At 50.5% G+C, this 66897-nt stretch overlaps 1 protein-coding gene and 1 pseudogene across 3 annotated transcripts; one reads left to right on the forward strand and one right to left on the reverse strand.

The window, feature by feature from the left end:
* Positions 1-12835: 12835 nt before the first annotated feature.
* LOC118710065 lies at positions 12836-12959 on the reverse strand (annotated as a pseudogene).
* A 40824-nt stretch (positions 12960-53783) lies between these two features.
* Positions 53784-58439, forward strand: PTMA (prothymosin alpha). Of its 3 annotated transcripts, none has more exons than XM_036420654.1 (5): positions 53791-54025; positions 56585-56656; positions 56862-56958; positions 57461-57534; positions 57706-58439. In XM_036420654.1, the coding sequence occupies exons 1-5, from the start codon at positions 53981-53983 to the stop codon at positions 57751-57753; spliced, it is 336 nt and encodes a 111-aa protein (XP_036276547.1). In that variant the 5' UTR covers positions 53791-53980; the 3' UTR covers positions 57754-58439. The 3 variants fall into 3 exon arrangements, with proteins under 3 accessions (XP_036276549.1, XP_036276547.1, XP_036276548.1); XM_036420655.1 differs by having other exon boundaries at positions 53793-54025; positions 56865-56958; XM_036420656.2 differs by lacking the exon at positions 56862-56958 and having other exon boundaries at positions 53784-54025.
* The last annotated feature ends 8458 nt before the right edge of the window (positions 58440-66897 follow it).

Genomic DNA, 66897 nt, shown 5'->3' on the forward strand with positions numbered 1-66897 from the left:
TGTGCACAATTAGCTAGGGATGAGAGCCAGCTCCAGCTCGCCATGGTAAAATTATGTGTATGTCATCAAACACAGAGCCGGACACACGAACAGAATCATAAGACACCTACACCTTGCTTCTGACATTAACCAACTTGTTGGTAAGATGAAGCCAAGTATAGCAACCACAGCAGAATGGATGTATCAACCCATCTGCTCCTCATGTAAGATTACCGATTGGAAGGATCTGTGCTACAGTCACTGAGAAGTGTGTGGCAGAAAACTTGGAAGGGTCATCAAACAACAGGATAAAGTGATTTTTAAGATGCTAATTCGTGAGATGACATTTTTGAGAAATAAAAACCTTGTTTTGAGTAAGTCTTGAAGAAACAATATCAATTTCAAATGCAGTAATTAGGAGTTAAGAGAACCCTTAATTCAAGACAAGATTTAAACTGTTCTGCCAGAGATGGAGGGGAGTGGATCTTCACCTAATTCTTTTCAAACTTCAGTGATTGATCAAGTTGCCCAGCTAGAGAGAATTCAGGAATCTACAAAACCTGGAGAAAGGGGTGAGAGACTTCACTGTACTGGCAGGTGGCCCTGAGCTTCCTCGGTCTCTTCAGGTGAGCAATCTCTTTGTCTGAGCATAGACACATGAGGACAATGTCATTTCAGTTTGTTTAGGGCCAGCAGGAGGAGAAATGGATCACTATGAAGGTCACATAACTCCCTGTGTTGATAGTCAACCCATCTAGTTTAAAGGGACTGGAAAGGAGGGCGGGGCATAAAAACCTAGAATAAGGCCCTAACTGGTTTAGCTCAGGGGATAGAGCGTTGGCCTGTGGACTGAAGAGTCCAGGGTTTGATTCCAGTCAAGGGCACATGCCCGGATTGTGGGCTGGATCCCCAGTAAAAGACGTGCAGGAGGCAGCTGATCAATGATCCTCTCTCATCATTGATGTTTTTATCTCTCTCTTCCTCTCTGAAATCAATAAAAATATATTTAAAAAAATAAAATAAATGCCACCAGCTGATAAAGACACGAGGCTTGCTCTGGGAAGATGGCTCCCAGTCTTTGGCCATATTCCTCCATCCTGCCATCGGGATATCGTTTTTGGTTCATTGGCTGGTGTATGTTGCAGAACACCCTTGGGACAGGAGAAATGCAACTATTTATTTATTTATTTATTTATTTATTTATTTATTTATATTTGGAGCTCAGAACTGAATAATTCCTGAATGGATATACTCACATCATCAGGGCTAAATAGGCCTAATTCATTTAGGCAAAGGGGCAGTAATGAAGAAGACTCAGCTTCTCCCAGTGACTCCCGCTTTCCCGGGGGGATGGACCAAGAGGAGAACTGTTCAGCCAGCTCACCAGTCCCCAGTCCCAGGGAGGAGGGGCCGAGAGGTGGTCAATCAATGCATCTCATGGCCACTGGTTAAGCAGTTGTTGTGGTCATTACGCTTATTGTCCCTGGCCTTTTATTATATAGGATAGCAAAGAACAGAAACATACATGAGGGTTATTTTCACCAATCTCAGCTGAGTGATTACCTCTGAGGAGAGAAGGAGGGAAAAGAGATATAGGGCTTTAGCTATATATTCAAGTTTTTTTGTTTTGTTTTGTTTTGTTTTTTTTAAATATATTTTATTGATTTTGTACAGAGAGGAAGGGAGAGAGATAGTTAGAAACATCAATGAGAGTCATCGATCAGCTGCCTCTTGTACATCCCCTCCTGGGGATATGCCTGCAACCAAGGTACATGCCCTTGACCGGAATCGAACTCGGGACCTTTCAGTCCTCAAGCCGACGCTCTATCCATTGAGCCAAACGGGTTTCGGCTGTTGTTTTTTTTTATATCTGAAGAAAATAAGGCAAAGTATTAGCACCTATTAAATGTTGGGAGCAGATACAGATGTCTATTCATATCAATAATGGCTCCCAAAGATGTCCATCTACATCTTAATCCCCAGGACCTATGAATATGCTACCTTATGTGGTGTAAGGACTTTGCAGATACAATTAAAGGATCTTGAAAGAGGGAGGTTATCCTGAATTATCTGAGGGACCCGATGTAATCATAAGACGGAGGCAAGAGAGTTAATCAAAGAGAAGACACTGACAATGGAGGTGACAGGGATGTGCTTTGAAGATGGAAGGAGACACAAGCCAGGGAGTGCAGATGGTCCCTAGAAGCTGGAAAAGGCAAGAAAAGAGTCTTCCCGAAGGCACCGGAAGGAACACAGCTCTGCTGGCAACTCGATTTTACACTTCAGACCTAAAGGAACAAATCTGTATTGTTCTAAGTCACTACATTTGAGGTAACTTGGCAGAGCAGCAATAGGCAGCTAATGTAGTACTTTTGGGGGGAATGTTTCATAATTTAAAATTGTTTGCTTTTATTTTATGCTATTAAAGTTAGGAGAATGGTGGTAAGGTCTATGGCCCATCTTCCTGTCCCTCCCTCAGAGGAGGAAAACCTGTCAGAACACTTCTCTCAGTTGGCCATTGGATTGAAAAGCTGAGCTGTGTGCCCATCTTCTGGGCCGGCCCTAGGATTCTGGGAGCCTTGGTTGTCAGAACATGCCCTGGCTGTTAGGGTGAGTCACACCCAGGAGAACTTCTGGAGCTGGTCCCTCCTTCCCCGGTAGGTAAAACTGCCAGAAGCCCACAGAAGTCTGAGAGTGACTGCAGAGATTAACTGAGGCCGGATTCCATGAGCTCCCTCCCCTAAGGACACTTCTCGCCCTTCATCCTTCTCTTGAAGAGACAGAAAACTGCTTGGGGGCATGGCCTGGAGCAGAGAGTCCAGAGGCCAGGCCCTCTTCCCAGGCCAGACCCTTCTGCAATGGCAGAGCCTGGACTTGGGCCATGGCCTCCCAGGGAGGATCCGCAGGAGGGATCTGCCTGAGAGCTGAGCAGTTGCAGGTGTGCGGTGTTCAGGAAGGGAGCCCATTTGTTGAAGAAGTTGGGCTTGAAAGGAAGGAGACTAACAGGAGAGGCTGGTAAAAGGCATCTAAGGATCCTAAGAGAGGTATTTTCAAGAAAAGAAATACCTGTGTATGTTGCGTGTGTGTGTGTGTGTGTGTGTGTGTGTGTGTGTGTGTATGTGTGTGTGTGTGTGTATACAGACATATAGGCCCCCGGTGAGGGGAGAAAAGCAGAAGAGAGGGGGTGGCCCTGGCCACAGGCTGTAGGGGAGGCTGCAGGGCCCAGAACTTAGCACAGGCAGAGGATCAGTGCTGGGCAGAAGGAAAGATGGTTCTTCTTCTTCTTTTTTTTTTTTTTAATATAATATATTGTATTGATTTATTACAGAGAGTAAGGGAGAGAGATAGAGAGCTAGAAACGTCGATGAGAGAGAAACATCGACCAGCTGCCTCTTGCACATCCCCTACCGGAGATGTGCCACAACCAACGTACATGCCCCTGACCGGAATCGAACCTGGTACCTTTCAGTCCGCAGACCTACACTCCACCACTGTGCCAAACTGGTTTCGGCAAGATGGTTCTTTTTTTTCCAGATCTGGAAACTAGGCAGGAAATACAGGAGTCTGGAAGGACACTCCATCTGCTCAGAGATACCCAGGTGTGGGAGTGGGGACAAGGGAGAATCAGGGGGCTTCACTCCATCTGGATCACCCGAATTGTTTTACAATAAAGATGTACTCCTACACTACTTGTGAAATGAAAAATAAACTTCCTGTATTAGACCCTATGAGTAGCACAGACAGTGAGTGCTAGGGCTGTTCAGAGAAGAGTCACACAGGTGTCAGGTTTGCTGAAGGCTGGGCTGGAGGGGGACCTGATCGGTCAGGAGAAGAGCTGAGGGAATGAAGGGAAAGGGTGGCAGGGCTTGGAGGAGATAAGACCCCGTGGCCAGAGTGAGGCCTCCAAGGAGAGGAACTGGCTGCTGAGGGGATGCAGACCAGCTGCTTCTGAGTCTCTGGAGACCCATGGACAACACAGGCCCCACCCCAATCTATACACATTCTCAGTCAGGAGGCCTGCTTGGGGTTCTCGAATTCCCATTCGTTTAAAGTTCCCCAGATGCTTCTGATGAGTAACCAGGTCACACGGGTGCACCTCGGAAAGGATTGTGTTAGGGTGGGTGGGGTGGGGAGGCTGCCATGTGAGAAGGGGTAGGGGGGGACTCTAGGCCTCATTCCCTTCCAACCCAGGCAGCTCAGCATTGATGTTCTGCCTGAGAGCAGCCAAAAGCCTGGATCAAAGGTTAAAAAATCAAGTGTGTACACCCCTACGTTAGGACAACAGAATGGAAGTGGTGTGTTACTTCAGAGTAAACTGGGTGGTACCAACCAGGCAGGCAACTCTTGAGGTTCCCAGATGAGAGGGAAAGAAATGGCAGGGCCAGGGGACAGGTTAGAAGAAAAGAGGAAATAACAGACTCTGAGGGGATGCACAAAGGGTGGTGAGAAGAAGGAGAATGCCTAGGCTTGCACCCTCAGAGCTGGGCTCTGTCACGGGCACCTGCGGAGGCAGCCATATTGCCGGTAGTGTTCTGAGTTAGAGGGTAAAATGCTTTCAAGGCTGTCTTGAGGATGCAGGTGTCCTGCTGGGGGCAGAGTTGTTGGAGAACCCCTGCACCTTAGGGAGCTCTAGGAAGACAGTATGGGCCAGAGAGAATCCAGTGAACTGACAGAGGAAAGTTCCGGCGAGGTGGCAGCTCTCCCACCAAAGTGTATTCTCCGGATCACCTTTCCTTGTGGCAATGGTGTGGGACAGCGCTGCGCCAGAGAGACAGCAGGGTGGGTGATGGGGGAGGCAGAAGTCTGTTGGCCCCTCCTGTAAAGGACTTCTCACCCCAGACATATGGCTCAGCATCCAGGCTCCGGTTACCTGTAATCCAACCTCCCAGCTACTTCCCAGGAGCCTGCCACTTGTACCTCTGCCAACTTCTCTCCACCGTGTCCTTGCCCATCTCCTGGGTCTCAGTCAGCCCAGGTCCCACGTCCCACAAACCTCAGAGTGGGAAACTGAAGGGGAAAGAAGTCCCCTTCTATGGTCACAGAGCCAGCAAGGGGCTGAGTTAATTCTCAGACTCGCCCCAACTTAAAATATTTCTAATCAACTGCATTCTTTATTAAGATACTAAAATACAATATAATATTCTGGCACAGTGTGCTGAGAATTTAAATAAATATAACATAAAACAGGTTGAGAGGAATTGAGTATATTCTCAAGAAATACAGAGAAAAATTATAAATACTTTTTTTTTCTTTTAGCAATAATAATGCAATGAGCATTTTTGTAGCTATATCTTTTGGATACTTTAACGATTCTAGAGGTGAGATTTACAGGTCAAACAGTACTGGTGCCCTAACTGGTTTGGCTCAGTGGATAGAGCATCGGACTGTGGACCAAAGGGTGCTGGGTACAGTGAACTGACAGAGGAAAGTTCCCCCACATCGATATTTCTCTCTGTCTTTCCCTCTCTCTAAAAAAATCAATGGAAAAGTATCCTCTGGTGATGATTTAAAAAATAATAAATAAAATAAAAACCTGGGAGACCAGGTTATCTCACCCAGAAATTTTATTTCATTCTTTGTTTTAAAAAAAGGTACTGGTAATTTTAAGGGTTAATTTTCTTCCAAAAGGCTCTCCCAGTTATCATGCATTTTTTAAAAATGTTTTTATTGATTTTTAGAGAAAGAGGAAGGGAGAGGATAGAAAGATAGAAACATCTATGAGAGAGAAACTTCATCAATTGGCTGCCTTCTGCATGAACCCCCACTGAGGATTCAATACCTGGTAGGGGCACATATGAGAGGCAACCAATCATTGATGTGTCTCTCTCTCATCGATGTTTCTCTCTCCCTTCCTCTCTTTAAACATATCCTCGGTGAGGATTAAAAAAGGGATTTAAATCTATTAGGTCTAGTAATAATTAATGTCGTTTTCTAATATTATAGTAGGCTTTTTTTGTTTATTTCTGTCTTGGGTGAGGCACCAATTAATCTTTTCAGGCATAAAAAGTAAGAATAGAATGGAGCTCAGCCAGAGTGGCTCAGTGGTTGAGTGTCAACCTATAAACCAGGAGGTCATGTTTCACGGTTTGATTCCTGGTCAGGGTACATTCGCTAGATTGCAGGCTCAGTCCCCAGTAAGGGGGGTGGGGAGACGTGCAGGAGGCAGCTGATCAATGATTCTCTCTCATCATTGATGTTTCCCTCTCTTTCTCATTCTCCCTTCCTCTCTGAAGTTAATAAAAGTATATTTTTTAAAAAAGAATAGAAAGGAATTTGGATGGGGAAAGGGGGAATATTTAATCTCTGGGAGAACAGGTTGAACATGTGAGACTCCAGTTCACTAAAGGTGACTGTTCCAGATTTACACAGGAATCCCTGTGGGGGAGGCGAGGAGAGGGAAAAAGGACAAACAGCAGAAGGATCTGCAGTGCAGGGAAGGGCCTGGCCACACCCAGTGTGTAGATGGAAGATGGGTGGGTCCTGTTTGGTGATGGACTGGAGAGAAGCCTGGGAGATCAGTTTATCTCATCCAAAACACACAAATGTCTGAAATATCTAGAGAAGGGGGCAGAATCTACACAAAGGGGTTGTCCTTGAACCCAAATGTGGTCACCGTTGTCCACTAGACAGGCAGCCTAGAACCCCATGCCGGAAGCTCTGCCAACTCCCAAATAAAGACAGAGTGACACCAGATGGAGGTCCAGTCTTCAGTTTATACCCATTCCCCAGACCTGAGGGGCGCTGCCCAGAGGAGTATTTTCCTGTTGTTCATGCTACACTTTCAGACTCAAAGTTGCTGTTGTATCTTATTCACCATGTGGGGATTCTAAGAATCACTGAAAAGCTGGTAAACTTGCCCCTCTCCTGCCTCCCGAAATGGAAAAATCCTCCAGCTTGGCTTGTCTGTGAAACTGAAAAACTGTCCTCGAAGTTTTCATTGTGTGTTTAGTGTTTGCATATTGAATTTGAAAACAAAGGTCAGAGGCATTCTTTGTGACTTACTATGGACATTTCAAAAGAGCGACCTTTGTCTAATAATAATAAGTTACAGAAATAGACTATTTGGTCACTGGCTGATTACGATGGAAAAGCCAAAGGTTTTCCAAGAGGAAACAAAGGGACATAGGGAGTTTAGACTGGCCGCTAAGTAGAGTGTGTCACTGAGATGCCCCATCACCACATAGGAAGTTTGGGGGGCTTGCCGAGGTCCCCAAACTAAATCTGGGTGAGCATTTTGGCATATGGATGAGCAGGCTCTTTAATTACACAGCTGTTTCTGGCTTGACTTCCTGCTGGGTTTATTCGCTTGATGAGAGGATCTGCATTGAGCTGCCTGCTGTGGGCCTGGCATTATGGGTTTCCAGGCAACCCAGTGTGTCTGGGTGTGGCCCCTTAGTGCTCTCTCTCCCGATGATGTTTCTGGGTGCAGTCTCTGTGCTGGCTTCTGGGCTGTGCCAATCCCCACGTGATCAGGTATGTGACAGCCCCTGGCCTCTAGGCTCCTTGAACACACACAAAAGCACAAACGCTGGCTGGGTCTGCTGGGGTTCTTCCAAACTGCTGCCCTGGGAGGTTGTGGCCGAAACTGTAAGTTTCCATTTGGCCAGTGGTGCACAGGGCCCCCCATGCCTGACTATTGGACTATCTGAGGCTCTAGCAGGACCCTGCTTGTGACTGAGGGTTTAGAATGGAATTGGCCGCTCCCAGCGCAGAGTCGAGTCCCTCTCTGGGGTCTGGCCTAGCCATCAGTAGCTTTGCAGGAGTGATGATGCCTGCCAGACACTTCTCACCATCCTCACAGGAAGCTTTTGAATTGGATATTTGGCACCAGCCCAAAGTCGATCCCTCTAGGCAGAAAGGAAACGTCTGGGTCTGTAACAAGGCTGACTTGTGAGTGCCTAAAACTGGTCCTGAAAGGACCTTTTCAGAAAATAGAAAAGGACTTCAAAAATATTTTGAACAATGAAAGAAAAATCTTTGAAATAGAGAACTTTCTAGGGTGATTCCCTTAGAGTTCTGTTCTGTTTAGATTTTTAAGAGATCTATTTTAATATTGTAGAGGTGAAAAAATGGGTTCCGTAAAGGAGTTATTCACTCAGACCTCTGCACAGGGAGGTGGAGCAGAGCTGGGACCAGAACAGGCTCCTGGGGCCCCAGGGTTTTCCTGGCCTGTTTGTGTTTCTGTTTACATCTGTGTGTCTCTGGGCGTGTCCCCTCTGCACTGTGCACGGGCAGGCTCTAGGTGTGTCCCAGCCGCTGGGCAGCGGGTGTTTCTTCACAGCAGGGAAATTCCAGGGGCAGATCCTGCCTCAGCTGCGGTGAGACAATATTTCCTTGGGAGGAAACCAGCTCTCGGAGCCAAGAACCAAACAGTTTCCACTCCTGGAGTGGGGAGGCAGGAGTGAGGAGGGAGCAGAGAGAAGGGAGGAAGCAGGAAGGAGTAAGGGTGCAGGGAGGCAGCAAGAAGGAGGGGAGAGCAGGAAGGAGGCAGGAGGGAGCAGGGAGGAGGCAGGAGGCAGGAGGGAGGAGGAAGGAGGAAAAAAGAGGGAGGAAGTTAGAGCTGTCCTCACAGAGATCCCCCTGGAAGGGAGCTGCCTCAGGACCCACAGGCCCCAGGCTCCTTGAACCCTCCAAAACACGGTTTAAATTTAGATTTTCTATTCTGGTCCTTGTAGCTTGGCCTCACCCTGTAGCCTTACAGCTGGCCAGTTTTCCCAAGCACAATTCCTCCTGGACCCAAGGGCCAAATGTGCAGGAAGCTTTTCTCCCAAAGGCAAGTCATATCCTAATAACTGTTTTGTGGATTTGGGATGGAAAGAGGGATGGAAGAATGATCCAAGCCAGAAAAATCCACCATCCTAACTCACTTTTCCAAACCTGGTGCTCCTCCCTCCCCATGTTCACACACCCTAAAATGTATTTGCCCCACAGGCATTCCTGGAGAGTTAGTCACTGAACAACTGTGATGGGAACCCACTCAGTCCCATTCACTATCTAGTAGAAATTCAGACAAGAAAAGAACTGGTTGAGTGGTGGGGAAAGTGCTAAGGATGACAGTTGCTAGGGGGAAGAAGGGGTTGGGGTGCTGGATAAAAAGGTGAAGGGATTAAGAACTATGAATTAGTAGTCACAACAAAGTCCCAGGGATGTAAAGAGCAGCATAAGGAATATAGTCAATAATCCTATATAATAAAAGCCTAATATGCAAAGTGTCTGACTATTCGTTTGACCCTTCAACCAGTCAGTATGACTGACCACCAAGGGGCAGACACTCTGACTGGTAGATTAGCTTGCTGCTGGGGTCCTGCCGATCAGGACTGGGTGAGACAGGCCAGACACGCCCTGGAGCCCTCTCATGGTCCTTCCCTGCCCCGATTGTGCACCAATGGGGCCCCTCAGCCTGGCCTGTGCCCTCTCACAATCCAGGACCCTTCAGGGGATGTCAGAGAGCTAGTTTTGGCCTGATCCCCATAGACCAGACAGAAGGACCCTATCGGTACACAAATCTATGCATCAGGCCTCTAGTATTATAATATGTGTGGTGCCAGGTGGGTACCTAAAATACCAAGGGAACAACTTTGTAAAGACTATGATTGCATAATCACTATGCTGTTCACCTGAAACTAATATAAATAACTAGAGTCCCAGTGCATGAAAATTCATGCACTGAGGGGAAGTCTCTCAGCCTGGCCTGCTCCCTCTCACAGTCCGGGAGCCCTCAGGGCAGGAGGTGACCCCCAGAGGGGAAGGTGACACCCCATCACAGCTCTGCTGCTGCCACTGCTGGAAATGCAAGCCTCAGTTGGCTCTGGTTACCTGCATCTGGGTCCAGCCCTAGGTAGCTGAGCAGCCAACATCCAAGGCTTGTCTGTGCCTTGGGCCAGCCCTGGGTGGCTGCGGGGGTCTGAGAGGACTGGGCGCCACCATCTTTGAGGGAGGGACAGTCAATTAGCATATTCCCTCCTTATTGGCTGTGGGCACCATCATCTTTGAGATGGTGTGAGGGTCAATTAGCATATCCCCTCTTTATTAGATAGGATACTGAATGTATTAGTAAACTTTAATTGAAAAATAAAATTTTAAGTCAAAATTTAAAAGAAAGAAAGAAAATGCTCTGGGGATATTCAGGTAAGGCATCAAGATAACATAACTCTAACTCTCTAGAATTGATGACTCAGGGGGGAACAAATTTGGTTCTACCCACTGCTTCTAGAGAGGTTAGCTGTATTAACTGAACACTTGCTATGTGCCAGATACTGTTTAAGTGCTTTAAATGTAATATCTAATCTTTCTTTCATACAAGGCTTACCTGATCACATTTTTCTGTCAATTCCCTTGCATACATGTGAATTAAAAACCTGTCTTTTTGGCCCTGGCCTGTGTGGTCTGGTTGGAGCATTGTCCTGTACACCAAAAGGTAATGGGTTTGATTCCCGATCAAGGCAATACCTGATTGGGACACATGTGGAAGGCAACTGCTCGATGTTTCTCTTTCTAAAATCAATAAACATATCCTTGGGCGAGGAGTTAAAAAGCACACGCATCTGTCTTTTCTCTTGCTAATCTGTATTTTGCCAGTTAATTTGCAGCCCCCAATATAAGAGGATGGAGAAAAAGGGTTTCCCTATAATCTAGAGGGAGAAACACTGGTGCTGCCATCCTCCAGGTAGGAGGGAACCTTCTGACACCAGTTGGTGGTGGTCAGGATGGATTTGTGTTTCTCTGCCTGGTCACTGTGCACCTGAGGACACTATAATTCTGCAACTGAATTTCTCTCACATAAAGCAAACATATAATGGAAACTGCTCCCTCAGGCTCATCAATACACTTCCAGCTGAACGAAGTGGTCCAAGTGTTATAGCTCAGAGAAGAACCAAGCAAAGCTTAGAGAAATGGAGTTACACAGCTTTATTTCACCAGCAGACTCAGAGGAGGTTGCCTCTCAAATTCTGAGCAAACCAATATGGTGGAAGCCCTTCTTTTATACCTTTTGGTGTCTTTGTCCCCCAAATATGGATTATACTTCTGAACCTTTCACAGGCTTTGCAAAATGCCCCAGGTGTTGGGGGTCTTGAGACCATACCTAAGGGCCTGGCCTAGTGCCAGCACTGATAACCTCCCTCGGGGGGGCTGTGTCATGGTTTATGGCCTCTGTAAAATGAGAGCATTTAGATAACAGGTCTTACAAGAACAGTTGTGGAGAAAGGGACAATGACTTAATTATAGGTTATCAAGAATGTACATTGGGACTGTTGTCACAGATTCAGATTGCTAGTTCCCTCACGCCCCCCCCCCAAAAAAAAAAAAAAATCAGTGTTACACTGGAATTAGCCTTTCAGCATCTCACAAGCAGTGGCTTGGCTGGCCTGAGAGAGCAAGTGGATACTCACTCTGGGGAATACACCATGTTCTAAAGTGCTGCCCTGAGCTCTGTGGGAAGAGGGGATCCCTTTTGGCAGGACTGACTCACACTAAACAGACTCATCAAGCACTGATGTAAAAACCAGAAAGCTCTCCTTGCCTCTCACTACTTGAGCCAATTAGGCAGAGACAAGGTTGAATCATAGATGCACGTTTATTCCAATAATTCCGGCAGTAGAGGAGAGCAGCAGGTCATCCACAAAAATCTGCTCTGCCTCTGTCCATAGACCAGCTGCTTATATTGGGTAGAAGGACAAAGATTACGTGAGAAAGTAGGAATTGCAGGCATGAGAAAGAAAGTAGGCACGGGATAATCATTACAGGTTACAAGTCATGCGGGCTGGAGAGGGGTTTTCAGAGGGCTAACCCCTCCAGGCACCCAAGGACCAGATAACAGGTAATAGGGGCCTGGGAGTTGTAAAGAGCAGGTACCTCTGGGACTAGGGACTAGATTGTTTCAACCAAGAGGTTGTAAATCTTCCCATAGTGACAGGCAGTTCTCGGGACAGGAGGATGGACTACATTCCAATGTTAGCTACCCTGTCCCAGGGCGTACAAGACTCAGCCAGGTTAGAATGTGTTTCCTCTAATCAGAACGGAACCATCATAGTTAATAGAGCATGGTCAATATTACTTATAATTATAGCTGGTCCCTAATATTCTATTTCTGCTCCTAACAGGGACACCACAGATAGTTTTCTACCCAAAAACCAACCTACTCCAACCACACCTCCTGCCCCAAATTCTATCATGTGGTTGGTTTTTGTTGTTTTGTTTTTGTTTTTTTTAATTGATCTGAGAGAGGGAGAGGGAGAGGGAGGAAACATCAATGATGCGAGAGAATCATTGATCGGCTGCCTCCTGCACACCCCCTACTGGGGATCCAGCCCAAAACCCGGGCATCCACAGACCAACACTATCCACCAAGCCAAACCAACTAGGGCGAGGCCCCTTTTGAAATGCAAATCTACCTAAGAGGAAAACGGAACTATTTAACCCAGTATTCCTGGAATTTTGAAGGTGAGTAAATGAATCCAAGAGTTAGCCTGAAATTTCTGGTTAGGTCTGAGGACTCCTGTTTCTGTGGAAAGGCATTCTTTAAAAAGAAACAAACAAACAAAAAAAAACCTACTTGGAAATGACCAGATAAATACCTGAAATGAAAGGAGGATGGAGCTATTTATATGTAGACAAGGAGCAATTTCCAAGACAATATTGTTAAATAAAAAAGCCAGGTGCAGAGCAGGTGCCTAATATCCTAGTCTTTAAATAATAAAAGAAACCTAATTTGAGCTGTAGATGTGGAGAATGGCTCTGGAAGGAAAGAGACTCTGGTAAAGTTTGAGGCTAAGGGACAGAGAGGAAGAGAACCTTCTCACCACATTCTCTTTTCAACTTCTCAATGCTGTCTCATGTGCTCATTTATCAATTCAAAGAACATTTTTCCCTTGCTCCAAAAACCCATTCAATATATTGTCCTCAGATAGAGGACATATCAGGCATTAAACCGATAAGAACAGATACTACATTGGATCTCAGCCAAAAGGCCGAGAAGCTATAATAATTTGTTTTTAAAAATGCATTTGGCCTGCCCAACCAGTGTGGTTCAGTGATGGAATGTTGACCTACAAACCAGAAGGTCATGGTTCAATTCCTGGTGAGGACACATGCCTGGGTTATCGACTCGATGCCAGTAGGGGGTGTGCCGCAGGCAGCTGATCAATGTTTCTATCTCATCATTCATGTTTCTGTCTCTCCCTCCCCCTACCTCTCTGAAACCATAAAAACATATTTTTAAATGCTTTTAGCTCCACAGTGCAGTCCTGTGCTCTGCCACTAACCTGCTCCCAAGTCCTCATCAGGAGCCAGACAAAACCGCATGTCCATGGCCTGGGGACCCAGGGACCAGAGGGAGTGGCACATGGGGTTCTCTGGCAACCATTTGGGGCATGGCCCCTGTCTTCACTTATACCTCATAATGCCCAGAAGGAATAGGAGGACCACAAGCACTGACCCCACACATGGCAGCATGTGGCCAGCCTGCCAAGAAAAGGTGCCAGTCACACACAGCGCACCAAGAGAGGGCTAGCAGGGTGACTGTTGGGGCAGGAGATGCCCTGGGCAGGGTAGGCAGGTTTCTTCATCTTCTCTGTGCCTCAGGCCCCTCTAGAGTCTGGTGAGACCTCTGGACCTTTCTGAGTGAGGTTTTTTATTTTATTTTAATATATATATATATTTTTTAAAATATATTTTATTGATTTTGTACAGAGAGGAAGGGAGAGAGATAGAGAGCTAGAAACATCGATCAGCTGCCTCTTGCACACCCCCTACTGGGATATGCCCGCAACCAAGGTACATGTTCTTGACCAGAATCGAACCTGGGACCTTTCAGTCCCCAAGCCAACGCTCTATCCATTGAGCCAAACTGGTCTCGGCTATTTTAATATATTTTTATTGACTTCAGAGAGGAAAGTAGAGGGAGAAAGTTAGAAACATCAATAATGAGAGAGCATCACTGATCAGCTGCTTCCTGCACAGCCTCTCCCGGGATGGAGCCTAAAACCCGGGCATGGGCCCTGACTGGGAATCAAAACATGACCTCCTGGTTCATAGTTCAACACTCAACCACTGAACCAGCTGGGCAGAGTGAAGTTTTTTTTTAAAATATATTTTATTGATTTTTTACAGAGAGGAAGGGAGAGGGATAAAGAGCTAGAAACATCGATGAGAGAGAAACACTGATCAGCTGCCTCCTGCACACCCCCCACTGGGGATATGCTCGCAACCAAGGTACATGCCCTTGACCGGAATCAAACCTGTGACCCTTCAGTCCGCAGGCTGACGCTCTATCCACTGAGCCAGACCTGTTTCAACGTAGAGGGAAGTTTTTAAATGCATAAAGAAAATAGCCCACCTGGTGTGGCTCAGTGGTTGAGCGACCTATGAACCAGAAGATCATGGGTTGGAGTCCAAGTCAGGGCACATGTCAGGTTTCGGACTTGATCCCCAGTGTGGGACTTACAGGAAGCAGCTGATCAATGATTCTCTCTCATCATTAATGTTTCTATCTCTCTATCTTCCTCTCCCTTCCTCTCTGAAATCAATAAAAATACATTTTAAAATTGTGGACCAAAGGGGCCACATGCTAACCTGATAAGCTCAGGGAAGGCCTCCATGGTGGTCTTGAAAACTCAGAGACCTAAAGTAACCACAAAGGATGGTCTGAAGTTAAACTTTAAGTGAAGCAGTTATGGTTGCCCTAACTGGTTTGGCTCAGTGGATAGAGCCTCGGCCTCTGGACTCAAGGGTTCCAGGTTTGATTCCTGTCAAGGCAGGGCATGTACCCTGGTTGTGAGCACATCCCCAGTACGGGGTGTGTAGGAGGCAGCTGATTGATGTTTCTCTCTCTCCCTCTCCCTTCCTCTCTGTAAAAAATTAATAATATCAAATATCAAAAATAAAAAATATATAAAATATAAGTACAACCAATGGACACAAAACTCTGGGGAGGGAGGGCATCTATGGGAGAGGGGGCAATGGTATATGTACACAGATAATATTTAATTAAAAAAAATTTCTTTTGACATGTAAAAAAAAAAATAAAATATATAAAATAAATAAAAGCAGTTATGGTAGGTAGTTACATCCTAGGCTGCTATCTTCACTGACAAGGTCAACCTTTACCCTAACTGAGGCTATTTATCTTTTTGCATCTATAATGACATACCCTTTGAAATGTCTGGGTAACTTGTAACTTCCCTTTTTCTGGATCCCTTGGGGCACAACCTAATGTGCCTGGGCGCCAGAACAGATACCACAAATCCCTTCATTGTTATCATGTTAATTTTTCCTGTACTCACCTAAGTATGTGTCCATCATTTTACTTTTTATCCATTCCCAGGGGTTTCCCTGCTTTGCTTTCTCTCACCTCTCTAGTCTATCACCAATAGATTTTATGTAAACCCTCCTATATTCCTTCCTTTGATTGCAATGTATAAATATAAATGTAACCCGCCATTCTCCAGAACATTATCTCAATCTGTTGAGGCTCTGCTTCTTGGCAATTGTTGACTGTTTGGCTCAAATAAACTCACAAAAATTCTTTACAGGTTTGAATGTTTTTATGTTCTCCTGTTAATCTTTCTCATGTCAGTTTGATTATTAGCCAGAAAAATTTAGAAAGGTAGAAAGAAAATTATTTTTCCTCCCTGACATGAGCAACTGTGGTGTGATATAAGAAGAGCTGTGACTTCTATTGTTAACAAAGTCCCAAGGACCACCTATAATACTGTGATGTGATTTCTAAGCACACAATGGAAAGAAATGCTAGATTTCAATGAAAGATTAGAGAAAATAAACATGTAAATTCTACTCATTCAAGTTCACCACCTCCCAAAACCATAACTGCAGGCTAAGACTCTAAGGAGTGAAAGTTTTGAAGGAGCACAAGTTGGGTAGAAAGCATGGATTTCTAGACCAGCTCCCTGAACAAATGTTTACCTAAAAAAAAAATTTAAAAAAAGTATTTATTTTAGAGAAAGGAAGGGAGAGAAACATCAGTTCAGTGTTTCGCCTATTCATGTATTTATGGGTTGATTTTTGTATGTGCCCCGACCACAATGGAACCAGAAACCCCTTGGTGCAGGGGACGCTGCCCAAACAACTGAGCCACTGAGCAACACTGGTCAGGGTGTTACTTTTATTTTTAAAAATATATATTTTATTGATTTTTTTACAGAGAGGAAGAGAGAGTAAGAAACATTGATGAGAGTCATCGATCAGCTGTCTCTTGCACACCCCCCACTAGGGATGTGCCCACAACCAAGGTGCATGCCCTTGACCAGAATCGAACCCGGGACCTTTCAGTCTGCAGGCTGACACTCTATCCACTGAGCCAAACTGATTTTGGCAGGGTGTTACTTTAAAAAAAAAAATTTTTTTTATTGATTTAAGAGAGAGGGGAAGGGAAAGGGAAAGAGATAAAAACCATCAACTGCCTCCTACACACACCCTACTGGGGATGAACCCACAACCTGGATATGTGCCCTGACCAGAATAGAAATTGGCGACCTTTAAAAAAAAAAAAAAAAAAAATATATATATATATATATATATATATATATATATATATATATATATATATATATATATTTGTTTGTTTATTTGTTTATTTATCTATTTATTTATTTATTTATTTACAGAGGGAGAAGGATAGTTAGAAACATCATTGAGAGAGAAACATCAATCAGCTGCCTCCTGCACACCTCCCAAGGTACATACATGCCCTTGACCGGAATCAAATCTGGGACTAATGCTCTATCCACTAAACCGGTTAGGGCCAGCAATCTCTTGATGCATGGGAAGATGCTCACACCTGTTGGACGGAATATACAACAGCAACCTGTGGGCGGAAAAAAGGGGGTCACATACTAAACCTGACAAGCTCAAGGGAGACCTGCATGGGGGCCTTACAAACTCGAAACCAAAAGTAACCACATAGGATGGTCTGAAATGAAAACTTTCTAATTAAAAGTGAGTCATAGCAAGTCGTCTTGTCCTAAGCCTGTATCTTCCCTGACAAAGGTCAGTCTTTAACCTTGAGCCTATCTATAGTCTTTTTGCATCTAGAATAACATTTGGAATGTTAGGGTTATTTCCTTTATCCAGACCCCTCAGGGCACAATCATTGCACCAGAGCAGTCCAAAAAACCTCTCATTGTTATGTTGTTAACTATCCTGCACCCACCTATGTAAGAGAATTTAGTGTCTATTCCTTTCATTTTTTATCCAATCCCAAAGATTTTCCCTAATTTGCTTTCTCCTGCCTTCCTCCTGCCATCTATTACCAAAGAATTTCATGTAACCACTTTAAGTCTCTTCCTCTTATTGTAATGTATACAATGAGGTGCAATACTTTCATTCTCTGAAGCATTTTCTCAGTCTACTGAGATTTGGCTTCCCAGCAATTATTATAAGTTTGACTCAAACTCATAAAAATTCTCTACAGGTTTGAAGATTTATGTTAAAAATAAAAAACAATTTCTGCCACTTTTTTTATTGAGTATCTACAATGGTCTATGATCCTAGCACTTTACAAATATCATCTTTAATCTCCCCCATCCCACATACTCTCTTCCAGGACATATTCTTATCCACGTTTTACAGATGAGGAGACAATTAGGAGTTTAAAAACTTGGCAAAACCACAAGTTAGTAAGTGTTAAAGGACTTTCTTTTACAACATTTAAGAAAAGGCAATTATCTAGAGAGTTTTTCACAGTTGCTGGAACTTTTCTAAGGACATTTCAAAATGCTTATTAGGAATTTGTGATTTAATAAAGAAAGGAAACAAAAAGACAAGATATCTATGTAAAACCTGAAATTATATCCTGTTTTCATTTCCTACTTTTTCTCTTCTAAAGATTAAAAGCACTATTTTCCCCCTCGTATTAATGAAGAAATAATGAATAAAACTAAACCTGGCCCAAATGGCTCAGTGGTTAAGCAATGACCTATGAACCAGGAGGTCACGGTTCAATTCCTGGTCAGGGCACGTGCAGGGATTTTGGACTTGATCTCCAGGGCAGGACATGCAGGAGGCAACTGATCAATGGTCCTCTCTCATTTTTATTTTCTAATATTATTCTTTTTAAAATATATATATTTCCATTGACTTCAAAGAGAGAGAGGGAAAGATAGAAATAGCAATGATGAGAGAGAATCATTGATCTGCTGCCCCCTGCAGCATATGCCCTTGACAGAAATCGAACCTGGGACCCTCCAGTCCTCAGGCTGACGTTTTATCCATTGAGCCAAATCAGGTAGGGCTCTCTCCCATTATTGATGTTTCTATCTCTCCCTCTCCCTTCCTCTCTGAAGTCAATAAAAATATATATTTAAAAAATAAAAATAAAAACAGGCAAGCTTTGTTACTTGGTAAAGAAGAAAAGCCAAATCCATATTGTAATAAAAGGACAGGCGATGTAATGAGTAAACTGAAAGTGGGTAAAAATGGGTTTTGATAAACAGAGTTCTTAAAGGTTTAAGAATGGGAGTTAGGAATGTCTTGGCTGCATACCTCTCACCTGTTTGGAACCGATGCACTTTCATCATGCAAGAGGAAAGCACCTACCATTTATCTGCTGGGTTTGGGGATTCCCATCTTGTTAAAGTTTACACATAAAAAACAAGCAAGTCTGGCCCACCCGTGTGGCTCGGTGGTTGAGCACCACCATGAACCAGGAGGTCAAGGCCTGATTCCCATCAGGGTTGTGCAGAAGGCAGCCAATTGATTTCTCTTTCTCCCTTAAATCAATTTAAAAAAACATATACACACACACACAGGCATGGACATAGTTGCAGATCCTATGGAAGCCAAGGACTTGGAGACTGAGTTGCTGGGCAGCTGCCTCAAAACGTGAAACGCCTCTGCTCCGTTGTTTGTTTTGTTTTTTAATATATATTTTATTGATTTTTTACAGAGAGGAAGAGAGAGGGATAGAGAGCTAGAAACATCAATCAGCTGCCTCCTGCACACCCCCCACTGGGGATGTACCCGAAACCAAAGTAAATGCCCTTGACCGGAATCGAACCTGGGACCCCTCAGTCCGCAGGCAGACGCTCTATCCACTGAGCCAAACCGGTTTCGGCTGCTCCGTTGTTAATTGGATGAACTTGGGCGAGACGTATGGGCAACTCCCGGCTGCTTCACCTGTAAATGAGGCATCATTCCTGCACTGCCCTCTGCCTTGAACTGCTACTCTGATCTGTAAAAATACGGTCCTCGTAGACTCAAATGAGGGAGACTAAAAGTAAGAGGTGATGGCCTGAGAACATACTACAGCAGAGAAAACGGAGTGAGGCTCTTCCTTCTGATAGGGTCACATGAGTCATGAGAATTCCCCAGGGATCACTAGAGGCCCACTGTAAAGCGGGGTGCTCCTCAGACCTCCCTAGAGCACCCCCATTCCCCTCCTTTTACACACCACCCCGCCCCCGCCCGTCTCCCCCTTGCACAGGACGGAGCTGCCCAAGGACCCGCTCCTGAGCCTGACTTTCCACCGGCCCAACCCCGCTCTCCATTAATAAAAATGGCCCCAGGTTGCACAAATGACATGAATCAAACTTAACGCACAGAAAAAACACCGCTGGGACCACACCAGTGTGTTTAACAGTGGTTATCTTGGAAAGTGGGTTTATTCCTTTTATTTTCCCGCACTGTTAAGTACTTTTAGTTCCTCCGTCTGCACACGGTTATGGAAATTAAAAAGCTAACCTGTCAGAATGGCCAAAATCAACAAATCAACAAACGACAAGTGTTGGTGAGGTTGCGGAGAAAAAGGAACCCTCGTGCACTGCTGGTGGGAATGCAGACTGGTGCAACCACTGTGGAGAACAGTGTGGAGTTTCCTCAAAAAACTGAAAATGGAACTCCCATTTGACCCAGTAATCCCATTTCTAGGAATATATCCCAAGAAACTAGAAACACCAATCAGAAAGGATATATGCACCCCTATGTTCATAGCAGCACAATCTACAATAGCCAGAATTTGCAAACAGCCTAAGTGTCCGTCAGCAGATGATTGGATCCAAAAACTATGGTACATCTACACAATGGAATACTATGCTGCCATAAAAAAGAAGGAATTCTCATCATTTGCAGCAACCTGGATGGACTTGGAGAACATCATGCTGCGTGAAATAAGCCAATCAATGAAAGAGAAACACCACATGACCTCACTCATTTGTGGATAATAAAGAGCATTATAAACTGATGAACCAAAAGATATAGAGACAGTATATCAACAAGTAGACTGTCAAATTACAGTGGGGAGGGGAGGAAGATCTGGGGGAGATAATAGATCAACCGAAGGACTTTTATACATGCATGTAAGTACAACCAATGGACACAAAACTCTGGGGAGGGAGGGGATATATGGGAGGGAGGGAGGGGGGCAAAAAAAAATCAATAAAATATATTAAAATAAATAAATAAATAAAATAAATTTAAAAAAAAAAAGCTAAAAAATAGGGCCTGGCAAGAAGTACTTACTCAGGGACTGTCAGTTATTTCTTTTGAAATTACTTACCGAGAACATAATATATGAAAAAAATATTTAAATCTTTTACTGCTTATTGCTCTTAACGAATCTCTTTAATGAAAAAAAAGTTTTTTCACTTTTTTTTGCATCAGTGTCTCCCCCGCCCCCCAATCCATTCCCAATTTGAAGTAGCAGGTTGAAAGCTTATCGCAGTAAATTTGCGGAGTCTTTGCCTTTTTTATAATAAAAACTCTGGGGATCACACCCAAAGCTTTCTAAAGAGCCGCATCTCCCAGCGTCCGAAGCGCAAACCAAGGAAAGAGTTTGGGAGGTCTCGGGCGGTCCCCGAGGCGGCACTTCGCTCCGCCGCGGGGAGGAGCGTCCCGTTCCGCCATTAGAGCGCGCGAGGGAAAATGGAGGCGTCCGCCCTCCTCGGCGGCCCCAGAGAGGCGCCTGCGCCCTGCGCGCCCGCCCGCCCAGGCCCGGCCCGCGCGGCGGTTACAGCGGTTGAGGAAGGGCGAGGGGAGGGGGAAGGGCGCCACGCCACCCCACCCCCGCCCGCGCGCGGTTACGTCCAGCCCGCTCCAGCCCAGTACTCCGGTCCAGGCCGCTTCGGGCCGCTAGCCGTTCCGCAGGCCCTAGCCGCGCTCCGCGCTTTCCCTCCAACCCTTTGTGTCCGGGCGCGCGACGGGAAGGAGCCCGGGAACGCGCGCCGCGCTGTGCGCCTGCGCCTGCGCCTGCGCCAGGGGGCGGGCGGCGCGCCCGGCCGGGAATCCGGAGTGGGCGCTCTTCCCAGTCGCCCCGCCCTTGACCCGCCCCTCGGCCGCCATTTCGTGCTCCGGCGCACGCGGCCTCAGCGTGATGGACGCCCGAGATCCCAGACAATAAAAGCCTGAGCGTAGGACTTGGGCGGCCTGCTGGTCTTTCCGATGCCCGAGGGAAGGAGGTGGCACCCAGCGACTGCATTATGCCCGAGTATGGGGAGGAAGTGGGCTTGCGAGTGTGCACGTGTCCCCAAACCCTTATTTGTATCTTTCATGTAGGTGTCCGTGGCTTTACACGTAACGCCTGTGTGCAAGACCTCGAGGATGTTCTCTCGAGTGTGCCCACTCTTGTGTTTGCTCCGCCTGGCTACTTACGCAGGTCCGGTGTGCATGTACTCGTGTTTGCACCAATCCGGGACAAGCACTGACACATGTATTCATGAGTTTGCTTTATCCACTGACCTTTTCATGCCCGGGATGTGCGCAGACCTGGAGTGCAAGCCCTGCCTCCGAAAGTCTGGGGTACCCCCCAAAACCATCCTGTTTCTGGCCTGTTTTGGATTAATTACCTCTTGTTTACATGCAAAGCATAACCACCAGCCTGCTACCCTGTGCCATTCTTAAGCTTGGCTTCTTCCCTCCTTTTCACTGCTCTCCTGCTGGCACCCTCTAAGGTCCCAGCTGAGAGGTTTGTGACTTAGAAGCAAAACACGGGATCCAGGCCATTAAAAGGGGGGAAGGTTTTAATCTGCGCTCCCAGGCGAAGCTAGCTGGTCCGAGGGTGGGCCAGGGAAGTTAGCGCCAAAAAGCGGCATAGATATTTTTTATTTATTTATTAAATGATTTTTTACAGAGAGGAAGGGAGAGGGATAGAGAGCTAGAAACGTCCATGAGAGAGAAACATCCGACCAGCTGCCTCCTGCACACCCCCCACCAGGGATGTGCCCACAACCACAGTACATGCCCTTGACCGGAATCGAACCCAGGACCTTCCAGTCCACAGGCCAATGCTCTATCCTCTGAGCCAAACCGGTTTTTGGCAGGTACTTCTTTTATACAGCTGTTTAGGAAGGGGAGGGTGGAAGGCATGAGAGGCGTGGAATTTCTGCCTGGGGCCAGGGGTCTAGGGAAGGCGCCTGCTAGCCAGCTATCTTTGTCACCATCCACCTTGCAGATGCTTGCATGGGCTCTGGGCTTCCCCCCTGCCTCGACCTAACACACCCCAGCTTTGCACTAGGGACAAGTGGAGACAGTGACCCTCTTCCGGTGAGAGTAAACAAAATGGAAATCAAAGGCATGATACAGCAAGAAAGGAGGAGCCTGAAAAGCTTGCTGGAGAAAACCATGAAGCGAGGCCAGTGCAGGTGGTCAGGGCCAGGCCACAGAGGGAGCCAGGGCTCAAGCTTGAAACTATGGTTCTAGAAGGCATTTAAACAGAAGATGGCACCAAATCCACATTTGTGGGAGGACGGGTTGAAGCAGTGGGAGCAGGTGATAGGAGAGTGTGTAGGAAAAGGAGGCCTTTGGGGGCCCATTGAGTCAAGAGACCTTGGGGGCCAGGTTCGGGGAAAAGTGGCCTCCCCAGGAAGGGAAGTGGAAGGAAAAGCAGGATGGGGGACTGATCTGTCCAGCTGTTAATACCTCCTGCTGCTTCTGGCTCTTCTATGTTAAGCACATGCCTCTCCCCACGAATGGGACACGGACTCAAGTCCTTTACCAGCTGGGCACCGGGCCACACCTACTCAGCAGGGATGGAGGGAGATACTGCCTGGGAGAGAACAGCCTGGGTATGCAGTAAGTGTTCAGTAAACATGGGATGTTAGCATTTGAGCTGGATTGACTTTAGAAGTCCCTTTGTCTAGTCCTCCTTCCCCTACCACCTCATATGGCCAAGCGGTAGTTGAGTGTTGACCCATGAACCAGGAGGTCAGGGTTCAATTCCCGGTCAGGGCAAATGCTCAGGTTTGGGGCTCCAGCCCCAATGCATGGGATGTGCAGGAGGCAGCTGATCAATAATTCTCTTTCATCATTGATGTTGTAGCGCTCTCTTCCTCTCCCTCTCTGAAATCAATACAAATATATATATTTTTCTCCATCCCCACAAAAAAATATATATATAAAAAACCCACCCCAGCCAGTGGACCAAGAAGTCACAGGTTTGATTCTGGGTCAGGGCATATGCCTAGGGTACAGGCTAGATCCCTAGTGGGGGACATACAGAAGGTAGTTGGTCAATGATTCTCTCCATTTCTATCTTTCCCTCTCCCTTTTCTGAAATCAATAAAAAATATTTTTTACAACCCACCTCATTTGTGTACCTTTCATCTATGGATAACCTCTTATTATGCTAACTATTCCTAAGTACGTTTTAAGGACATGAGAGTCCATTTCCTCTAACATACCTCTGCTTTCCCTTTGAGAACCCCTCTACAACATCCCCAACATATCATTGAACTTTCATTTGAATGGAGAATGGGCCACTTACAAATTTAGCATGTAAAGTTTAGCTTAAGAGGCCCAGATCTTTGCATCTGAAATGAAGGTACTTTTTCCCCCCTGTCATTCAAAAGGTATTTTCTGAGCCATCTTTGTGTTAGGCCTGGAGATAGAGTAGCCAGACACAATTCCTGCCTCTAAGAGCTTTTAGAATCAAATTTCAAGACACCAGGGTCCAAGAGCAGAAAATAGCTTCTTCATATTTGATATGACGGTGTTGAAAGTCTATGCAGTGTGGCTATCACACACTGGGCTGTTATGTGTGTCTTGAATTAAAACTGTAGGGGCTCTGTGGGTGGGATTGGATTGAGCACATGTTCGCCTCCCCACATGGGGTTTGACCATGTCAAGCACAAACTAACATCAAGCACAACTCCTCCATCCATTTCAGTTGCCCCAGGCCTGGGCATGGTCCATAGTTAATGCTATTGGGGTAGGCAAAGCTGATCCCAGTGATGGGAAGCACCAGCCACTTCATACAGAAAGAACTAACAGGGTCCCTCCTCAGAAGGGGGCTGAGGGCAAGCCTGAGGGGTGAGGTGATCCAGCTAATTGAGCCCTCTCAGCAACAACTCTGACAACCCTGCCTGCCTGGGAGGTGGGGCTTTGGGATAAGTGGCTGTTCTTCGGAGTCACTCAGGCATGGGGCAAGTTTTTCTACCACTTTAATCCGCCAGCAGGAGCTTCCTAGGAAACCAAGCCTGAGCTCAACCTAAATAAAGTCTGTGTGACCGGGAAGTGGGTGAGGTGGTTCTACTTTCCCTTCTGCTGAAAGGACGGACAAGTAGTACCGGATTACTACTCCACATTTCACCCTTTCCCCAAAGGCCCAGGATCTGGGTGATGTCAGTGATGTTATCCTAAAGGGCCCTTTCCTGGAGTACACTCCAGAGGTGAGCCCCCACCCCTAAGTCCCCCAGTCCTGGGCCCAGAGCTGCCCCTGACTGCTACACTGGGTTTGGGGGTCTTTGCCCAGGAAACACCTGGTGGGGAATTTCCCTGGCTCCCAAGAATGAACCATGAGGACCTACACCAGCGGTTCTCAACCTGTGGGTCACGACCCCTTTGGGAGTCAAACGACCCTTTCACAGGGGTCGCCTAAGATATCCTGCATATCAGATATTTACATTACGATTCACAACAGTAGCAAAATTACAGTTAGGAAGTAGCAACGAAAATAATTTTGTGGTTGGGGCGTGACCACAACATGAGGAACTGTATTAAAGGGTTGCAGCATGAGGAAGGCCTTCCTTAGGCAGCTTCTTACCTCCAAAGGGTCACATTTAAGAGAGGAGGGGGGGTCCCTGGAGAAATGAGGCTGTTTGCAGAAGAATAAATGCCACTTTGTGCCTGCTGATTTCCTGTAGAGGTCTGTGGGCTTGTTCCGGGCCTGTGTAAATAATTTAATGGAAAACTCCAGAAGGCAGACAGCCCACGTGAGCCTGGCCTTGCCTGCCTCCAGCAGGCAGGTTATGAAATGTTTCCCCTCTGAGCAGCGGCTGGGTGGGGGTCGGGATACTTCAGTCACAATCCGGGGAAATAAGGCATTGCTCTGGGCTCCTGGGGAGGACAGCGGGCCGGGTGGGATTTCTTCAGGGAGCCCAGCCCTCCATGCTGCCTCCCAGGCCCTGGCCATAGACTCCAGGATGTGGCGCCTCTCAGATGCAAGCCAGGGTCTAGGCTGTCCCAGATGTGTCCTGCTCGCCTCCCCCTCCCCCACAGGGCAGCCTGGGGGCCCAGGCAGTTTGCTGGGTTGAGGGGCGGGGAGGTTTCCTGCCGGTTCCAGCCTCCGCTCGCAGGATGTCCCTCCCTCCCCTCCCTCGGGCAGCAGGGCTGGAGGACCACCGAGCACGGACCCTGCCCACCCACTTCCCGGCCCAACCCACTCCGCCTTCCCTGCCATCCGGCCAGGCCCAGGGCGGTTCCTCCTGGGTCCAACCGCCCCAGTCCGGCCCGTCTGGGAGGCGGCCTGGGCGGGGAGGCGGGAGGAGGGATCCAGTGGAGTCACTGCCCAGAGGCCGCCGCTGAAGCACAAACATTTCCTTATGTGGTGGCTCTGCAGGCCCGGCTGGGGCGGTGCCCTGGGGCTGGTGATGGTGACCACCCTGGTCTCAGAGGCGGGCCGCTGCCCAATGGGATCTCAGCCTCATCCTATAGCATAGACAAAGAGGAAAGGCCCCTGGCCCTGATCTTTGTCCCCTGGAGTGTGTCCCACATCCCCCAGGAGGAAGTGGCCATTGCTTCTGAACCAGACCCTCCCCCCCCCCCCCCAACTTCCCCCGCATTTGTGGGAAAGTGTTCTGGAGATCTGAGGTTCAGGCTGAGCCCTCAGGCCTGGGCGAGGAAGGGGAGGAGGGGTGGGCTGCCTGGCTTTCTTGCCTGGGGCGCCATCCTGGCCCCTCCCTGGCCCCTGTGCACGGTGCAACACCCTGGTTTGCCGTGGGAGCTATATTTGGCCATGGGGATAACAGGGTGACTCATGGGAGGGACAGCCCTATGGGGAGTGGATGAGCTGCATCCCTCCAGCTCTTTCTGTTCCAGGCCTGCTTCAGGCCCTAGCCCTCCAAGGACGCTGGACAGGAAAACGGGGCTGCCAGGCCTGCCTTCGCACAAAGGCAGGTCTCCGGGGCCCCTGCCCTGCTGGGGGTGGGGACAGCAGTGACCTGGGCAGGTGCCCAAGCTTCCCAGAGCCTGATTGATTAGTGCAGCTTCAGCCTCGAGGTTCTGGGGTGTCTGCTCTGAGCCCCTGAAGTGTCCTGGATTTTTAGGCCAATATCTCATTTCTCCAATATTACAGCCTTTGAGCAGAATTTAATATCTGACAGGACAGGTTCCCTATGGGATATTTTTAAAAGTGGGGCTTTTAGCAGGATATTTGCTCATCTCAGTGAATTTCTAATAGGTCTCATTTCAGGGATATAATTTGAGGCTGCATGTGAGAGAGAATTCCTGTCTGGGATGCTTGTGCACGCAGCAGCACCCCACAGGCTGAGGGAGAAGAAATTTTCCATGCCAGGCCCCAGCCCTCCCACCAGCTTCCTGGTGATTCTCATTCCTCCTCTTGGTCTGTGATCCTGGCTCCCTGGGGTCTGTTCCCGAGTCACAGGACACTCGCCCAAACTGCCTTCTACCATTGCCCTTGTTACCCATTTGCAGGTTCTCCTCGGCACCCAGACACACACACACACAACCATCCTGGTTCAGTGGGATGGGACAGGATTCAAGCCCAAAATTAAACCCCTGTTCTGTAAAATGCAAGGTCCTAGGAGCTGGCCAAGTGTCCCAGTTAGAAGGGATCAAGTAGCCATCTCATTCATCCCGGCTTCCGAGGGCAGAACTCTCTTCTACGTGAGTGCTGGAATGCTTCGAATGGCAGGGAACTCTCACTACTGGGATGAGCAGTGTCAGATTGTCTTCACAGCCCTTGTCTGCCAGGCTGTGGTCTGACGGCGGGGTTCTGGTGAGTCCCACTGCGGGAGCATGGTGATGTTCAATGAATGTGGAGCCGGGATAAATAAGTGCCACCTTGAAGCCCCCCACCCTGGGCCAAACTGTTCCAGCTTTTCCCACAATCCCATATATGACACTGTGTCCTGAACATTCTTCGTTCTTCCCACCTGGACACCATATGCAGGTGGCAGTGTTTCTTCTTAGCAGTGGACGCTGAAGTAAACTCAGTCCTCCAGATGTGCCTGGACCAGCACAGCAGTGGAGTGGGGCACCTCTCTTTGTGTGCTCTGCTGTCTGCTCTGCTCTGTCATCCCTGCAGCCTGGCCTTCCCAGGCCGTATTTTTAGCTCCTGCTGTGGTTGCATCTCTAAGCTCCAGGCTGGTCCTTTGTGTGGCACAGCTATAACTTCAACTGTCACAATTCTAACCAAGAGGAGGGCTCCTTCCTGCAGATGTCAATAGTGCCTTGTCCTAAGATGGGCCCCGACTGGCATCACAGGGGGCAGACCGGGGAATGGGCATTCTCAGTCCTCCTAGGTGGTTCCTGCTCACTGGACCAAGACTCACTCTGGTTGTGGGCAAAGATGCCAGAGTGTGCCCTTTGCTCAGGAAGTAAAACCTGGCTGTGGGGCTCTCCCCCAGGCCCCAAGCTAGACTCATAATTGGCTAATCAGCAGATGCCTGACTACTATCAGCCCAGGGCTCCCAGATGCCTTGCCCTCGACATACTGAGCAGTATGGGGTAGCTGAACACACAGCTCTGGGTTAACATGTGTTTGTTGACTGAGTCCTGGGTGGCTAAGAGGTAGGGAGCAATCCCAGGAGTGTCCACACCCTGGACACCTGCTTCTCCTGTCCCCTCTCCAACTGGGCCAGGGCCAACTCACACCTCTTGCCCTCGGTTTGTGGATCTGATGAAGGGTGGCGAGAGTAGGCTCTGGCCCTGAAGCTGCCTCTGGCAGACTAGGAGTCTGGCTGGGACCAGGCCTGGCCTGAACTTGCAGACCAAAGACAGATGATGACATTCATAAAGTCTTCCCAAGAAGGATGGGGGACTCTTCCCAGAGAGGTTTTCCTCCCAGAAGGGGTTTTATGCCACACTGAGTGCCCACCTTCTAGAATGGCCTGTCAGCCAGGGAGAGGGCAGGCATCCATCCAGGTCACAGCACCTGATGGTGCGCTGGTGGGAGCTCAGGCAGGGGCCTGGCCTGTGGGGAAGGGGCACGGGGAGGGAAGGGGCAGGACCATGGCTCCGCTGAATCCCACTGCAGCTCACTGTGAAGAGAGGGAACCCCAGAAACCCACATGCCAGTGCAGGGCAACTGAAAGGAAGATAAAACCAAGTCTAAGAGGAAGGGAGGGCTGGGGAGAGACCCCCGGGTGGCTCAGTTGTACCAAGGAAAGCAGGAGCCCCACCCAGATCCCACCCTCCCATCCCCTGCTCTCCACCCAGTTCCTAACACACCTTCCCACTGTCCTCACCTTCCCACTGTGTTGACACTGAGTGTGGACAGGTGCCATCCTCCCTGACATTGGTGTGGATTTGAAGACATGCTCAGGCCCAGATCCTCGGTGCTGCCCCAGGACTTGGAGACCCTAAGAGAGCCTCCCTGGGACCCTTGCTGTCTAGGCAGAGGCAGGCTGCATGTAGGAAAAGAGCCCTGGACAAGTTCTTGGGGCCAGCATGGAGGTCCAACTCTGACCGTAGCTGGCTGGCAGATCCCAACTCTGCTGGTCAATGTGTCATTGTTGTGACGTTCAGAGCCCAGGCCACATGAACCTTCCCTAGGTAGAAAGGAGCAGTGAGGAGGTCAAGGCCAGACCTGATGTGTGAAATATAAATAAGAACCCAATATGTAAATCAATGTTTGCATCTCTTATGACAAGGTCCAGGGTGACCCAGATGCCCCCAAGGAGTGCTGGCACCTGGGTGTCCTCACAGAGAGGAGCAGTCTGGGCACCTCGGGGGCGCAGTGGCATTGGCCTGCTGGGGACAGGGGCCACACTGGAAGCCAGCACTCCCCTGCCTGAGCCCAGGGCCCTTGGTCCTCTCCCCAGTGAAATGCACAGCATTCTGTTCCTTCTGCAGTCACTTGTGTCCTGGGTCAAATTTAGACTATAAGGGGGGAGGTATCTATCCCCCTAGCTCAGAGGGGAACGTCTTTCAGTCTGGGGTGGAGCTGGCCCTATGGGTCTGGGGATAGATGTGGCAAAGACCTTTGAGGACACCCACTATAATAGGAACAGTTGTGGCTTTGGGTAGGGGTCTCCGTAGGCCAGGCCCCCAAGGCTCTTTCTTGCATAAAATACCTTGGGAGTGAGAGGAGGCCAAGCTCGGGACCCTGCCTCAAAGGATGCCAGGCATTCAAATGATGCAGGGCTAGGTGACACCACCCTGGGGGAGGGGATAGCTGTTTCCTGCGGCTCCTGGCCAAGCAGGCAGCTGTGCCCTGGGCCCTGGGGAGTCCCAGATGTTGTCTCTTTTCAGCTCATTGCTTCCCAAAGTGAAAGGGGGGAGACTGGAGAGGCCACAGAGAGGAGCCAAGGTGCCCCCAGGGTTTACTGAGGAGCAGTCAAGGAGGGAGAGTGGGGGACATCTGTTCCCCAGGCTGCAGGCTTCCGGGACTAGAATGGGCTGTGGGAGGGACTTCATAGCACCAGCATGCAGGCCACCAGGAGTGGACTCCAGGGGGTCCTGGTGGGGGGCCTAGTGGGTTGAGGAAGAGATAGGTTCCAAGACCCCTGCATAGAGTGAGCCCCAATCAAGCCCTGGGAATTTGTTATGAGGGACATGAGGCCAGGAAAGGAGGTTAAGTACACAAGGGAAGATAAGGGGGTCCACCCCCAGCTCCTCTCCCCCTGCCTGCTGGAGATCCTGAATGAGGCCAGAGGCCCTCGTTTTACTGAAACTCTGTTTTTCACTGAGGTTCCAATGAATCTCAGTTCTTGAGGGTCCTTAGAATTTCCCTGAAGAGCTGGGTAAGAAAGAAGGAGGCATGGGGATGGGGTTACTGACCTGGGAGGCTATGTCTGGTTCTCCCTCTTCCCTCAAGCACCCAACCTCTCTGGCCCTTCCTGTCCTCCCTGCAGGTCCTCTGACTGCCTGGGTCTCAGTGCTGTAGTTCTCCTTCCTGCAGTGGTAGGGGGCAGGGGAGAGGTTGGACACTGGCATCAGACACTCTGAGTTTAAAGAGGTCTCTGCTTACCAGCTGGGGGGCACAGGGCAAGTTCCTTCACCCTCTGGGCCACCATCTCCTCAGCTGTAAAGGGGGGAGGACAACATGGAAGCCACCTCCCCACATCCTGGGGGCTGGGAGGATTTATTTGTTTTTGTTTGTTTATCCTTACCAGGTAATGTTTTCCCCCATTGATTTTTAGAGAGAGTGGGAAGGAGAGGGAGAGACAGAAGCACTGATGTGAGAGAAGCATATCGATGGGTTCCTCCTGCACGTACCCAGCCAGGGCCGGGAGCCTGCAACCAAGGTACATGCCCTTGACCAGAATCAAACCTGGGACCCTTCCATCCACAGCTGATGCTCTATCCATTGAGCAAACCAGCTAGGGCCCGGGGTCTTAGGATTCAGAAGCACTCCTGAAGTCCAGCTGTCACGGGGCAGCTGCTGCTCAGAGGAGCCGGAGGGAGCACCAGTTCTAAGCTCTGCCTAGTGGACCCTACACAGCTCCTCTGACAGCGATGGGCCAGATAACCAAGGCGAAGGGTCATGGAGGGTTTCAGGCAGTTGGGCCGATGTGAGAAGCTACATGCACTCTCATGCTTACTTCTCCTGAGGACATTTTGAGGTGCTCAGTCATTTGCAAGGAATACCAGGTCTTTCTCCTCTGCTGTCAGTGCTCCCAAGGAGATCAAATCACTCCCTCCCCACACTGGGCATCTTTACCTTGAACCCTAGGTCCCTGGGGCATAAAGGGTAGAGGCTGGCAATAGATGGGTTAACTCTTGGCCTACCTCCTAGAAGGGACACTTCTTAAGGTATCTCCCTGCCTCCACTCCTGGACTTTCTTTGGTCCCCAAAGCAGCCAGCACCACTCCTCTCTTCACTCACCCCCTCCACTCCCTCTGATCAAAGGGGACAGAGGGCTCCCCCAGGTGGCCAAATGTGCCAAGGCCAGAAGCTGGGGAGTCAGCAAGGATCAGTTTCAAACCTTTTGCTCCTTCAGCCCCGTAAATATATCTGCCAGGTCAGACCAGGGGTAGCAAAGTGGGGTCTGGAAAGCAGGTCACCTGTATGTACATTTACACCTGAATGAAAGGGGCAGCGTGACCAGTCCGTGCTGTAAAGTATTCTGAGCCAGGCTGTGGGGAGTTGCTTATAAGACTCTCTGCAGGGCCTGGCCTAACACTTGCCTTGTGTCATGGGTCACAGGACACAGAGACATGGGGACAGGAAGCATAGGGCAGAGGCCCAGCTAGAAGCCCAAAACGCCAGCAGCAATAATCACCAACATCTATCATGTGCCTTCTGTGTGCCTGCTACCCTGACCCAGGCTTTCCATTCTTTGTTTACTTCTCACAACAACCTAGGAAATAGACATTATTATAATCCACATTTAGCAGATGAGGAAACTGAAGTTAAATCCCTTATTTAAATCACACAGTTTGAATCTGAATGCAAACATGTCTGACTCTAAATTCCTCCATTTTACAAAAGTCTCCCAATACACAGGAAGATAATTTGGCACAATAACGTAGGAGAGACACGAGTATCTCATGCTGTCACCACAGTGAGTTCATGAATGAAGATGTACAACTCCTTCCTGCCCCAGAAGTACACACAGCAGGTGATCAGCAGAAGCAAATGGAATGATGACAGACCAGATACCATACTGTGAATACACACACGTATGAAAGAAGGGGCCCAGGCCCTACTTAGTACCTGCCAATGCATGCAGAAGGCTTGCGACTTGGGCACTGGTCCTTCTAGAATATGGATACCTGGACACCAGAAAGTTCCAGTGATGGGCTGCAGCCCACCCTCCGCTCACTGGCAGGCTGAGGCCCAGTGTTCCCAACCTAGATAGGTTCTGGTGAGCCACACACATTCATGTATGTGTCTCTACTACACATTCATGAATTCTCTACCACATATGCCTCTTCCCAAGACAGAACCTGCTGCTGCCATCTGTTCTGTGCAGACAAGTTGAACTCTTGACCTCATCAGCACACAGTCCTGCTCACACTGACAAGTTACATACACAGCTCTGAGAGAAGAGAAAGATCGAGTTGGATGGGGGTCTGAAAATCCCTGAAGCTCCATAGACATTTGGTGACTAAGCCCTGGGCACAACCCCCTGGGTTCAGCGTCTGACCTCATGTAGAAGTCTTCCAGCTTCCCAGGCCTTGCCTGAGACTGTCTTCAGCCCTCCCATTTTAAAGGTTGGGCCAAGGCTTGGAATGCCCACAATGGCCACCAGGGGGCGGATGAGCATTGAATAATCTCTGCAGTCCAGTCTCTTCACTAAAACCTTATCCACTCATTCCTCAATATGTATTAAGCACCCATTCTGTGTCAGATGACAGGACACAGAAAAGGGGAGAGCAGGGGAGAGCAGGGGAGGGAAGGAGAGAGGAAACAGGACAAGTGAAGAGGCAAATCCCTACGCTTCAGTGGGACTGGAGGTTAGCTGGGGAAGGTGTTGGCAGGAGGTGCTGGGTCCAAAATACCAGCTAGAATGTACTGAGCACCAGCTGTGTCTAAGCTCTTCTAGATTTTTATATGAATTAACTCATTTAATCACAACTGTAAGTGCTCCCATTATTCTTTTATTGTGGGTTTTATGGGTACACAGTAAAGCAGGCTCCATCCCAGCCTCATATCATAAGATAATGAGTTACTTATCTCATAGAGTTGTGGTAAGGATTAAATGGATCAATGATTATGTGCAAAGCACTTGGAATACTGCCCAGTTGTTATCATTATCCCATCCCCATTCCACAGATGGGGAAAGCAAGTCACTGTTAGCCTCAGAATTTAATCACCAGCAGGCTGGTTCCAGGTGTGGGCTTATGCAGTTACTAGACTGAAAGGTCCCATTAGAGGGTCCTGGGGGCAGTGGGGAGCCACTGAAGAACTTTAGCAGGGACGGGACAAAACCTAATTTGCATTTCATGCTGTCACCACGGTACAGGTGTGACCAGGATGGCAGTGGAGGGATAGAGAAGACAGATTTTTCTCCCCCTCTTTTTCTTTTTTCTTTTTGTTGTTAATCCTCACTCGAGGATATTTCTCTATTGATTTTCAGAGAGTGGAAAGATAGAGAGATAGAAGCATCGATGTGAGAGAGACACATCCATTGATTGCCTCCCACACGTGCCCTGACCAGGGCTGGAATGGAGCCTGCAACTGAGGTACATGACCTTGACCAGAATCGAACCCAGGACCTTTCAATCCATGGGGAGATGCTTTATCCACTGAGCCAAACCAGCCAGGGCAAGAAGACAGATTTGAAAAACATTTAGAAAGTAGTCTAGCCACAACCGGTTTGGCTCAGTGGATAGAGAGTTGGCCTGCAGACTGAAAGGTCCCGGGTTCGATTCCGGTCAAGGGCAGGTACCTTGGTTGCGGGCACATCCCCAGTGGGGGGTGTGCAAGAGGCAGCTGGTCAATATTTCTCTCTCATCGACATTTCTAACTCTCTATCCCTCTCAATTCCTCTCTGTGTAAAATCAATAATATCTAAAAGAAAGCAGTCTAGATGTCTTACTATCCAATTTCATGCCAGAGATGGAGGAGGAAGGAGGCAGAAAGCCATAGATGGTGAAGCACAGTGGGAGAATGTAGAGGCACGGGGGGCCCCCAACCTGCTCTCTGGCCTTCACGTGGGAGATGGCTCCAGCTCACAGCTCAGGACTGAAGAAAAAGGAAAAGTAGCCCCCAGACCCCTCTGCCCTGTTTTTCCTGGAGAACCTGGGGATGGTGTGAGGGCCAGGACCCTAATCTGCTTCCCCTTTGTTCAGGGCCTGTGGGCTCTGAGCTCCATGGGGATGGCACTATTCTCTCTCATCCTGGCCCCCAGGAGTCTCACCGCCCTCTCTGGCTGTCCCAAACATTGACACAGAATGCTAACACCCCTCTCCCCTCCCAGTCACCCAGCGGAGGCTTTCTCTCACAAAACCTCCCTTCTGCAGGATCACCTTTAATCCTCACAAACACCTGGAAGCAGGCTCTTATGATCTTGATTTCACAACTGTAGGGGTCACCTTTGTGGGAAGGGGGTGCTCTGGGTCACAGAGCTTGTGCCTGGACCAGCCCTCTGCCAGGACTTTGCCGCATATCATGGGCTCTTTCCACTCGGCTCCAGCACCACCAGGCCCTTGTTGGCCATCTTGGTAGATGGAGGCAGCTGTGCTTTGCAACTTGTCTCTGCAGAGCTGAGAAGGGGGCCGAGAGAGAGGCATGGTTTGGAGTCATCAGGGTTCCCAGGCAGAACCAGGGTCCAGCTTCTGTACCAGCTAGCTAGGGGAACCAGTAGAGGAGGGTAAACAGCTGGGTGGGGCAGGAGCCTCCGAAGGGTGGGGGTAAAGTAGGGCGTGCCTGGGCAAGCGAGTGGGGACAAAGAGGACGCCAGCACACCTGGCAGCCATGCAGCGGAACCCGCCAGCCCGGATTCAAAACGGAGCCGAGGCTGTGATTGGTGGCCCGGGCCTCTGGCTCCACCCCTTCCCTCTCACCTCCCAGGCGGCGGGGAAGGAGGGATGGAGTTGGGAAGGCCCCTCACTCATCTTAAGTCCTTAGCCCGGCGGTGGCCTGGCTGGCAGGTCAATTACCTCCCCCTCCGCTCGTCTCACCCCCAGGCGGCTGCTCTGAGTGTCCCTGACCCTGACCCTTCTCCCAGTCCAGCCTCGAGGCCCTGGCCAGGCCCCCGGAAGGAGCAGCTTCCTGAGCCGGAGCCCTTTCCTTTAGGCTCCTGGTCTTCCCGGGCCGGGAACCCTGCCCGCCAGGCCTTTCCGCCTGGGCCTGGGGGCGACGGTGGGCGGGGGACACAGGTCGCCCAGCCAGGCGAGGGGGGCTAGGCAGGAACCGGACTACGGCCAGCGCCCTGCCCCGGGGGCAGATGGCGGGGGCCGGGCAGGTCCTGGGCCAGCGTTTCAGGCTCAGGTTTCGGCCTCGAGGGGCGGGGCGGGCTCTAGGGGCTCCGCTGAGGCCTCGGCCAATCACCGCCGGACCGGGACTCCCAGCCACCAATCACGGCCCGGCTCAGTTGCCCCTGCCCCGCCGTGTCCTTTGTTCCCTGTTACCCTGGCGGCCCTCGGCGCGGCTCCCACGGCCGGCTCCCGGCCCCCAGCCCTGTGGCTTCCGGCCCGCGCAGTGTGCACGCGACCGTGTACTCGGTGTGCACGCGACCGTGTACTCGGTGTGGGCACGCGCGTGTGCACGGCCCGCCCCTGCCAGTCCCATGGCACTTGGGGCCCACCACCAGGCACAGGCCTGCCCATGATCTTGCACATTCGAGTGCCCTCAGCTGCCCTGGGGACCCCGGAGGGCCTGGCCCAAGCCTTTTCCAGAAAAGCTCTTTTGAGAGGCTGAACTTTGACCTTGGGCTGGGGGCAGGGGAACAGTGAGCACCAGGACTGGGCAGTGGTCCAGCTCAGGCCCCACCTTTCCTTCCTGGGCCGCGGTTTTCCTCCCTCCCTCATGCTTCCTTGCCTTTGCTCAGTCTCCTTCCCAGCCTGCTGCCTTGCAGATACATTCACCTAATGAACCCGTGGTCTTCCTTCCAGACCAATCTTAGAGATTACATCCTCTGTGATGCCTTTGGGAGTCGTGGGTGCCCCCTCCCTCAGATGTCCCCACCACTACCACTCAGCTAGCATGTGGTCCCCTCTAATCTGGGTTTGGGAATCTTAGCAGTGAGGCACTGAGAAACTCAGACTCAATCACCCCAGCTTCTGGCAAAGTATGGTGCTTCATCCTTACCTAATCAAGAGACTGCAACAAGCTATCTCGGTTGCACCTGAGATAGGCTTGTTATTCCCAGGCCTATTATAGGATTAAGAGCTAAAATCTGCCGGAGCTGGTTTGGCTCAGTGGATAGAGCGTTGGTCTGCAGACTGAAGGGTCCCAGGTTCGATTCCGGTCGGGGGCATGTGCCTTGGTTGCGGGCACATCCCCGGTGGGGGTTGGGGGTTGTGCAGGGGGCGGCTGATTGATGATCCTCTGTCATCGATGTTTCTGGTTCTCTGTCCCTCTCCTTTCCTCTCTGTAAAAAAATCAGTGAAATATATTACAAAAAAAAAAAAAGAGCTAAAATCTGCCGAAACTGGTTTGGCTCAGTGGATAGAGCATCGGACTGAGGGGTCCTGGGTTCGATTCCAGTCGATGGCATGTGCATGTACATTGGTTGTGGGCACATCTCCAGTGGGAGGTGTGCAGGAGGGAGCTGATCGATGTTTCTCTCTCATAGATGTTTCTGGCTCTCCCTCTTCCTTCCTCTCTGTAAAAAATCAATAAAATATATATTTTTAAAAAAGAGCTAAAATCTATGAAGAACAGAGTGAGTGCCTGGTAAGGATCCACACAGTCCACAGCCCTTACCTCTTCCAAGTTCCCAAATCCAGTGCACACTCTTCTTGCTCTCCCTCACCTACTCCTTAACTCCCCCCTCTCCCCCAAGTCTGCTCAGGATGCCATCCTCAGTCCCTTTCTTCCCATATTCCCTTTGCTTTCCGTGAGCTCATCTACTCTTAGTCCCCCATCTGCCCTGCCCAGACCTGTTTCCTGGGTCTCCTGGACACCTCCACCTCAACATCCTTCAAATATCTCAAACCCAGTTTGTCTCAAACTCAAGGTCCTCATCTTGCCACACCATCTTCTGTATCTGTAAGGACTCACATCCTCACCATTGCCTGCCAAAACCTGGGTGTCATCCCCACCCCCCTCATAGACCAAGTCTCCCAGTTCTGGCTGCCCACTCCCCCAGGGCCAGTGCCTTGGTCCACACTCTTGTAGTTTTTGCTTTTTCTCCTAATGGGTCTCCTTGCTCTCTGCCTCCACAATCTGCAGGGCCTGCTGCTTGCAAGGTTCCCTCTCCCATTGCCCGTGACCAAGCTTTCAGTCCCAACTCCTGGGTATAACTGACAGGGCCCTCCCATTCAGCCTTGCTTGCCTTCCTGTCTCAGCCACAGGCACACAGAATTCCTTCGATTAAAGCCCTTGACACAGGTCAGGACGTCTTTCTGAGAACCCAGTAGAAGTGATGCTAAGCCCTGGGGTGACCAGAGGAGCAGTTAAGCTTGGGGAATAGACTGACTCAGCAAACAGGCACACTTAGGTCTTGTCCCTGCTCTGCACTTTGTGACCTTAGCTTTGTTACTCTCTGGATCTCATGTCCAAAAGGGATTTAATATCTTTGAAGGGCTCAAGGAGAACTTTGGGCCCAGGGCCAAGAATGGACAGGGGCCACCTCCCCTCCGAGGTGCTCCCCAGAGTCCCAGTTTTAAATCACCTGGGGGGGAAAGGCAGGACCTGAGATGGATGAGCCATTTGGGAGGCATTGGGAGGAGAGAAGGAGCGGGGGTGGGGGCTGGGGGGAGGTTGACAAAAGAGACCAGCTGCTGTTTGCACACAAACCCCGAGTTGATAATGAGTAGAGGGGCTGGGGAGGGGCAGGGAAATGTGTTGACAGGAGTCTGCCCAGAATCATGGTGCCCCTCCCTCCACCAGCCCCCACTCTGGGCCCTCATTACTCACTCCCACCCATACATCTGCTTCTAAGACTGCAGCAGGGAAGGACAGGAAAGGCCCATTCTGGTGACCTGGCCCCCTCAGCCCAAGGCTCAAATCCTCCCCTTGAGGCCACTCACATCTTGAGAGCAGCTTCAGGGAAGACTGCAAGAAGGACCAGAGCCTGTGAGAGCACAAGGGCATCAGCGGGCCCGAAGCAGGCCCGTCTCTAAGGCCCTGATCAGAATGAAGGTCATGGAGGAGCTCTGAGTGCCTGGAGCTCTGGAGGAGAGAGGAGACTCCCAGATATGAGACTGGAAGAGTTCCTTATCCCCGGGTCCTCCCGCACAGGGGCAAAGGGGCAGAGCCAGGGCTGGGGGGTGAGCCAGGACATTCCTATCAGCCCCTTGGCCCCAAGTAATACCAGGAAGGGCCCTGGGTGACCCAACAGACAGGGTGAACATTAAAAAGGCTCTTAAAGAAGACTCCTTGGTATCAGGAGTGGGAACCCCCACCATCATTTGGCCACCCTTGCCTGTTGAGGGTTATAGAAGGGCTTCACTTCCTGTGGCCCCAGGGCCCTTGCTCCATCTCCCCCTGCCCCATGGTCAGGTTATCCTGTTGGCACCTCCCCTGGGTGAAGAGCTGCCAGCTCCTGCCATGTGGACTGTGGGTGCAGCTGACAGGCTGTGTCTGCAGTGAGACAGTGTGCTCCCACTGCTGCCATGTGCTAGCCTAGCAACCACTCCCGGGGCCTGGAGAGGTGGTGCGGGGAAGGATGGCAGCACTCATGCTCCCTTCTGCCTGCTGCCTCTTCTTTCTCTCCATGCTTGAGCTCCTTTTCAACACCTGCTCCAGAACAGGTCAGCCTGGCACCCTCCCTCCTTCCCTCTCTCCCTCCCTCCCTTTATAAACTATTAAACATGAGTAATATCATTTTTTAAAAGAAGGCTATTAGTATTGTAGAAAAATAAAGCTATACTTTTCTTACATTTGTGTGTACACATGTGCCCATTTTGTTGAATGAATGTGTGTTTGGGGACATTTTCCCTGAGCTGGATTTCACAAGTGAGCACAGGCCCAGCCTCAGCAGGGGCTTTGGGAGCACCGGGCCCTAAGGATGGAGAATGCCTACTTAGGACCCCGATCCAGTGCCAAGGCCAGCCCGTGCCACCCTGAGAGGGGACCAGGCTGGCTGGGGCCCACCCTCCCAGGCCCAGGCACAGAGGAGGCATTGATGGGAGAAGAGGCGCCCAGAGCCACTGCAGCTGGCGGACCATCACTGGGCCTGGGAGGGGGGAGCAGGTTGATCCCACAGTACCCAGGCCTCTGTTGGGCTTGAGGCCCAGGTCTGAGCATCTGTGGTCAGTGTGGGTGCCCCAGGCATCCTCATCCTGAGGTACTTCTGTGCAAAAGGTGGGAGAGCCTGCCTTGGTGCCTGCATATCCCTAGAGGGAAAAACTATGGGCCTTCTTTCCCAGGTATTGGTATGAGGCAGAGGGTCCCCATCCACCCTTGAACCCCACACAGGTAATCTCTGCCCTGCTTAGACCTCGATAGCAACCCTCCACCACCAGGCAGTATTGGGGCATCTGTGCCTGCCCCCCTCTCTGGCCTTGCTTGTCACCACTGGACTGCCAATGGATCTTTCACTTGCTCGGCTTGCCCTCACCTTCCTCTCTGATTCTTTGCTCTCTATGTCGTTAGCCTTTTGGGTCCCCATTTGAAGACAAGTCACATTTGTCTCACCCACTTGCATGCCTGGCCAACTCTCAGGCTTTACCTACCCCTCAAGCCTCAGCTCAGGCTTGCCTCATCCATGAAGCCTTCCAGGATTGTTTTAGGCCTTACTTAGGCTTTCCTACGCTCCCTCTGCATTTTGCCAGCACTCCAGCACAGTTATCATTTTAATCATCGTGCTAGATTACAACCGTTCCCATGCATAGCTCCTTAGGGATGGAACTCATTCAATATCTTCCTTTTTTTCTCCTCGTAGGCACTAAATAACAGAGTGGCCAATGGCCAACTCTGTTAATGTGTTGTCCCCTGGAAGAAGGCCCCCTCAACACTGAAATGGGAGCTACCGTGTTTCCCCCAAAATAAGACATCCTCCAAAAATAAGACCTAGCACATGGAAAGATAAGATATCCTCTGAAAATAAGGATATCTTATCTTTTTCTCCCTAGCACAACTTTGGGAGAAAAAATTAATATAAGACACTGTCTTATTTTTGGGGAAACAGGGTAGGAACCCAAAGGCAAGACTTTCAATCCCCCCCTTTCACCAGTGTCCAGCCCTTCTGGCCCCATTGAGCCACTGGTGTGGCCTTCAGTTTCTGAAGGACAAAAGCCCAGAGTCCTGGAGCTGTGCCAAGCAGAGGTCACACATGGGAGTCATTCAAGACCTGCTGCCTTCAAGTTAAGGGTGAGTATCTACCCTTCTGAGTCTCAGTTTTACCCTCTATAAAATGGGCGCCCTTAACAGTCCCTGCCTCCCAGGTGAATGCTAGGACACATGCAGCACGCAGAGATCTGGTTTGGGGCTGGGCACACAGTGCATGCAGTTGGCTATTATTCCTGTGCTGAGACCTTTCCTGGCTGAGTCTTTGGGATGGTGTTTGGAGCCCAACAGAAAGTCACTCACTAAACCTAGGGACATGCACAGGATGGGGTTCAGCCCTGGAATGTCACACTTCCCCCTTTGGGGAGGACTAGGCTGGTCCTCCCTGTCCACACCCCCATATGCCCTTCCCTGTTGTCCCATTATAAGTAGGCTCTTTGTGGCTTTGGGGGGGTTGGGGGAAGTCTGTGCCTCCTTTCCACCCCCAGACTTAAGCTGGCCCCAGGTAGGGTCTTCCCTCCCTCAGGGGCATTGCTGCCTCTCCTGAAGGCAGGTGGGCCCTCACATCCCCTGCTGCCCTACCCGTTGTACAGTGGTCAGCTGCGCAAGGAGCTCCACAGGGCCTGTGCAGGCTGCTCTCATCATTAGCGGTCCGGCCTCACTCCAAGTGAATTAGTTGGTCCTCAGGGAATGAGTGCTGAGGCCTGCAGGCTCCTGGCACCAGCCAGTGATTCATTCACCACAGCCGCATCCCTGCCAGAGGCCAGCAGCATCCCTGCCCCAAGCCACTGGCCTGTTTCTCGGCTGGGGAGCAGGAGACTGGTGCCTAGAGTAGCCCTGGTTGCCCTTCCACCTGCCCCCATCATCCTATTAAGCATGCTGCTCCCCGCTTGGGTCATGCTGGCCTCCATCCGCCAGCCCCTCCCACATGCAGGCCTGGTGGCCCTGGATCTGCTCCTGGCCCTGCTTCCGCCAACTTGGCCCGCCCTGGCAGGCCCCTGGGCACTTTGAGTGACTGGAGGGAGGCCCACTCATCTTCTTTCCTCCTCCTTCTGTGCTTTCCTGCCCCCCCTCAATAAAGGCTCTTGGGTCCACTTAACTGGTCTTGATGAAAAACAGAGGCTCTACCCATGCATAGAAGGCTCCTGCTAACTGACTGGGACTGGTCCCTGCCAGCCTCGGGCTGGGTCTTGGCTTTAGCACTAATGAGGACCGAGGAATAACCCCTTAGGAGCCCACACACTTCCCTTCAATGACTCCCCCTCCTTGTTTTCATTGACTTAACAGGATATAGGTGTTCAGAAGCAGGTATTGATGAATGAATAAGTGAATGGGTGAATGAATGAATGAATGTCCTTCCCCCATAGCAAACGTGACTTATCTTCATCAATTCCCGTGACTCACGTCTGCTCAGATCTCTGACTTGAAATCTGTCCCACTGCAGCTGCAGAGTAGGAGCATCCACATTTTGCTGCCAGAAGACCCACATTCTGGACCCAGCCTGATGTCTAAGACCCGACTAAGCCAGTGGTCGGCAAACTCATTAGTCAACAGAGCCAAATATCAACAGTAAAACGAATGAAATTTCTTTTGAGAGCCAAATTTTTAAAACTTAAACTTCTTCTAACGCCACTTCTTCAAAATAGACTCTCTCAGGCCATGGTATTTTGTAGAAGAGCCACACTCAAGGGGCCAAAGAGCCGCATGTGCCTTGTGAGCCGCAGTTTGCCAATCCCGGGACTTAGCCAACAGGTCCTCATGGTCACGTGGGGCTGATCTCCCCTTCCTTCCCTAGGCTGCTTTAAGGATTAGAGGCAGTTTATCTTGTTTGAGAATGAGCATAGATACTCCCCAAATGGAAGCCATGAGAGGATTTTGCCCACAGTGCTCTCCTGGGGGGCCTCTCTAGCATATATACCTGTATGTGCCATACCCCTGCATTGTTCTTTAATCTTGATGGCTGCTAATTGCCCTCAAATGGTCTCATCATAATGAATATCATCTGCAGAGCAGTTGAAAGTTTACAAACTGTAACTTCTTCCTCATTCCCTTCCTACCTTTACAAAAGGAAACAAGGCTTAGAGAAGTCACCGATTTTTCTAAGACCACACAGTGAAGAAAAGGCAGAGCTCGTGGGCCTGCTGGTCCCCAGCCCAGGGTGTCCCCAGTTCCAGGCAGGGGAGAGGCACAGGGAGGGAGCTCAGCAGGAGGCAAGGCTTATGGCCCATGGGGGAGGCAGGCTGGGGGTCATCCCTGTAATGTCACTCTTCCTCCTTCTCCCAAGAGAGGAGGACTAGGCAGGCTGGGTGCAAGGGTGTCCCTGCAGGCTTGTGTGATCACCTGCGTGTGCAGGTAGGTGTTCAGGCTGAGACCAGGTGGCCCCGAAGGGAGCATATCGAGGAATCACGCCTCCCAGGCTGGGATGTGGTTCTGGGTTACCTTCATCACCTCTTTCTGTTCTTAGGTTTAGGTGTCTCAAAAACATTTAGAAAAAGACTGGGCCAAATGAAATGTTTCTACTGGAACTAAAGTTTCATTACCACGTAGATAAGCTACATTTTTTGCTGTTTGACTTCTTATTTTTGTTGTTGTTTTGGTCAAAAAACGGAGGCACCATGGAGATATGTACCAGAGACACAGTGAGGGGAAGAGGAGAGATGGATACAGCAAAGCCAGGAGCCACGGGAGGACGACGGGCTCAGCCTGAGGAAAGGGGATGGGGACAGGGAGGAGCGATCAGCAGGGAAAGATCTCCTCCTCTTTGAAGTACCCGCTCAGAGGATGCCTTCCCTAACTGCTCTGGGGGAGCTGTCTCTCTCCTCTGGTTCCTGCTTCTGTGACCCTTGCCACACTTACTGTGGACCTTCCTGACTGTGCCTGCCTCTCCCTTGGGTGTTGAGCAGGGCAGGGAAACTGTGTGTGTGAGCTTACATTTGGGAAGGTTTTTTTAAAAAAACAACCATAAAAGTATAAAGGAGAATGAAGCAAACACCCATGTGCCTGCCGGGAAGGTTCGTACCCCAGCCCCTGGACGGGAAGGGTGCTTGTTGGTCTGCCAACATGCACGAAGACACATCCGGCCCCCACTCACAAAACATGTCCCTGATATGGATATGTGTTCATTGTCATACTTCCAACGCAGGTGCACACCCATAATCGGGATATGGACGAACTGGAAAAAGGTGGTTCCAGAGAAGAAAGGTGGTCTGGCTCCTGAATGACTTCCCCACAGTTTGGATACATGGGGACTGAGGGCAGGAACAAGAGCCTTGAGGGCAGAGCTGGGTGGCCTCAGAGCAATTACCACCAACAGCACTGCCACAGTTTCTTGAAAGGCAACAAATCATGAGCTTTGTGTGCCAAGAAGGGAATTTACCACCAACTAATAATAATAAAACTTACCAACAAGTTTCTAAGTTGTGGGTTGCTTTGTCACTGAGATGTCAACCGAATGACTCCTGCCAGTGTCCTGGCAAGGCTCAAATGCTCCCACATTCTGCAGAGCCATTCAGCTCTCTCCACTCGACTCCAACTCAGCTCCAGGCCCACGTGGCTGAGAGGGGGGCAGCCACTCACGGAGCCAGGCCAGTGGCAAGGGGAGGCCAGTGCTGGGCGGCTGGGGCGGTAGCATGGGGTGACCTGTCTCCATCTACCAGCTTGCTCTGGGAGCCGAGTTTCCTCTCCTGTAAAATGAGGCCCCTACCTGGATTAGTGTGAAGCTTAAATGACACAACCTGTGAGGCAGTGCTTTAGGTAAAATAAAAAAAGGCTCCACCTAGCTCTTTAACTAATTACCATTTTAATTATTTGAGGCCTCAGTTCTAAAGTTTCTAGAAATACTTAAAGGCCAATAGGAAAAAAGAAAAGTCACTGAAGAAGTTGGACTAAGGGAAAGGAGAATAGGAATGGGAGGAAGCCAGTTTAGGGTTAGTCCCACCCACCTGAGGTGGTTCTGGAACCCAGAAGTGCCTTCCAGGTGGGCACCCAGATGGGGAGGGAAATGTGACTAGTTACAAGACACAGAGGGTGTGTAAACAAAAATGGAATGAATGAGTTGAGAGAAGTCTTAGAAGGCTTCTAGTCTCATTTTGCAGGTGAAAAAACTGAAGTTCGGCTGAAACCGGTTTGGTTCAATGGATAGAGCGTAGGCCTGCGGACTGAAAGGTCCCAGGTTCGATTCCGGTCAAGGGCATGTACCTTGGTTGCGAGCACATCCCCAGTGGGGTGTGTGCAGGAGGCAGGTGATAGATGTTCCTCTCTCATCGATGTTTCTTTCTATCCCTCTCCCTTCCTCTTTGTAAAAAAATCAATAAAATGTTTAAAAACAAAACAAAACAAACCAAAAACCAAAAAACTGAAGTTCACTGGGGTTAATCTTGCCCAACGCGCACACTCGGAGTCACAGATGCAGGCGTGACATGATGCCTTCACAGGACAGGAGGGGGAACCCAGCGTTTGTGCCCCTGACCACCAGGCAATCTTGCCTGATTTCTGAGGCCCGGAGAGATTGGTCCTGTGGGTCGCTCTGAAAGGGACCTTGAGCAACACTGTACCCCAGCCCAGAGCCAGGCTGTGGTAACTGGTAGCTAGAGAAACAGCCACGGCAGATGTTACCAATTGTCTTCTGATGCCATGGAAAAGCACAATAGAACACCCTGGGAGCTCATGGCTAACTTCCTGCTGAGCCCTTGGCAACAAACAGTTGCAAAATGCCCTTCTCCCCAAGTCACCAGGTCCCACCGGAAAAATCTTGTCTCACAATCAGAAGCCACCTATATGGAAAGCCTTCTCTGCCCCCCACACCCAGCCCCATCCCACTCCCCCACCCCAACATGAGATGCATTTGCTAGGAGACGAGGGCCTCAGTTGGTAAAAATAAATTCCTTCTGACCTAGGACTTTTCCCTTTGAAAACTGAAGCTGCACCTACAACTGCAGGTGGTATGGGGCTCTGGAGTCAGGCTGCTGGTTTCAAATCCCAGCTCTGCCTTCTTTGTGCCTCAGTTTCCCCTTTAGTAAGTGGGGTTAACAGCAAGCCTCATAGGATTCAGTGAGTTAATGTGTGTCTAGAACTCCGAACAATGTCTGGCCAAAAGTTTGCTCAGTAAAGAGCTGCTCCATTCTCACATGGCCTCTCTGCCTCTTGCATTGAAATGTGCTGGGTTGTGGCGATGGTACTTCTGCCCCAGCCTGGTAGCGATGCACCAAGGTAGAAGTGCACACTTGGAATGCCTCTGTGTGATTGAGCAAGCCAGGCTTCAGACGGGCCTTCTTCCCACTGCCCCTCCTGCCCCACTTTCTTGCTCATGCATACACCTCTGGCTTGTTTCCATGCCGCAACTGCCCAGGCTCTCCCCCTACTTTCCACCTCACTTCAAGCCCGACTTGCTCCAGGAAGTACCCCTGACCTCTTTGGTCTGCCCTGGTCTGGACAGCTGGTGTCAGCCGGGCCCCAGTGGCATGGAGCCTGAGCATCCAGGGCCAAAGGGGCTCTATTCTTGGCCAGGGGCCACTCTACCGACAAATCAGGCTCCTGTTTGGGGTCCCAGCGTCTCCATTTGTAGAATAAGGCTCCTGCCTATGCTCTCCATCAGCAGGGGTACTTGCCATAACTGCTGGAAGTGTGTTCAGTTTTTCTCTGCTCCTCTGGCCTGGAGCAGGTGTCCACACCATTGATGGGGGCTCAGTGGCACATCAGGCCCAATTCCATTTAATTCAGAGCAATTGAAGTCATTTATACAAGGACACAGCCTGACCTTGCCACCCCAGTTCACAGTGTCTGCAGGGAGGTGGGTGCTTACATGTCTGTCGACCCCCAGAATCCCAGATGATGGAACAAGGTAGGAAAGTGAAAGGACTTCTTAGAACCACTATCAAACAAGCCTCTGGTATCCCACTCCTGGTGGCCCCAGGAGGAAGAGAGAAAGCATGGAGATCCCCACTATTACCAGGTGACAGTATTCTAGGACAGTGTTTTTCAACCTTTTTTGGGCAAAGGCACACTTGTTTCATGAAAAAAATCACGAGGCACACCACCATTAGAAAATGTTAAAAAATTTAACTCTGTGCCTCTATTGACTATATATAAAGTAATTCTCTTGAATAGGAATCAAATAAACACAAAGAAAGTATTTTATAATTACTTTATTATGAAATATTAAGTAAACAAAATAGTGAAAAATTATAAAATTCTTGTCTTGTCTGCACCTACGGCACACCAGGCAACATCTCGCGGCACACTAGTGTGCCACGGAACAGCGGTTGAAAAACGCTGTTCTAGGAAACTGAAAGCGCTGAGTCACCAAAGAGGCTGGAGTTCCCAGCTGAGGATGTTTTCCTGTTTTGTTTTTTTTTAATTATTATTATTAGAGAAAGAAAGGGAGAGGGAGAAAGAAAGAGAAACATTGACATGAGCCCTAGGCAGTTTGGCTCAGTGGATAGAGCATCTGAAGGGTCCTGGGTTCGATTCCGGTCAAAAGCACATGCCTGGTTTCAGTTTTGATTCCCAGTTGGGGGCGTGCAGGAGGCAGCCAATCAATGACTCTCTCTCATCATTAATATTTCTGTCTCTCTCTCCCTCTCCCTTCCTCGCTGAAATCAATAAAAATATTTTTTTTTTAAAAAAAGAAAGAAAAAGAAACATCGATGTGAGAGCAGAACATGGATTGGCTGCCTCCAGCACACACATCTCCTTCCCCTCCACTGGGGATCAAGTCCTCCTGAGCATGGGCCCTGACGGAATCAAAGTAGCAACCTTTTGGTGCAGAGGATAACACCAGCCAAGGCTAAGGATATTAAAAATAAAATAAAAAAAATTAAAAATTGATTTCAAAGAGGAAGGGAGAGGGAGAACAAGAGAGAAAAATATTAATGATGAGAGAGAATCACTGATTGGCTGCCTCCTGCACACCCCCTACTGGGGATTAAGCCCACAACCCAGGCATGTGCCTTTGACAGGAATTGAACCTGGAACCCTTCAGTCAGCAGGCCAATGCTCTAATCACTGAGCCAAACCGGCTAGGAATAAGGAAATTTTTTAATGCTTGTCCCTCCCTGATTTGAGCTGTTTCACTTATTAATATTATTCTTTTCTAATTGGCCTTTTATGTTTCTGCAAGTACTGTATTCAGAACACATTTTACTTCCACCATGAAAGCCCCTGAATCCAGACTCAGCCTTATTTAATAGTAGTGGTGATGTCTGAAGAACATTCGGGAATATATTATCCTGACAATCTTAGTTGAGGAAATCTCCAACATACCACGTGTGGCCCAAGAGGGGATCTCAAAACCAGGTCTTGCACCTCAGAGCGCTGTGGCCCTACGAGCAGCCCAGGACAGAGCAGGTACAGGCAGCCATATTGTTCTCTCCCTGGGAGCTGGGCCATATTCTTGTCTCCATTCAGCAAGTGGAAAAACTGAGACTTACCACCAGCCCAGTGGATGGGGAGGTCTTTGGCTCATGTTTTTGTTTGTTTGTTTGTTTTTTAAAAATATATATTTTATTGAATTTTTCAGAGAGGAAAGGAGGGTGATAGAGAGTTAGAAACATCAATGAGAGAGAATCATCGATCAGCTGCCTCCTGCACACCCCCTACTGGGGATGTGCCTGCAACCAAGGTACATGCCCTTGACTGGAATCAAACCCGGGACCTTTCCGTCCGCAGACCGATGCACTATCCATTGAGCCAAACAGGTTTTGGCTGGCCCATGCTTTTAAGTAACACTCTTAAAGCACCTAGTGGCAAGAGTGGCCTAGGGAAAGCTGCCGAGAGCCAGTAATGGTCACGATCAAGACCTGGCCGGCCACGAGGCAGCACGTTGAGATCAGTGAGATACCTGGACTCGAGTTCTCCTCTCAGGCTTTAAATGCATGGAGCTCACACGTCCCTGGATATAGAATGGGTAATTCTATATCCCATTTTGAGATTTTCCTATCACATCATTCAACTGAGAGCTACACTATTTCCCCCTGTGAGCGTCTCAGAAAACCTCTTAGAGGGAGAACGTTTTTCAAAGGAGCCCAAGGGATCTCCTCCCCCAGTTCTAGAGACTCTTGCTCCCACCTGGATCTAGAAACTAAGACTCCCATGTTTACAGTCGTCACCGCACGTGGCAGGTGTCACCACACACGGCAGGTGAGAGCCGCCGGAGGGTGTGGGGCCGCTCATGCCTGTGCTGCCAGCTTGCTCTGTGATTTTGCTAAGCCCTTCAATCCCTCTGCTCTGCCCTGTGCAAACCAAATGCTGCCTGCACCACCCTGGGTTCTCCACCGCAAAGAGAAGCAGAATCTAAGTGAGAGGCTGTCTTTGGCTGAGGGTCACAGGTGACAGGTGACAGCCTTGGTGGTGGCTGTAGATTTCTTCAGGAATGCCATTCTTACCAGCATGTGACTAAGGACTGGACAGAGTGCCTGGGAGTTTCCTGGTTGTAGCACTGGGAGCTCTCCCTCCAGGAACAACCCGGCTGTACTCCCCTTTGGAGTGAGAGTGAGTAAGTCCTGGTTGGGCATGTGTCCTCCTGCCCTTACAGCTTCTCCCCCCAAACAGGACTGGGGTGGCTTCTCTGCTTAGTGTGACAAGAAGGTAGAAAAGACCCATTTGAGATTAAAAGAGCAGAGGAAAGAGGAAGCTCTGAGATATCAAAGAACCTGCCTCACCTCAAATTCAGGCTTACCTGGGCACACAGATCCTCAGCGAGGGCCCACTGAGGCGCCTGTCTCTTGGGTTCTCCTGTGAGGTCAGGTGGCAGGAGGTGACAGATGTGCAGGTGCCCAGTTAAATGCCTCTTGACAGTCACAAACAGGTGTTTAACATTTCCTAGGGCACACTGCTCTCACAGGCAAGGAGACTGGGCGTGTGCCTGCACGTGCTCCCCCAACTGGCACCGTCACCTGCCACCATGCTGCCTGGCCCACGCACTCCTGAACGGGTAACCAGAGCTTAAGCAAAACACCCACAGAGTTTGAACTATGCAAATAGACCCACACTCAGATGGATGCAGGGAAGGGGACGGGGCTAGGAAATGGAAGAGGAGGCAGAAGATTCCTGAGGATATGGCATGGGGCGTGTGTGCAGGGAGTCCAGAAGTGGCACCTCTGCTCAGGGGCCGGTACACACACTTCCCCCAGGCTCCTTTCCCTGCCTCCAATTGGGCTCCAGTTTGGCATTAGATTTGGGGCAGGCCCTGAATGTCAGGAGATGCCCCCACCCTCTCCCTGCCCAGCAGGGGCAGCCAGACCTGTGTGGGTACCAGGGCCTCTGGCACAGCTTCCCGGGAGACCGGGCAGGCCCAGGCGTGATGCACAGGGAGGAGGTGTATGGGGGTGGCTCTGAAAAAAGCCCGGCTTGGCAGGGCGGGAGAGTTGAAAGGCCTCTGGCAGCTCCCCAAGCTCTTGTGCCTGGGCAAGGAAAGCACAGCCTGAAACTCCTGGTTTCTGAAGGGTGGGAAGGCGGGATTTTTTGAGGCCTGCTCCATTCAGGCTGCCTCCCAGATTCTGTCATTCCTCTGAGGCCAGAGGGGCTGCCAAGCGTGGCAGGCACCGAATCATAGGCTTCCAGAAACAGCTAGGCTGGTGCCTTCATTTCCCACCGAATATGGGAAGAATTTGCTGAAGACATTGTTCCTTTGACCAGGGTTCTACAAATACTGTGAAATGAACCCTCTTAGGTACAGACAGCAGCTGAAAATGGGGTCCTGGAGGTGCCAGACACTATTTTAAAGCACTTTCTGGATATTAACCCCTTCAGTTCCAACCATACCCCTAGAAAGTAGGAACCATTATTGTCGTCTCAGTCTTTTAGAAATGAGAAAGTAATTTGCCCAAGTTCACACAGCTAGCATGTGGCAGGGCTGGGATTTGAACCTAGGACACTTTAAATTCTGTTTCTTTGGAAATCAAGCAGACAACCATTTAGGAATAGGTTGGAAATGGCTTAGGAGTAAGTATTGCAAACTTGAGTGCCTACAGGGCCAGGGAGGTGAAATAGATGTGTGACTCAGGCTGGACAGGGAGGCCTGAGCTCCAACTGGAGAGGTGTCCCTATGCAAATTCCCGAAATACAAAACTTGCCTGAGGCCATTTTGTGGCTAGCTTAGAGAAGCTCTAACCTAAACCCAGTGCACTTGGGGCTGAAAACAGACCCTAGCCAGGAAAATGTGGCCTACCAGGGCATTCCACTTGTTTTGGGGATGGCCTGAAAGGCCACAGAAGAAGCAAAGGTAGAGATGGATCAATGACAAAGTGGGGAGTTGCCTGTCACTGGAGGAACAAGGCTCATGTTAGCCTAAGTCAAATGCCACACCCCTATGGCTAGGAGGAGACCGTCCAAGGAGGCTTCTCCAGCTCCAGGGCTCGTCTAGCACATGGATTCCTCCATTCTAGGATTTTATTTTATTTTATTTATTTTTTTTAAGTGTATTTTATTTTTTACAGAGAGGAAGGGAGAGGGATAGAGAGTTAGAAACATCTACCAGCTGCCTCCTGCACACACCCTACTGGGATGTGCCAGCAACCAAGGTACTTGCCCTTGACCAAAGTCGAACCTGGGACCTTTCAGTTCACAGACGAAGGCTCTATCACTGAGCCAAACTGGTTTCGGCCATTCTAGGATTTTAGCTTCAACCCCATTATAGTTCCTTGCTATAATCCTTTAATCTGCTTTTCTGATCTGTTAAAAGTAGAGTGATAGCCCTGACTGGTTTGACTCAGTGGATAGAGCGTTGGCCTGAGAACTGAGAGGTCCCAGGTTCAATTCTGGTGGAGGGCATGTACCTTGGTTGCTGACACATCCCCAGTAGGGGGTGTGCAGGAGGCAGCTGATAGATGTTTCTCTCTCATCGATGTTTCTAACTCTCTATCCCTCTCGTTCCTCTCTCTAAAAAAATCAATAAAATGTATTTTTTTAAGAGAGTGATATCATATTAGAGGCCGAATCTATATATGTGCTCATTTTCAGTTGGTTTTGACCTACAAAAATATCAATTTCTTACGATTCAACCCTATAATTTTCCTACCTACCTTGCAAGGTTCAGAGAATAAAGGAAAATGCTGAAAGCCAAAGGCTCACTGCCATGCACATAGCAGGTGCTCAGTGAGTGCTTGGTGAATGTAAATGCTGGTTCCAGAACCAGGTGGGCATAGCCTTCCCTCCTCACTTCTAGCCAAAGTCAACTTGATGCAGACAAGTCAGGCAAAGTAGTTCTTTGAGGGAAATTCACGTCCATACAGCTCCTCTTAGATACTCCCATCCCCACCATAACAGCCAGAATTCAGAGCAGTCATCGTGGCCAGTTTTCAGCTGTAGACGGAGACAACCGCCCAAGGCCACCGGACAGGGAAGACGATTCAGACGCTTAAATGTGGCACAGACCAAGCTCTTGGTGCATCAGGTTTTTCGGACTACACGATCCCCTCGAGAGAGAGTAGCTAAATGGATGCGTCCCAGGTAGAAGGCGCTCTCCAGTGCTATTGACCATGAATATGGCACAAAGGAGGGGGTGGTGGCGCCTACGGCCAAGGACTTCCTTTCTCCTCTGAGACGAAGAGTGGCCCCAGGCCCGCGCCTCAATAAAGACGGCTGGCGGTGGTCCCCAGGGGACCGAACAAGAGTGGGGACTCGTGGTCCCTCGGATTGGCGCGCGCCCACCTGAGAGAACCCCACCGTCAGCCATCGGGACGCCTTGGACAGGGCGGAGACGCGGCGAGCGTTCCCTCCGCCGCCGGGAGGGGACAGTCCGCCGGGCAGCGGGAGGTGGTGTGGTTCCCTCTCCCGGTCCAGAACTAGCCCGCGTTTCTACCGGCCAAAGGACAGGGAGGGCGGACCTCGCCCCCCCTAATTCTGTGGAGAAAGCCCCACGGGACAGCGAGCAGGCGGGCAGATGTGATGGGGGTGAGGCCGTGCGGGACAGGGAGAAGGGGAGCGGGCTCAGAGCCGGCCGGCGCCCAGGCATTCCGGCCTTTTCCCGGCCGGGTAGCGGAGTCGGAGGCCCGGGGGCAGCCGGCAGAGTGCAGGGTAAGCTCAGCCAGTGGGTTTCGTGGTGGAAGTGGGGCCAGCTGGCCCCTGACCTAGGAAAACCAAGAAGGAGACTCAGTCTCTCCTCTGCGCCAGGCTTACAGCTCCACAGACCTTGGCAACCTTCCCTGTCCTGCGATCCCAGACTCCGGGTTTTCTCCATTCCCAAATCGGCGGCCCCAGGAGACGGACAGTGGAACCCGCCAATGGAAGGACGCAAAGCGTCAACTTTGTGTTCGCCCGCCACTCTCAGCCAGTGAGCGCTCGTTCCTCCGGAGTCCCGCCTTCCGTGTGGGGCGCCCCCTTCTGGCAGCACAGGGACGAACCCTGTCAGTCGCCATGTTGTGTGTGGCAAAGATATTTTTCTGGATCGTACTTGCACCTCTTCTAATCTTTCCTCCCACACAGCTGGTTTCTTAAATCGGCAGCCAAGTGCGGTGGCGATAAAGAGGGAGCAGCTTACGGGTTTACGATCCTCTGCTTGGGGTGGGTCGACACGTCACGCCACGCTCGCGGAGCCCGACGCCATTTTGAGTGTGGCGTCTCGATGGTTCCCTTCTCCGGGCTCCGCGTGGTCCCCTACAGGGCGCCCCAAACTTCAAAAAGCCCCCCAAGTATTAACCCAACTGATTATTGCCCCCTTATACTCCATCGCATTCATGTGCTCCTCGCAGCCCCTTCAGTGGGAGGGGAGCCTGGAGACTAGGTGGCGGGGCTCTGGAAGGAAGCTTCCCGAGGCTGTCGCAACGGCAGTGACCGTCGGGGAAGGCGCTATCCCGAACCGAGACAACGCCCGTGGGCTGCCCAGGTCGGGTAGTAGCCCGCACCGGTCCTCCGGGCCCTTCGATGTATGGGACACCGAGTGTGTGTGCTTGGCGTGGAGCCCGCTCATCGGCTGTCTTTGGGGGTGCACGCAGGGGCAAGTGGTGGGTATAAAGGTGGTGACATCCCCAAAGACTCGGAACCCTCGCGGCTGGGCAGAGGGGGCGAACCAAGTAAGAGAGTCGTGCGGACAGCCCAGGTGCGCGGGTCTGGGCCTCGCAGCCCTCAATGCTAGTCGTGAGACCTATGCCCACTTGCACTGGAGCAATTCTTGGTGGAAGGTACCCAGGCGTGTGGGGCAGGGATCTCTGCGGGCACTGCGCAGGCACCGCCCGGCGTGAGCGCAGCCCAGCACCCAGCCTTCCCCTCCCCCTCGCTGGCAGCCGTCGTTCGCGCAGGCCGCCACCTCCTCTGCCCTCCCCCTCCTTCCGCGGGGAGGGGTGAAGGGGGGCTGGGCGGGCAACTTTGCCGCGCTTTGGCTTTTGGCGTCGGCGGCTCCAGCAAAACAGCGGCGGGAGCGCGCGCCCTGAGCTCGCGCGCGCGAGCCCTTCCCCCGCGGCCTCGGCGCCGCTGAGACCCAGCAAACTGAGGCCCTGAATGACAGAGCGACCCGCGATTGCGCAGCGCGGGACGCACCGAGGCACTGCCGCTTTAAGCACGCTTGCCCATTGTTCAGATTGGAGCCAATGAGCGAGCGCCCGCTCCCTAAGCTTAACCAATAGCATTTGGGTAAGGTAGGCCGGGCGCCGCCCACTAATCTATATTAAAGGTTCTGGCGCCGCGTGAGTCCCCCACTGGCTGCTCCGAAAAGCCATCTTTGCATTGTTCCTGTGGCTTCCTCTCCGCTCGCTGCATCCACCTCCTCCGCGCGCCTCCTCCCCCGCCGCGGACTCCGGCAGCTTCTTCGCCAGAGTCCTCCAACTCTCCCGTTTTTTTAAAAAAATCCTCTGCACAGGATCACCGGCGTGCCCCACCATGTCAGACACGGCCGTGGACACCAGCTCCGAGATCACCACCAAGGTGAGCTGGACGCCGCCGCCCGCCCCTTCGGGGTTGGCGCGCTGTTGTCGCCGGAGCTGTTCTTGGCGCGCGGCGGTTGGGCTTTCCTGAACCCGCTGTTGCTGTCTCCCGCGGAGAGCTAGCTCGGCCTAGGCCCTCGAGGCAGCCCACTCTTTGTGTGCGGGGGAGGGGGCGGGAAGTGCTGCGGGCAGACGTGATGCCGGTCGTGGAGCGGGCGGGCCACCCTCGGAGACTCGGGGAGGGCGGGAGCGGAGGCTGAGGGGCGCGAGGAAAGACTGCTCCTCGGCTCTGGAAACTTGCTGGACTCTCCCGAGCAGTGGCGGGAGGAGAGGGGCCCAGCCAGGGGGTCGCCGGCCAGGCGGGCGCACGGAAATAACTTTGAAACTCCTGTGCGTTTGGAATCGGAAGCGTTGGGGGGGGCGCGTATGCGGGCTGGCCGCGGGAAGTGGCCGCTCCGCGGTGAGCGCCCGCCGGCGGCGCTGCTCTTTGTTTGGCGTGAGGTTGCCTCGTTTCGCGCCATGCAGCGGGTCCGAGGCTTATCTGCGCAGAGCTCTGATAAGCGGAGTGGGAGGCGGGCCGTCCGCGACGTCAGTTTTCTCCGCGGAGATGTTCGGTCTTATCCTCCCTAGGTGTGGGGAGGCGGGGGTGGACGTCCTCCCGGGGCCAGTGCGCCGGGAGCCTCCCGGTTTTCGTACACCAGCGGAGCCGGGCTTGGAGGAGAAGCCCACGCGCCGGAGGGAGGAAACAGAAAGTGAAGGAGCTGCGCCCCGGGGCGACTATGGGCGCCCCCCGCGGCTGCCGGGAGAGACCGTGCGCGCAGCTCCTCCCGGGGCGACGCGGCCGAACAAAAGCTGCGGCCGCAGGTAGCCCGCTGTGGGGTCGTGAGGGGCGCCAGGGTGGTCGGGATCCTGTGCTGCGGGATCATTGCCGCCTCGGTTTTGAGGTCCTGCGCGCTTGGCGCAGCGGGGCTTGTGCGCGCCGCGTCGGTCCCTTGCCGGCCCCGGGAGTGTCTCCGCCGTTGGCGGGAGCGCGACCCTTTAAAGCGGACCAGGTTTTTTAGCCCTCGGCGCTGGGCCTCGTCTCTAACGGCCCCGAGTCACCTTGGCGTCTCCTTAACCCTACTGCCCCTGGCGTCACCTCTGGCTCTCCCCAGGGGAGACTCTCCAGGCAGACGCAGGCTTGCGACCGGCTTTCTGAAGAGGCTCCCTCCGACCCGCTCTGGGCACAGCCGGAGCCTGGTTTAGATGGGAAGGTTGTCCCTCCGCCGTGCGGGCGTACGCGCTTGCTTTCGCCCAGGGTGGTTTCCCACCAGAGGCATTTAATAGCCGGGTGGAGCGCGGCCCTGACGGCCTCGGGGCTGCGATACCGAAAAAGCCCGGCACACTTTGGGGCGGCCTCCCGCGGGACTTTGCCCGCCAAATGCAGAGGCGCAAAACCCCGCGTTTCTAGTTCTGCGGGGCGGGGTGTTGCGCAGTCGTCCGGAGCCCGGAAAGATTGGTGCACACCTCAAGCGCGCGGCGGGGCCAGCGCAGCCCGCCGGCGACGCGTCTCCAGGGTCAGGGGCACACTCGGCGGCCCCGGGCCACGTGCTCTGCGCGCGCGGTGCGTGCGGAGCCCGCGCGCAAAGCTCGCCGGGCGGGGGCTGCGCGCCTGCGCAGTGCGGCCTCCCCGCCCCCACTCGTTCCCTAGGGCTTCAGCCGCCAGGGGGCGGGAGTGGGCAGCGCCCAGCCGGGTCGGAGTGGGGCGGGCCGGGGCAAACCGGGCCGACAGGTGCCCCGAGGCCACTTTCTGGACGTCGCCCGGGGCAGCTCGATGCCTGTCTGTTGGCGGTTGGCCCAGCCGCACTATATGGAAAAAATTACGGGGCTTCAGGGCGTCCGCAGCGGCACTGCCCTTTGGAATGCCGGCCGTCTCGCTCCCCTGAGGTGTTCGGGGTGGCTAGAGGCATTTGGGGCCTAGGCACTGGTTACCTTAGCCCAAACCCGTTTCCAGACAACGATCTGCGGCCCCCTGGGATAGCTGTCAGATATAGGGAGCTCGGTGGAATTTGGGTTTTTTCAAAGGCCTGAGCTTGCCAGGTCCTAGACTGGCGGCTTAGGGCTGGAGCTCTACTGCAAGGACTCTGGCTGCGAGGCGGCCTCCTCAGTTCTGCCTGTTAGCTCCTTCCCTTCCTGGGTTAGTCCACCCCCGGAACTCCCGAAGTGTTAGGGTCCTCCCTCTGCCTTATTTATGGTGCATACCTGCTGCCTTCCCAGAAGGACTTGGGAGAGGCGGAGCTTCCTCTGGCTGGAAACAAGTCTGATGAGGGCGTGTGAGTTCCCTGGGCTAGTCCACCCAGTCAGACGGGTTTGGGGCTGTGGTGCCACATGGCATTTTAAGTGTTTCTCAAGGACTGAAAAATCGGACGACAACCTGACCACAGACAGACTGTATTTGTGGTCTTTTCTTCCGCTGGGTCCATGTGTTAAGTGCGGCGCTTTTAACTTGGGCATCCAATTAGCACTGTAATACCTGAAGTCTAGGGCCCATTAAAAGACTTTTCCTTCTTCCTCTTTGAAGGACTTAAAAGAGAAGAAGGAAGTTGTGGAGGAGGCAGAGAACGGAAGAGATGCACCTGCGAATGGAAATGCTGTGAGTGCCCACCACTCTCAATACCCCCTAGCTGCTCCTGGCGGGAAAGTTCTCTTCCTGGGCTTAGTCCAGAGTCGGGGAGGAGGCTGGACAGTGTTGTGTCAAGTCACCTGGTGTCTCTTCAGGGGTAGAAGTGTATTGGGCAGGGTTTGGGGCAGCAGTGATGCTCTGTCCTAGGTAATAACCTGGTATGTTTTCTGTCGAGGAGAATGAGGAAAATGGGGAGCAGGAGGCTGACAATGAGGTAGATGAAGAAGAGGAAGAAGGAGGGGAGGAGGAGGAAGAGGAAGAGGAAGGTGATGGTGAGTAGCCTTGTCTGCCTCCTCTTCTGGGGGTACCTTTCCCTGGTTTCTGTCACAGGGGGAGGAGTTGGCTCCCAGAGTGGGGGCCAATGTACTACCTACAACTGGATTCGTGCCTGTGGGGTGAGGGCCTGCCTTGTTTTAGATTAAAGCTGTGCCTCAAACTGTCTCACCCGATGGAGAGTTCCCCTCCACCCACTGATCTGTGTGGGTCTGGCCTCTAGGTGCATCTGCTTGCACTTGCACCTCTGGGTCCTCTCACATCTGAAGACAAGTGCCTGCATGGGTAGTATGGGTACTCCAGCTGCTCTCTCAGGCAGCTGGGACACTACACCTGGGAAATCTGTTACTGGGAGAGTCCTTAAGGAATGCAGTCTAGTTTTCCATTTTTCCTGCTGCTTTCCCCTAAGTTTTGGGTCCCACTGGGTGGAAGGGAGCCAAGACCTTCCCTGGTTGGTTGGTTTCTGAAGGGTTGTGGTTCACCGGGGGTTTGATTGTCCAGGTGAAGAAGAGGATGGAGATGAAGATGAGGAGGCTGAGGCAGCTACAGGCAAACGGGCAGCTGAAGATGATGAGGTGGGTTCTGGCTTTTGAGGACAGGGTTGGGGTGAGGGAACTCGATTGTATTTGGTGCTGGGTGTTTCTGAGTTGCTCTAAAGGCATCTGGAACTATCAGCAGGAGCGGAGGCAGTTGGTGGGTGGGCCCAGTGGGTTGAAACGGACCTTAACAATGTTTTTCCTGCTCAGGATGACGACGTTGACACCAAGAAGCAGAAGACTGATGAGGATGACTAGACAGCAAAAAAAGGAAAAGTTAAGGCCTCCGTGACCTATTCACCCTCCACTTCCCGTCTCAGAATCTAAACGTGGTCACCTTCGAGTAGAGACTCCCGCCCGCCTGCCCCCACCCACCGCGGGCAGCGCCACCTGCAGATGACACGCGCTCTTCACCGCCCAACCAAAACCACAACGTGAATTTGCAACAGGGGAGAAAAAAGAACCAAAACTTCCAAGGCCCTGCTTTTTTTCTTAAAAGTACTTTAAAAAGGAAAATTTGTTTGTATTTTTTATTTACATTTTATATTTTTGTACATATTGTTAGGGGTCAGCCATTTTTAATGATCTTGGGATGACCAAACCAGCCTTTGGAGCATTCTCTGTCCTACTTCTGACTTTACTTGTGGTGTGACCATGTTCATTATAATCTCAAAGGAGAAAAAAAACCTTGTAAAAAAAGCAAAAACAACAACAAAAAAACAATCTTATTCCGAGCATTCCAGTAACTTTGTGTATGTACTTAGCTGTACTATAAGTAGTTGGTTTGTATGAGATGGTTAAAAAGGCCAAAGATAAAAGTTTCTTTTTTCCCTTTTTTTGTCTATGAAATTGCTGTTTATTTTTTTTGGCCTGTTTGATGTATGTGTGAAACAATGTTGTCCACAATAAACGGGAATTTTATTTTGCTGAGTTGTTCTAACAAAGCTCTGTCTCAAGCCTGTTTTTTCTTGTTTTGGTTTCTTGAAATCTGGGGAGGGACAAAGAGATGGGAGATGATCTTGAACTCAGCTCCAGCTCTTGATTGGGGAGGGATAGGGGTTGAAGTCTGGGCATCGGTGTCTTGGGGGCGCTGGACTGAGGAGCTGAGGGGAGCTGCTTACCAGGTTTGTCTCCTGGTGATAACAAAACCCTTTTCCTGGGACCACATTATTGGATGCTAAGTGAACCTGTGTGCCCTGGAAGATGTCTAGGGCCTCAGACAGGCACAGACCTGGCTGCACAGCAGTGTAGCTACCATTCTGGATGCACTCTTCCAGTGAGACAGCTGGCCTTCCCCTGAATAGGCCTTATTGGATTTGTTAGCTGAGCGGCTCCCCCTAGTGGTGGTAGGTGGCACCTTGTCCCTTAGGATTTAATTTCCAGGGCAGTGATGCACCTTGTCCTCATTCTGTAAGCTCTGGCCTACAGAAATGAGTTCCTTGGTTAGTCTGGCAGGCCATCCTGCCCTGTGAGCATAGCTGAAAATGATAGGTGGGCCAGTTTTGACTAACTGGAGGAGGTGTGCGATCTCAAGTTCCAGGCCTCGGAGGAAAGGTGATGGTTAGGAGCCCACCAAGAATCTTCTGGGGCCTGTTTCCTAGGCTGGGGTCCACGTGAGCTTTAGGGACAGAAGTCTCCTGTAATCCAGTGAGGGAGGTTTTGACAACCCAGCTGTGGAGATACAGGGGATAGGGTGGAGGCTGCAGGACATTGCCAGATCTAAATATACTAATCCTGATTTCATCTGTGCCTCCTTTGTCTCTCCTGAATAGTCTTAAACATCTCTGGGTTACAAGTGAAATACTTGTTTTGGGTGAAAGAAAAGCACGATTTGCCCTAACCAGTTTGGCTCAATGGATAGAGCGTTGGCCTGCAGACTGAGGGGTCCCAGGTTCGATTCTGGTTAAGGGCATGTACCTTGGTTGTAGGCACATCCCCAGTAGGGGGTGTGCAGGAAGCAAGGAGGCAGCTGATTGATGTTTCTCTCATTGATGTTTCTAACTCTACCTCAATAAAATACATTTTTTAAAAAAGTGGGGTTGAGGGTGGGGTACATGACTACTCCCCGCGGGCCCCCCCCCCCCCCCCCTTAGCCTGGAGTTCAGATTTTGTAGGGCTAGGTGTGGACAAAGATGGGTGGGGGACTGAAAAGTCATGTACCCTCCCTACCCACCCTGCCCCTTCTAACACTGGCTATGTGGGGGGTCCTTTTCTCACCTTGGAATGGGGGCACACTGCTTTGTCACAAGAGTCTCTGGGTCTCCAGCCTCTTACAATAGGAGGAGACATTGAAGGGGGGAGGGGGTATTTCATCCACACCTCACACTGGGGCCTGGGTTAAGGGGAGATGCTGGAAGGGAGAGAAACAGGCACACTTAAGACATCTAGGGTAAAGCATCATGATTCAGAGATGGATTGGATGTTGGAGCCCTTCCCATGGAGGATCCCCAGGCTTTGGCCTGAGCCCTTGAGCACAAGAAGGAGCCATTTACCACAAGGAAGGGGGGCAGAGATGAAGGTCTGGGGGTCAGGAGAGAGACCAGGACTGCACCAGAGTAACAGGCCTAGGTGTGAATTAGGCAACCCAGTGCGAGGGCACAGCGAGAAGAGACAAGGCTCAAGTCACACACCAGGGACCATACCAAGCTGGGCACTGCCCCTCCTAATATAGAAAAACTGAGACCAGGACCTCCTCTCGCTCTTGACTATCCTGTGCCTCACCTCCCTTGCTCACCAGCCAAATCAGCCTCTTATGTCCACAGCAACCTTGGTCCTCCTTTATAGCCTTTGCACTTGTTCCTGCTACAGGTATGTCTGACTTCCAGACTTCTCATGACTCACTCCATGTTAGGTCTCAGTGCCAACGTTATTTTTCCAGACGCCTTCCTTGGTCCCCAGAGTAACAAGGCCCTTCCCATTTCTGGCCCTCCGTTGCAGAGCAGTTCTCACAATGTGAGCTTATATATTTACCTGCTTGGGTGTTTTAGCCCACTGAGGTCAAGGGCTACTTCTTTAAAGAAAAATAAAATAAACACACACACACACACACACACACACACACACTCACACACACACATATACACACACACAGAGTGGGGAGATTATTATGACCACCTGATGTTTGCAGGCAAATTAGCCATACACTGCATTGTATGGGATATGGAAGCCAAAGGTCTGTTCGAACACCTTTGCTGTCTGCAGTTACCAAGATAAAACATCTCCAGTTCGCACAGGAACACAAGGATTGGACAGTCGAGCATTGGAAAAAAGTCACGTGGTCCGATGAATCACATTTCCAGTTGCATCATACAGATGGCAGAGTGAGAATTTCATGAAAGCATGCACCCTACATGCATGAGTACAACCCTTCAAGCTGGTGGTGGCAGTGTTTATGGTTTGGGGCATTTTTCCTGGCATTATTTGGGCCCTTTAATTCGTGTGGAATAACATCTGAATAGCACAACATACCTAAGTATCGTTGCTGATCAAGTTCACGCTATCATGTTTGATGGCGTATCCCAATGGAGATGGCTTCTTCCAACAAGACAATGCATCATGTTCATATTGTGCAGGAGTGGTTTCAAGAACATGAGGGAGACTTTACCTTGCTTAGGTGGCCCCCACAATTACCAGATCTCAATCCAATTGAGCATTTGTGGGACGAAGTTAAAAGAGCCATCAGGCAGCTGGTTCCACAACCATTAAATCTCACAGAACTGGACAGTGCTATTCATCAGGCATGGTGTCAGATTCCTCGCATCACCTTTCAACATCTCATGGAGTTAATGCCAAGAAAAATCGCTGCAGTATTGAAGGCAAAAGGTGGCCCAATGAAGTACTGATAGGGTGTTCATAATAATCTAGCCACTCAGTGTAATATACAGTATATATATATTTCAGAGAGGAAGGGAGAAATAGAAACCAGTGATGAGAATCATTGATTGGCTGCTTCCACTGGGGTTTGAGCCTGCAACCCAGGCATGTGCCCTGACCAGGTATTGAACCATGATCTGGTTCATAGGTCAATGCTCAACCACTGAGCCATACGGCTAGGCCACTTTTTTTCTTTTTTTAAATGTTTTCATTGATTTTAGAGAGACAAGAATGGAGAGGGACAAAGAGATAGGAACATCAATGAGAAACATTGATTAGCTTCCTTTTGCACGCCCCCTACTGGGGATCCAGCCCACAGCCTGGGCATGTTCCCTAACTAGGAATCCAACTGGTGACCTCTTGGTTCATTCAACCACTGGAGTCACTTTTGGGGACAATTGGCTTCTGACTTTTCAAGGTAAGACTGACCAGCTGGGCTAGGGGCCACTTCTTATTAAACACTTTCTCCTCCACATGGTAAGTATTCTGTCAATTCCATTCATTTGTTCATTCATTCATTCATTCATTAGTTTAAATACATACCTGATGCTTTCTGTGCTAGACACTATAATAGGCTCCAGAGATAAAAGATCAAGAAAGTCAAGCCCTCCTCATCATGACATGACTGGTGGGATACCATGCACGACCATTCCACACCTGTCTCCACTACATTTGTGGTTTCTCCAGATGCCCAAATTCTGGGAAGGCCCCTCACCCCTTCACAGGGGCTAGAGCTCAGCTCTCCTCACTGGGCCACTCAGGCCCCAGAATGCCTATTCTCCCATTGAATTGTTCCCAAACTGCTGCCAGGGTCAGGGTTAGATAAAGGCAATGTAGGAGGGACATTGTGTGACCACCTTACAGCCTTGCACAGGCTGGGCTGCTGACTTTTCAAAGTAAGACTGGCCAGCTGCTCTCTGTCCTGCTGCCCAGGACAGTACAGTCTTGATGATGTTCCTAAGGCCTGGAGCCCAGGACAGTACAGTCTTGATGATGTTCCTAAGGCCTGGAGCCCAGGGCCACTTAAGGCAGAAGAAGGGGGTTAGGAAGGTCACATAGCAGGCAATGTGAAAAGCTGGGGTCAGGTCTAACCCCAGCTTAAGAGCCCAGGGCCACTTAAGGCAGAAGAAGGGGGTTAGGAAGGTCACATAGCAGGCAATGTGAAAAGCTGGGGTCAGGTCTAACCCAGCTCCCTCAGGCTGTGGCTCTGCTCTGCTCAGAGCTACTGCTCTGCAACTCCCCGGAAAAGAGGTGAGAAGCTGCCCCATACACAGACATGGCAGTTAATAGGGGGCAAATAACTGAACCTTACTGAGTCTTCATTTGTTCCTCTGCACAATGAGAACAATAGCATGAGGCATGAGTCAGGGTGCAGGGCTGCCTCTCTTGGAGTCCCACATCTGCACTGAGCTCCCAGTTGTACCCTTTGTCCAAGCACCCCTTCACTCCACCAAAAGTTTGGCCTGGAAAAGCCCTTGCTGACTCCAGCAGAACGCCCTTTTCTCTTGTCCTGAGCCTGGCACATCACATGATAAAACACTGCCTGGGAACCTGTCCTCAGGGTCCAGAGTCACCTCCATCCTACTTACTTCTAAAGTCTTCTCCGACAGCAAGGACAGATTGGAAGATTTGTGAGAGATTGGCGCCCTCTCGTGGCCATAGAGAAACTACAGGGGGCTCCCCTGAGTTCTGCTCAGTCCAGGAAAAAGCCCTTCAGTGGGCCCTGGGCCCAGGGGCAGTTCACCCCCTCCACCCCGCAACTGCCTCACAACAAGATCTTCCTCCATCTCTGTTGCTAAAACCTCAGTCAGACATGACAGCCAGTGGTCATTTCCCAAGCCGTCTTGGGCATCTAAGGGTCCAATAAGGCTCGACCCTTTTCCTAGGAGACCCCAGGCCTCCTCAGAGCTAGGAGACCACAGTTGGCTCCTCCAAGGTCAGCAGCCATCTCTGGGTTTTCCCCCTGGGCTCCTCTTGTTTAGCTCCATTAAAGAGCTTGCTGTGCAAAGCACTGTCCTCAGGAAGGCTCATCTCTTAGTCATTTCTGGGCCCTGTTGTAGGACTCCTCACGGTGGCCACTGTCCTGATACAGCTGCAGGTTGAATTGGGGTTTGGCTTTGGTGGCCAGAGGCACCAATCTGCACTCCGTGGCATTTTCTGAGCTTCCTGCCAGGCTACCCCAGGTCTGAGAGCCAGAGTCTGTTGTCACCTCTCCTCCGCTGTCAGCGCTGGCACAGGGTCCAAAGGCGTCCTATATCTTAGTCTCCCCAAGGCCCCGATGACCCACCTGCTTCTACCAGCATCTGCTGTGGCCTCCTGTGTTCTGGACGCAGGCCATTCCATGGTCCCTTCCTGGTGGAAGTTGCTTCATGGGGGTGGAAACCCTGGTCCCAGCTTTACTCAGGATACTCCAATTTTGCATGTGGTTGCTTATCTCTTCCTCACCCCAAACCCAAGACCAGGCCAGCCAGGGATGTGGCAAGGTTGTCCCCAGGCCCTACCCACAAGGGATCTCAGGCCATGCTCACAGGGTCTGATCTGAGAACAGAGGTGATGGAAGCTCAAATTAGGAAACATTCTAAGACCACCTGGGGGCATTGACCTTATGTACTGGGTGAATGGTATTATTTATGGGAAAAGTCTAGCAACCAGTGGCTGGTGTGAATTCTGTGAGTGGACCCCGCTTAGAGGGTGCGTGTGCTCATGGCTCTCTGTCAAGTCTGCTGTCCGTAGCAACATGAAGTGCCAGGTGGTCACTTGAAACAACCTCATTTCACCTGCATCCATGCATCCTTGCAGGAAGGAGCTGCTGGTGAGGATTCCAGAAGGTACCAGGAGACAGCTGTTGTTTTTGACACCAGCAGCCATCTCTTCACCCTGCTTTGGCAATAATCCCCTGAAACAGTATCCAGTTTTCCTTCAGGAGAACTTCCCCTACCCCACTCTCAATCAAAGCAGAGAGGAGGGCAGAGCATGTGACTTGGTCCTGGCCAATCAATGCCCTGATGCCATCTGTCCATACTACTGATTGGATGGAAGCTGACACATGACCTAGTTGATCCAGTAAGAGTGAGCCTTGGGATTATATATTTATTTATTTATTTTTTAATCCTCACCTAAAGACATGTTTGTGGAGAGTGGGGGAGAGAAAGGAGGGGAGAGAAAGATTGATGTGTGAGAAACATGATTGGTTGCCTTCTGCATGCACACTGATTGGGGTTGGGGATGGAACCTGCAACCTAGGTATGTGCCCTGACTGGGAATTGAACCCACAATGCTTTGCTATATAGGACGATGCTCCAACCAACTGAGCCACTCTGGCCAGGGTTACCCTGGCATTTTTTATTGAGTTTCTCGGGAGGAAACATTTTTGTCCCCTTTGGAGACTTGAATCTAGGCAGCTGAGAGGTTGAGGCTGGAGCCCACACAGATAGGGAGCAGAGTTGAGTTATGAGTTTTTCTGTTATCTATAACTAACAGAACACAGGGCTCCAGGTTTCAAGGCCTCCGTGAACAAAGACAGCTTGAAAGGGATGAGCACAGAGTGTGGGGGATCTCTTCTGTGGTGTGGTCTCTATGATAAACAGAGCGGCGAATCGGCCTCAGAAGGGGTTGTGATGCTCATGGTCCATCTCTGGACAGGATCAAAGATTACTGCTTGAATCATTCCCACCCAGGTTGCGGGGGATGGCCCCAGCTAATCTGAGCTGCCCACCATCATCCCTCTTTTCCAGCCTTCAGTGATAGCTGGTCCTCTGACCTCTCAGGGACACACTGAATTTCCAGTATTTCCACCCATGCCTCACAGTTAGACAGTCCACCTGAACTAACTCAATTGCCCTGTGAAGTCCTGGAAAAGGAATGAGACCCCCATCTTCATGCAGACTGGCACCTCCTAACTCTGTCTGCCTGAAGGTATGCCTAAGAGGTGAGATCCATCCTGTTTGGAATAGTGCTAAGGTAAGCAATGTTAAAAGGGCTTTCTTTCTGTAGAACTCACTGGGTTTTTAACGTACCAAGGAGTCTCCAAGAGGAAGGTTTAACATGCAGCTTGTCCCAAATTTATTTATTTTTTAAATATATATTTTTATTGATTTCAGAGAGGGAGAGAGATAAAAACATCAATATGAATTGTCGATTGGCTGCCTCCTGCACAGCCTCTGCTGGGGATTGAGCCCACAACTTGAGCATGTGCCTTTGACTTGAATAGAACCTGGGACTCTTCAGAATGCAGGCTGATGCTCTAGCCACTGAGCCAAACCAGCTAGGGCTGTCCCAAATTTATTTTACTTGGATTTTTTTTTTACAGAAAGATTTATAGTATTGAAGGATATTAGTGCCAAGAAAAAAAGCTGATCTGGCACAAGGACCCTCACCAAGGTTCAGGGAACATTTGCTGAACTAAATAGATTGACTGGAAAGGATTCCTTTGGGAACTGCTGGCCAGAATGGTGATGTATGATTTTAACTCTCTGAAAGGCATATTTTAAAACCAAGGGCTTACCAGAGGCCCCCAAACATTCTCTGCTTACTATATCTTGAGTGACTCAGTAATTTTTGCAGTTACTTTATTTGGTCAAAAAACCCCACCAAACTCCCCTTTTTAAACACTTAGGTCCAAATGACTTCGATATTTATGTCCTAACACTGGCTGCCATATTATTTCTTACGGGGGGGTGGGAGTGGGGAGGGGAAAGCCATATAAATTGAGAGAAAAAATATTTTAATTTCATTTATAATCACAATGACTTCCTAATGCGTGTGCCTGTTGGGCACAGCACTGCTTCTTAATCCTTGGAATCAGACTAGACACCACCATCCTTATTGTCTAGTCACATTATTTTTGAAGGGCAGTAATTGCTTCTTATCACCAAAACCTTCAAAAACCTAGTTTACCAAAGATACCTCATAAAAAAAGAACGTAGTGTGTTCTATTGTTGAAACTGAACTATCTTGAGCTAATAGTTTGAGCAATATATGACAGATGTCCTGTATTACTGTATTTCCTTTGAAAATTAAAAGATCCTGCAGCACCTCTGTGAGTTTGCTGCAAAGCTAGAGGGTGCCTTTGTGTACAGTTTGGGAACCTAATGAATTCACCAAATCTCTGCTTTTCACTCCATTCCCATTCTGCCCCTCAATTTATTCAAAGCTACAGTCAAAGCTGCTCAGTTTCAGACCAAATAAAAGCACCAGAAAGAATGGCAAAGCCGGATGATGTCTTCACTTTGAGGACCATTTTAACGGGGCACTCTGAAAGCCACAAAACAACAACCAGGTCACTAAGCCAGAAGTTCTAAAAATAACGTGGTAATACAAAGGGATTGACCATCACATACACATCTTGGGGCTCTCTCTGGTTGTGAAGGATAAATCAGAAGGGGAGGCAGTGCCATCAGCTGGACCAGCCCCAGATGGTTATAGGAACTGCAGAGGGGGAAGAGGGAAGGAGGACAATGGGGGACATGTTTAGAAGGAAAAGTCAATAGGCCTGGACCACTGTTGTGGGACAGCTCATTCTTCCCCATG

Source organism: Pipistrellus kuhlii, unplaced genomic scaffold (assembly GCF_014108245.1).
Source record: "Pipistrellus kuhlii isolate mPipKuh1 unplaced genomic scaffold, mPipKuh1.p scaffold_m20_p_7, whole genome shotgun sequence".
Lineage (NCBI taxonomy): Eukaryota > Metazoa > Chordata > Mammalia > Chiroptera > Vespertilionidae > Pipistrellus > Pipistrellus kuhlii.

What these genes read in the sequence shown, in the direction of transcription:
- PTMA (XM_036420654.1), top strand. Translation starts at nt 53,981, where the DNA reads ATGTCAGACACGGCCGTGGACACCAGCTCCGAGATCACCACCAAG. An exon ending in GCTCCGAGATCACCACCAAG is followed by an intron (nt 54,026 to 56,584) that starts GTGAGCTGGACG and finishes TCCTCTTTGAAG; the next exon opens with GACTTAAAAGAGAAGAAGGA. An exon ending in AGAGGAAGAGGAAGGTGATG is followed by an intron (nt 56,959 to 57,460) that starts GTGAGTAGCCTT and finishes TTGATTGTCCAG; the next exon opens with GTGAAGAAGAGGATGGAGAT.